This window comes from Melozone crissalis, unplaced genomic scaffold (assembly GCF_028551555.1).
Source record: "Melozone crissalis strain CALT ecotype California unplaced genomic scaffold, PUWL_Pcris_2 ptg000123l_1, whole genome shotgun sequence".
In the NCBI taxonomy this organism is placed as follows: domain Eukaryota; kingdom Metazoa; phylum Chordata; class Aves; order Passeriformes; family Passerellidae; genus Melozone; species Melozone crissalis.
This window is the reverse complement of record NW_026535899.1, coordinates 274690-346778: the sequence shown is the minus strand read 5'-3', so window position 1 is coordinate 346778 and position 72089 is coordinate 274690. Positions and strand designations below refer to the sequence as shown.

Sequence of the window (72089 nt, the reverse complement as noted above, 5' to 3'; positions counted from 1 at the left end):
CAGGACTTCTGTACCAGCATACATTAATCTGTTCATCTTATTCACAATTTATTTCTTTTATTGGTCCCCAATATCCGATGGGGTTTTCAGGTCGCCAAATTTTTGAATGATTATCCATATTAACCACCAACGTGGATTTACAAGGAGTATGCCCTACTATTTTATTAAATTTCCTTCCTTCTCAAGTTATACAAATGGTTCCAATTACTTGATGGCTTAAAATCCATCCTTCAGGTCTCTTCAATGTTCCAGAAATTTGGGTGTGGTTCTACTTTAAAAATTGCTCTGGAACTAAGCTCTCACTTTTCTACGGCCATCTTTTAGCCATTTTTTAGACCTCTACAAATCTCACATTTGGATAATTCCAATTCTGTAGCAATCCTTTGCATCAATCCTACAAACCGATTCTTATTCAAGGCTGGCAAATTCCAATCTTTGTAGTACTGTTTTAGCTGTTTATATAATTCAGCTAATTCTGTTGACTCTTTTCTCTTGTTCTTTCTTCTATTCCCCTTTGTTTCTTTTTTTTTCTTTTATTTTCTTTTTCAATTTTTCTTTTAGTGCCCGGCCTCCTATTCTTATACTTGGATCATCTTTATTATTATTTCTTTCAAAACAAAAAAACCTTTCATATTGAGGGCCAATCTGATTACTAGGGGGATAAGGAGCTCGTCCATTATATCCCAATTTTTTTTCTACCCAATACATCTTTCCTTCCTTAATACAAACATCTATAACACTGCTTCGATTGTAGCAGGCAGAACTAGCATATGGGTGTGTTACAAACACAGATTCCACCTTGTCCTTAATCCACACAGGTTGATTACAATAGTCACAAATGTTGAAATTGCTGGGACTTGGTTTTTGCCTTGTTTGCTTTTTCATTGCTGAAACTCTGTCCAGTGTGGCTTTCTGGCTTTGGCCAACTGCCCAGGGTAGCAGAATGATCACAGTGAAAATAATCCTCAGGAAATCTACCATTTTACCTTTCTCAAGGCCCCTTGGGTTGCAGCCAAGGGCCGAGATGCCAGTCTTCTTGGTAGCAAAGGTAATATCCCGGCATCTAGTCACCGGTGCTTTTAGTATTTTTGGTACCCATAGCCCCACAGAGTTTGCTTGTCTCTTTTTAAATGCCGTTTCCCAGTTCTAGCTGGTTAAGAAGCAATAATTAAAACAAAAAGAATAGGGAAAAGATTAGGCCGGAATACCATAAACCTGTATTTTCCAAAATTTCAGGGATGTGCCAACTACAAGAAGATTTTTCTAATTATTTTGTGCTTCAGGGGCGGGGAGTGCATTAAGTCACCATCTCCAATAGGCACACTCGCGGCGCCAATGTGCCCCTGGAATGCACCTATGATGTGGTGTATAGACTTCTTCTCCACCACAACTATCAATTTTGAGACACTGGTCTATAATATTATGAGTTGCTCATTCTCTTATTTGTGCTATAGCAAATATAGCAAGAACCAATTGCTCTAAGTTTTCTATTAATCTAATTGCTGCTGGAAGGGTCTCATCTCCCAGTCTCAAAGGTATCCCAAAAAAAATTATTAACAATACGTTCTATAGTTAGCTGGCTAAATACATAACCATAGCAAAGCAAGCAAATAAATTGTCTCTTCTTTTCTTCTCTCTTACTTTCCACCATGAGTTAAAGCAAAGTGTGCAAACAATACATATTCAGGGATGACACTTTAAACCATGTTTACTGCACTCCCAATGTTTTACTTGTCTCTGCTCTCTTTCAACAACAGCTGTTATCAATCGCAGTTTCTGGAATTGCAGTTCTGTAATCAATTCTAATAATGTTGCTGGTGCATGACCCTGGAGGAGATCTTCAATCTTTTTAGGCCGTTCCCACTGATTCAGAAAGTCTTTTATTCTTTTTCCACCGGCGTTCTTCTGCCTCTGAGCTCAAGGGAATTGCGGTTAGCAGCCATCCAGGATGCCTAGTTCATTCTTAATAAATCAGGGTTAATATAAATCAACTTAAATCCCACCATATTATCACATTCTTGGAATTTCATGTTCCAACAATATTTTAGCTACAGTTTGAACTGTAGCCCGAGCTGCTGGAAATGCTTTAACCCACTGAGTTAATTCATCTATTATAACTAACAAATATTTCCACCGACCCACTTTAGGCAATTCTATAAAATCAACCTAGATCTTTTCAAATAGCTTGTAGGCTCTTTTGCATCCTACAGAGGGAGGGGTTTTTAACACTTTCTTTTTTACTTTTTTACAGGTGAGACACCTCTGGGTAATTTGCTTTCCAATTTCAAATATCCTTATACACCCATAAAATTTTAAAAAGTGATCACAAAAGGCTCTTGTTCCCCAGTGTGTCTGTCTATGCAAGTTATCTAAGATCTAATGTGCCACTGGTTTTGGCATCATAATCCTGCCATCAAGAAAAACTCACTTTCCCTCCTTAAATGTTGCTCCTAATTTCTTTATAGTTGCCAGTTCTGCTAGCGGAAGAGAAAGTGTCTCCTGCTGAATTTCTATTTTTTGTAAGATCATTATTTCAGTATCTCTTTTTCTTAAGGTCACTCTTTTTGCTTCTTCATCAGCCAAATTATTTCTCTGACCCTAATATCCCTCCCTCTCTGGTGTTCCTTTACATGAACTACTGCTATTTTCTTTGAGCCTTTTAAAGCTTCAAGTATCTGAATTATCAATTCCCCGTGTACTAACCCTTTCCCTTGAGTGCTTATAAGTCCCCTTTCTTTCCAAATTTTTCTAAAAGTATGTACTACGCTAAAAGCATATTTGGAGTCTGTATAAATAGTCCCTTCTTGCCCTTTTAGTATTAATAATGCACAGAGTAATGCATACAATTCACAGGCTTGTGCTGACCAGGAGGGACTAAGGGGACCAGACTCCTTTACCCTAAACTTTTTCCCACTTCACCTGAATGCCAACCCGTGTCATTAATTTCTAGATTATCTTCTTCAGTTAAAGAATAAATTTTAAGTTTTCCTTCACAGGGTTTTATCTGTAAATTTAAGGCTATTATTAGATCTCTGCCTAACAAATTATTCTTGGCCTCTGATATCAACAATAAATCATTTACTCCAAATTTGTCATCTGTTTTAATTTGCACTCCTTTTATTACAGGAACAGGGAAAGCTTCTCTCGTAATTCCGATTACTGAAACTCACTCACGACTTATCTCACATCCCTGGGGTAATTTTGTCACTGTCGACTGAGAAAGTCCTATATTTACTAAAAATATAACTTATCAAGGGCTCTTCTGGTGGCGTTTCTGTCCCCTTCATTAAACAGAGCCCCTGACCTCCCTGAAAAGTTTCCTCATCATGCTGTTTCTTCCCGCAACTGTTTTTGTAGGTGCTCCTTTTTATAATAGTAAAAACAGGTGGGTCCTGCACCCTTCAAGGCAGGGCGAGAATTTCATAAGTGCCCTTTCTTGTGGCGGGAAAAAACACACAGGTCCCGTGTTCTTAAAAATAGATCCTGACATCTGCAGTTTGTTTCTGCCTGCGGATTTTTTTTCTTTTTTTTCTTTTTTTTCTTTTTTTTCTTTTTTTCCTTTTTTTCTGTATTCAAAGCTGCCTGCATTTCTCTAACTGCCACCACCACAATTCTGGCATCTGCTTTCTGCTTTTTCTCATCTCTGTTCACACACACCCTTTGTGCTTCTCTCAGTAACTCCTGAAGTCCCCTGTCCTGCCAGTCTTCTAATTTTTCCAGCTTCTTCCTGATGCCGCCCCTCAGGACTCTAAAAGGCAGCATACTTACTCTCTTCCTGATTAACAGGGTCTTTTGAACTCACATACATATTTAGAGCCTGGCAAATCCAATCCTCAAATGATCTGAACTTGGGCCAATATAAATTATCTTTCTGGATAATTTCTTTTGTCCATTTAAACATGTAATACTTAACTATTTTCTGTTTACTTTTTCTCCTTTGGGATTCTCATTCATCCCAAAACCGTATCATCATCCCCAGTGGGCTGTCCTGAGGAATGCTCCCCCCCTGAGAACCCCCCTCACGGTTCCCAGATACCTCAAACCACTGCGAATTTTTCCTACAATTCGCAGCCCCTGGGTCAAGGAACTTACTTTTCCCCTGACCCATTTCTGGCGGCAACAAACTAAGAAATTCCCGGTACCAGGACAGTCTTAGTTTCCCACACTCACCTCGTGGCTCAACTTCCTCACTTACTACTCTGCCACACTGCCTTTTTAATCTACCTGTTCCACTCCTATCTCTCCCTCTGCAATCTACTTGTTCCACTCCTATCTCTTCCTCTTTCTCAATCTATTAGCCCCGTCCTCTCACCATCTAATCACATACTAAATTGCCTGCTACCAGCCCATCCAAGGAAATTGAACCTCTTCATTCACTCTCTCAGTCTCCCCACTGAGTCAATCCCTCCTGCCCAAGGACCTTCCCACAGGTGCCTGGACCAGGGATCCCCTCCTTCCCCCTGGGTCAAATCCTCCCGGGGTCCACATTCATTTACTTTTCTTTCATTTCCCCCCTTTCCCGGCCGGCCTCCTCTCGGACAGCACGAAAACGCGGTACTGGGAGGTCCCACTCGCTTCGGGGGTCCGGGACTGCCCAGCCCCCATCTCAGACACTCCACACACACTCACACATGCATACAGCCGCCCCCCGACCCAAAACCTAATGATACTCACAGCCTCCTTTTCTCACAAGGGTCTTCGTGCACAACGCAGTTTTCTACGGGTACTCTCTCTCCTACAAGCCGGCACTCTGATGGGAGCCTCTCTTGCGCGCTCTTAAGAACTAATTTGCTTATGCATTATTGTAAAAAAGACTCTCTTTTCCCAAGGGAGAGTGGTCTAGCCTTGGGACCACTTAAAAGTCTGGTGGGGAGCTCCTTCCCAGAAGCTATCCACCTCCCTGGATTTAAAAGAGTCCCGGGTATCGGCACCAAAATTGTTACGTTTGCTCAATTATCCCATCATAAAAAAGCCAAACAATATTAAAAGTAGTAACAATTTTAATTGAATAGTTAAAATAAAAAAAAATTAAAATTTGATACAATATAATTTGATAAAAATAAGAGATAATTTGGTTCCAATAATAGCGCATAAACAAACGATACCCGCGGGGTATGGAGGGCAGAGTTCTGGGACTCTTGCCACCTCACGTACAAGCTTGCCAAGTGAAAATCACCCCTTATATGTCATGTGTCAATACCATCTCTTCTCATTTTCGGTTCATCATATCTCTATCTCCGCCCTCATTACCACCCTTATCACGCATGCGCCACCACTCGGTTTGGTGTTCACACAAGTCTTTGGGGGTCGTTTTTGATGAAGACCTCTCTTCTTCCTTATTGTCTTTTAATTCACCTTTGGGTTACACATGCGCATCAAGCCAGTACAATGTAAGCCAAGACTAACGTATCACTGCATCTACATATCAAGGCAATAAATCCCTTATAATTAGCATTTTCTGGTACCCAACCAGGTTCTTGGTCATTTTTAGAAACTGTATCTTCAGCCTGTTTCCTGTGGTCCTTGAGAACATTTGCTGGGAAGGGGGGGGGGGGGGGGGTGTAGTAAACCCCTCAGCTTTAGCCAGGGCCCCTTGGAGAATAGAATGCTGACACAGCGGCAAAGAAGTTTCCTGTCTCCAGGGACATCCGCCTTGTACCTTATCCCTATAGCCATGTAAGGCAATATGTTGTTAACCCTACTATTGGTCACTTATGGTCACTCTAACACCTTTGCCATTGGTCAGGATTGGATCCGGGCCAAGGGTATAAAAGTAGCATACTGTACCCCTACTAACTCGGAAGAAGAAGAGCTGAGACCCTTCACGGACCGTCCAATAAAGCCATACTTGTGGAACAGCCAGCATCTTCTTCTCTCTCTACCATCTGCTGGAGCCTTAGGCCAAGGGAAAAGCTACCTAGCAAGCAATGCTGAAATCACAAGAGCTGCCTAATCACTAAGAGCTGAATATTCCCTGCTTGCTAGGGCTGTCCCGCAGCCTTGGCCTGAGAGCGAGCTGGCTTCTGGCACCCAGTCCCCTTGGAGACTGAGCTCTGGAGCTGTAATAGCTTGCCTAGGATAAGACCAAGCAAGGCTCATTTTGGGGGGGGTGGAGCCCCTCCCCTCCCTCTCCTCCTTGGCATCACAACTTTTAACTATTTTATTATTTTCAAATATTAATTACTGTATCATTATTGATTACTGTTTCAATCTTTATCAGCACAAATCGTACCTATTTATGACAGTAATATATCTTGCTAATTCTGCACTTGGAGGAATTACTCAGGTCTGCAGTCTTTATTACACACCCTGTTCTAAAAGACTTTTATGCTATTTTCCCTCTCTCTGTGTTTTCACACTTGTTCAACAAGGTTTTCTTTCTAAGAATATTAATCACAATATCCCAAAGGATTAAAAAATGCTTAGGTATTTTTTCCCTAAGTATTTACTAAAGAAAACTAATAATAAAAAACCAGTATACATGCTAGATATAAAATACAAAAAGAAATAAACTTGAGAGTTCTCCCAAAAACCTTAAGAAAAAAACCCCATGTATTCTATAAAACCAAGAGCATTCATCTACAGCATACAAAAATGGGCATGTTCTAGAAGAGAAAATTTGTGCAATGGTTCCGCACAGAATTCTATGCTTTCAAGCTTTTTGCCCTTCAGGGGCAGTGCCATTCTCTGAACTGCAATGCTCTGAGCATGTTCTGCTCACCATGGCAGCTTTCTGCTCTGCCCTGGTACAGATCATCCTCCCAGCAAAGGTGGAGTGCAGCCACCACAACTCGCAGCACCTTCCCACACAGCAAGAACCTGAAGGACAGAGATGGCTTTCACCAGCTGCTGCGGGTTCTAATAGTGCCACCTCTCAGCTGCCGAAAGCCTGAATTTCTGTGTTGCAGTGTGTTAGTTTATTGAGTCAAATGTTCTGTTATATAGTGGTATGCTCAAGTGCTCCCCGAGTTATTACAGTTAGCTTCTCCCCTATGTTATGCCCTCCTACCCAAGTGTCCCTCGAGGAATCCCCTCCCTCCTCACCAGATTTTTCCCTGTCTGTCAAGACAACCCAGCCCCTTTGCCCCATCAATCAGCCCAAACCCTACCCTTTGCTCCGGAAATTCCCTGTCCCTCACCCTAAGATCCAATCCCTATGCCAACGCTCTCTCCTCCCCTTGTTCTGATTTGTTGTAGCCCTCAAAACCACACCCCAAGAGTCACTTATTGGTTACTTTATGGTGTCCACTCCCTGTTTTGGAAGATTTTAAAAATTCGGTCACAGGAATGTTGGGGGTTTTTTCAACATCTGTTCCCTTTGGGAATTCTTGCCTGCATGACCTTCCCCCCGCCTCTCCTGATGAATTTGCTGCACTTTACACCGCAGAAGAGCCTCCTCTGCTTCCTTCACTCGGTCCTCCAGGGTCTCTACTGCTCGGCATTTGGCCTAGAGGTTCTGGCTCAGGCAAAACCCTAACCTAGCCAATTCCCCCCTCTTGCCATTGTCCCTGGAGCATCACAGAGCTAGCCAGGGCTGCGCAGGGCAGTGACAGTGACCCATTGCCTGGCATGTCACAGCCCCCAGAGCCACACCTGTCAGGCCACAAGCCCCAGCCCTGGTCCCCACTGCCGGCCACAGCGGCTCCTGGGCATCCTCACCCTGAGTGCAAAGGCAGCCTCAGGAGCCCCCCAGGGCGCTCTGGATCCAGGCTACAGACACCCTAAAGCCATCACTGAAAGGGACATGGATGGGGACTGCAGCTGGATCTTGCAGTACTCACCACTCCTGACTACTCTCTAAGTGAACCCAAACCTCATTGGCAGCACCTTGAGCACATTGACCCTGCTTGCCTGTCCTGGAACCTGGTGTTGCCACATCATACACCAGCGCTTTGCAGGGAGTGACCAGCTCCCAGCTGCTCTGCTACCCTGGCCTTACTTTCTGTTTGCCAGCAATGAACTTAACGGATACACTCCTGAGAAACCTAGCACAACATTTGCTTCTCAGGAGGTCTTCGGCAAAAAAACTCCACTAATCCCTAGTTTTTGCACAGAGAAGGAGGTCCTGACAAAGCATGAGGCAGAGGCAGGGCTCTGGCATACGAATTCCTGAGCCGCAGGATTCCACCCATTGTTGTTCCTAGCTACTTTGCTGATATTTTACAGCCAGTTCTGGACAAGGGCTGCTGCTGACAGGGTAGGAAAATGTGGAGAAAAAAAGGTTCAGGAGACAACAAAAAAAAAACAGGGGGAAAACCCTTAGAAATACAGAGCACAACAGAAGTCCTTGGAGATGGTTCAATAGAAAATGCCAGCAGCAGTGAGCAGAGCCCGAGGTTGCTCACTGCCACCCCAGGGGCTCCTCAGTCCCCTGCTGGTTTTTTGTCTGATGCAGCCCTGCCTGGAAAGGGCTCCAGGCTCTGGTGTTCCCAGCTTGCTCCAGGCTACATTCTTAGCAGCACCGAAAGAAGAGGTGAAACAAAGAGCCATTTTCTGTCCTGCCTGCAAACTCTTCTCCTTCAGTTCCACTGCCAGAGATCATCCCTCTGTCAGCTTGGCACTGTGCCTGCTGCATCCTCGTCCCTGTCCCTCGCATCAGCTCCTGCACATCATCAGCACTCCCTGTCCCACATCATGAACAGAGAGAGCTGTGTCAGAAGAGCAAGGAGTGCATTTTCTTGACCTTTCTAACAGACACAAGAAGCATGAGTCCAAAAAACTTTGCTGTTTGTTCCTGCCCTCCTTTTCGATAACTCTTTTCTGCTTTAATGCAAAAGCCTCTTTTCATACATGGATGGAATGATCTGGAATTGGCAGTTGCCTCAGGCTGTCAGGCACCATGGGAGTTTTCTCTTGTCTCTGATGAGGATTTGGTGAATTTTCCATTGGTCACTTGGTGGTGTCACCATGGGCTGAGCTCAGTGGCCGACTCTGCTGTCCCCAGGGGATGCATTGGGACGCCAAGCCCCTCAGGGCTGGAATTCGGGGTTGGGTGGGCTCGGAGCGCCCAGGGCCTGGGCCAGTGAGGAGGTGCTGCTGGCGCTGGCTGTGCTCAGCCCGCTGTACCGAGCAGCCACGGCCATGGAGACACAGGCGGGAGCTGTGGCCGAGGCAGGCAGGCGGCCTGGGCCGGCTCGCAGCTGCGAGGACGCCGGCAGCCTGTGCCCTGCGGCCGAGGCCGTGGCGGGCGGTTTGCGGGCAGGGCTTTTCCGAGCCAGCCGTAATGTGCTGCCTCCCGTGTGGGCCCGGCTGCGGCAGAGGCAGGCGGGAGCGCAGCGGGGCCGGCAGCGGCGGGCAGAGGCCGCAGAGAGCAGCAGCCCGGCCGGGCCCGCTGCGGAGCGGCAGGGAGCTGCCGGGCAGCCCTCGGCCGTGTCTGTGTGCACAGGGCAGGAGCAGAGCCCGCAGCAGAGGCAGGAGCCGCGGCAGGAGCCGGCCATAGCGGCAGCTCGCCGTGCCCGGGGCCGCAGCCGCAGCTCTCCCCTGCCGGCCACAGCAGTGGCCGCTCGCCTCCGAGGCTCCGGCGCTTCCCGAAGACGAGGGGCCCGGCCCCCAGCACGCCCTGGAGCCCCGCAGCCAGAGGAGCCGCCGGCGCCGCAAAGGGCAGCGCAGAGGGCGCAGGGTGAGGAGGAGGACATGAGGCTCGCTCTGGGCCGCGCTGGGGCAGCTCTGCCCTGTCAGCCTTTGCCTTGAGCCCTTTGCTTCTTTTCCATGAGCCCTGATCCCCGTCCTTGGCCAAGGGCCCCCGCAGCCCTTTCCAGGGCTGCAGGAAAAGCTGCCTCAGTCACAGAATCACAGAATCACTGGCTTGGAAGACAGACACTTTCAAGATGATCCAGTCCAATCTGTGGCATAATACCTCAACTAAAGTACGGCACCGAGTGCCACTTCCAGTCTTCTTTCAAAGGCTTACAGGGATGGTGAGTCCACCAGCTCCCTGGATGGGGTCTGTCCCAGGAAGAATCAAGATAACACTGGAGCCTTCTACCGCCTGGCGCTTGGAGCTCTGGAAGTTTGTCTTTCTGCTTAGGCAAAGGCCATGGAAAAGGACTGGGAAAAGTAGTCACTAATCGAGCAGCCTACAGAGCTCTAAATTGATGTGCAGGGAATACAGAAAAGACATAAAAGAAAAAAGGCAAAACTCAAATGCCATCAGCAAAGTCTTGGGCATGGACACATAGCTGCAAAGGGTCTTCTCAGCCCTATTTCTTTGTATTTCTGGGAACCAGAGGAATCCTGCTTGAGCCTCTGGGGAGATGGGTTTGGGAGGTAAAAGTTCATGTCTTTTTTCTCCTTGGGGCAGCTCCTGTTGCTAGCATCAGCTGAGCCTCTCTCCAGGCTGATGCCTGTTCTGATTGTTGCAGCAAAAAAACTGATGGCAGACAGAAGACACTGACACTTGCAGAGACGTGGCTTTTCCAGTGCCAGCTGGGAGTGCGAGTCAGAAGAAAAACTCCCAAAAGCACAACTCCATTGGAAGATTGCCTTGCTTTTCATTGCATAACGAAGCTCTAGATCCACTTGTGAATTGTCAGTTGTTTTTTAAGGATGGGAAGTTTTCTTTCATGATTTTTTCATGTGGTTTGGAAGTGGGTGAGGCTCTTATTCATTCACAAACTCCAGACCAAAATGCCTTTGGAAGATGGCCCATGTGGCAGTTTTTGCCCAGCCATGGTACTTGTGGATATAGGAAAGCAAGGGCAATGGTATTTGCAGCCAAAACCCAGCAAAGCTTGGCTCAGCCAAAACATCCTGGGGAGATAGAGGCCTCCAGCTGTTCCTAGAAATGAGCAGAGTTCCAGCCAAATGGTTGTGTAGCACTAAGTGCAATCTCTTTGCCTGGATCAGAGCCTTGCTCAGCTGAAGAAGCAGAAAGATCAGCAAGGAGCTCCCAAAGGCCCATCACATCATTTTGATTTTGCTCATCTTGTGTAAGTTTGCAACTAAACATGTGTTTGCAGTTGAGCTAATGAGAGAAAAAAACAAGTAAATAGAGGCTTTATGGTAGGGCCGTGATGTTCCACAAGAGGAATCACTGGTGTGCATTTCATTGGACCTCTCTAAATCCTATAAAGATATTGTAGCCCTGATTTAAAATAGGCCGATATGAACCAACTTGGAGAGACAGAGACTAAAATGGCGTATGGGGCTTTTTTAAGAGTGAGAAAAACTACCCAAAAGGTGTTGTTTTGTGACATTTTAAAATATACTACCTCAAAATTACCAACTGCAATAAATCCAGAGTTTTAAATGCAGTGTTTAGGTATACGAATAATTAAAGCCACAAAAATGTGAAGATGTGAATTCATGTTTTCATAAAAATACTGAAATTATAGATAAAAAAACACATGCCCTGAACTACATTGCAAAGGCAGGTAGAACTGTACTTGAATGATCTCTTTTTAGATTGCTGGAGTTTTTTCCTTGTGAGGAGGAGCTAGGGTATTGCTGAAGAAAAGTGGCACCAGCAGGACGGGGCAGCGTGCCGTGCTCCGTGCAGAGGCTGCCAGGGGCTGCCCGAAGAGCGCCCTGCTGCAGCCAGAGCCCTCCTGGCCTGGGGCCCGGGCGCAAAGGGCCAGGGCAGGCACCTCCTCCTCTCCTGGCCCTGCCACCGCTCCCTGCTGCTGCTGCTGCTGCTGCTGCTGCTGCTGCTGCTGCTGAGGGAAAGAGAAGACTCTCCTAAGGCCCCGTGAACAAATGCACTTACACAGCCCTGGGGATGCCAGTGAAGGAAACCAGGTGTCACATAATGCATGTGTGACCAGAGTCACCAAACACCACCTAAATATGGAATTGTTGCACCTCTCTAGGACAGGCAGAAATTTATAGAATTAACTGGGGACTTGAGGGCAGAAGAGGCCGGAGGAGGAAAACAACTCTGAGAGGAAAAAAACCACCATATCTGGAGGGGAAAACATCTCCACCTGCTCAGAATTGGTCGAGGGAGCATGTCTCTAATCCTCTCCTGAAAGGGATGCTTTAGGTGACCTTTGCACTGCCAGCTGCCTTGGACCCGAGCCAGGAATGTTCAATTATGTAAATGTTACATGGATTGATGAATAGATAGATAGATAGATAGATAGATAGATAGATAGATAGACAGAAAGATCTCATTACTGAAATCTCTCTTTACTGTCTTCTCTGCTGCTACACACATCAGAACTTGGTAGCCAGTGCCCCGCTCAACTACAATCCTGAGATTGCTCTCCTGTTGCTTCAAAAAAGCACACTCTTGGGGAATCTGGAGCATGTGGGTCCTTATGGAATGCAACCAGACCCAGAGCATTGCACTGGGAACTGCACTCTTTGTGCATCTGTGCTCGGGCAAGTTCCTCTCTTGGACTCGATCACACTGGTGGTGCTGAAGTGGCTGGAATCAGAAATGCAGCCCAGCCCCTCCCAGCTCCTGTGATCTCTGAGCACCAGCTGGAATGCAAGGGCATTGATTTCCTGCTCAATTCCCAAACACAATACACACTGATTCCCTGGGCTGCCAAAAGACACGGGAGCCGTTAACCTGAAAGTGATGTGTTTCTGCCAGTGCTGGAAAAGGGCAGGAAAACTGAGAAAAAGCTCCCTTGCTCCCTGCAGAAGGAGAAATTACACAAGGCTTCCCCTTCTAGCAAACAAACAAACAAAATATGAAAGTGTTACCCACTCCAGTGTCTAAAGCACTTGGATGCAGTGAAGGGATGTTTGGCACTGAAACATCCCTTGTGCTGATCATTGGCTCTATGAATCTAAGGCAGGGATCTATGGAAGTCTGCCTGAATGTCCCTCAGGAGCCCCCATTGTCCAGGCTAAAGCTCCCTCAGCACCTCCTCCCTGGCCTTGTGCTGCACCCCCTTGCCCAGCTCCCCTGTCCTTCTGTGCACTCGCTGCAGCCCCTCCATGACTTTCTGCTTCCCAGGGCCCACAGCTGCACACAGCACTCCAGCTGTGGCCGCAGCGCTGCCCAGCACAGGCCACGCTCACTGCCCTGCTCCTGCTGCCCCACTGCTGCTGGCACAGCCACCGTGCCCTTGGCCTTCTTGGCCCCCTGGCCCCACGCTGCCTCATCTTCAGCTGCTCACGGCCGCCAGCCCTGCGTCCTTTGGGCCCACGCAGCTCCCCAGCCACAAAGGTGCCCATTGCACTTCAGATACTGCAGGCACCATTGCAAGGTGTACATCCTGGGTTTAGCATTACAAGAAAGCAGTCAAGGACTTGCAGCTTTGCTCCCATTCTGGGCTCCAATACAGTTTTCAAAGCAGACTACACAATAGAAAGTATCAACAGACAAAGTCAGCGTCTGGTTTTTGCCTCAGAAGAAGTATTCAGAACTACTCACTTTGTTTCTTTTGCCACACTAGACAAGAATGGCCCCCCACAGCTTCATGGACAACACAGTCATCTCCTTGGTGCTTATCAAGGACCAAGAAACAGGCAGACTCAGAGCACCTATCTGCTCTGCTACTGGCTGCTCTGCCTGAAGAGGCAAAAGAGCAACCTGGCAACAAAGGCACCAAAATCCCTGACTTCAAGCAGCAACTCTACATCCCCAGTGTGTCTCTGAAATACTCCCAAGTAAGCACACCCAAGAAGTTTGTGGGGACAAAGTTCTGCAAAGAACTTGTGTGGTCAGATCAACATTTTTTTGTGCCTGCAGCTACTTGGCCAGTTTGTGCAGGGGGACAGGTCTCTCCAAGCCACAGTGTCCCCTGTGTATCCAACAAGGCTGAGCACAGTGTCTGTGACATGCTCCCTGCTCTGGGAACAGGGAGCCTTCGTGCTTCAGGCTGGCCCCTATCAAAATGCCAGGAAGCTGGTGCCTAAACATGACAGACCAAAGCCCATTGTCCAGCTGTCACAGGCTGGGGGCAATCACTGGGTCCTGGCAGGACTCCAGCACTCAGCATCCTCAGCCCTGCTAGCAACAGTAAAGTGCTGGCTGGTCAGAAACTTGCAGCTCTGCCCTGCACTAAAGACAGCAGCACACACAGCTGGCACTTACTGGCTCAGAATGTTCCGGCTGTGGTGTGAGCACAGCTGGAGGCTGGTGCTCATCCACCTCATTTGCCTCCTCTTTGGCCTCCTCTCCATGAGCAGAGGGGGCCAGAGGAGAGACTGCTGTTGGTTCTGTGATCTCTGGACAGACAGCAGTGTGGGGCACAGAAAGTTACCTATGATTTATAACCGTATTTCTATTCAGCACTTTATTCTATTAAGCTCTATTTCTACAACCAGCTCTACTAAGGACAAATCAGAAACTTTGATAACAATGGGATTCTAAGTCACTGTGGCTAAATTTAAATGGGCTAATTCAACAGAATTGCTAATAGTTCTGAATTAGACATTACGCCCTGGCTACTATCGAGAAGCAACATTCTCTCTGCAACATGAGCTTTTCATTCCTTGAAAGTTCTGAAATGGAAAATTAGGAACTAGCCATAGATGCCTTTGTTATTGCTGCTGCAGACATGGAAATGGATTTTCTTTCAGCCTTCCTAGCAGGCCCTCTATACTCTACTGCCACAGGCCAAGCTCACAGCTTGCTCTACAATTCTTAAGCACCAGGAACATGAAATGTTCCTTTCTCACTCACCTCAGGATCAGCACCTCTGAATACACGCTTCAGGTGACTTGTAGTGGGCAACGGAAAATGAACAAGTGCTGTGAGAAAACTGCCTGGGCTGCTGAATCTCACAGAAGAGAAGAAGTCAACCCAAACAGAGAGTATTTTTCTTGATCAACATCCCTCCACGTGACATAGTTCTTTCACACAGCCAGCAAGAGATCAGGACAATAATCTTGGTTGTGCCTACACTTCAGCCTGTTTAGCCAGTAAATGAATACAAATATGATCAAGAAAATGCAAATTGTTCTTTAACACTCAATGCTTCTATTCTGTTCTGTCCAACAGATAAAGCAGCTTTTGTTCTCTTGTCTTTCAGGTACTTTTTTTTAAAAAAAAAAAGAAGTTGCATGCACTAATTCCCATTAAGTTGCTGAAAACAGTCACCCAGAAAAGCTTGCCCCAAACCCCCCTGAGCTGTGGCAGTTCTATTGTGAAACAGCACAGCAGCAGCTCCAGGCTCAGGAGCATTCACTCACTGCTTTCGCGGTTGCACTTCACTGCAAAGGGAATCACTCTTTTAGCACTCAGCCAAGGGTCAAAATGGACAGTCAAATCCTTTCATTACAAAATTTGGAATAAAAGAAGCTTTCCCTGAGTTCTGGAGAGAACTACAAAGTCTTTAGAAGGCCTTCTGAGAAGGCCTCCCAGTCTGCATTTTGGAAGTTGTCCTGCTTGTCCCAGCAACCTGAGGAAATGACAGACTCTGCTGCCACAGACTCTCCCGTGGAGGGAACGGAAGCCCTGCAGGTTCCCCTGCAAATGCTGCCCCTGTGGCTACAGACACCCCCTTTTTAGCTGAATGCCTTGACAGGAGCTTTACCAAACCAGTGGCATCCTAATGCTCTTTCTGTTTCAAAATCAGAAACTCAGCCACCAAGAAAGAACAGGAAGACATACAAAAGCCAGGTTAGGTTACACCCTAATCTAAACAGAGTTGAAACCTCTACTTACTTGCCAGGCTGGTAATGAAATAGGCAGAATAAACAGTGCCATACACAGTGCAAACTGCAGCAGCGAGTTGCTCAATCATTGTAGCACTGTTGTTCAAGTCTACTCCAACACTACAAAAACCAAGACTCCTGTCAGAGTGCAGCTACATGCTGACAAAGGCCACAATCAGGAAGATGCGCCTGATCTCAGCAAGCCCTAGGGCTGCTCTGGCACTGAGACCTTCCGTGCACCAAGGCAACCTTCTGATGTCACCATGAAAATGCGGCAACCATGCCCTGATATCACAAAGTAAAGTATGACAAAGCAAAGCATCACAAAGCATGTTAGTCTGTGAATTTATGCAAAGCAATCATCAACCTTCCCTACAGCAAACACAAATGAGCCTGGGAAGTTCTTCTCTGTCACAAAGCAGCACAAACTCCCCTCATGGGCCAAACCCTGTTGTTCAGGGATCCAAGAGGAATACCAAGGGTGCCCCAAGCACCTACTGCCTGTACCCCAGCTGAGCACTCAGATGGGACACAAGCAAAGGAAACCAGACCAAGAAAATGGCCCACCGCATTACAGATGTGAGAAATGACTCTCACTTTCAGAATTTTAATGGTTTACTAAACCTTAACAAAGGACTGAATAAGGAAAAATTGCAGCATTGGGAGTGTCTGTGACTAGCAGCCATATGCTCATCTACAAAAAGGATGCTCTGCCTTTTATACCCATAGCCCCTCCAAAAGTTTTGTCAGTCAACTCTTTCTCTGCTGTCCATTCGCGGAGATTACTTTCTTGCATCCTGACTGGAGGTCAGGTGTTGGTGTGCTGCCTGCTGGTCACAAGCCAGCCCTCCCCAAATGCTCTGACTACCAAGGCTATTACAAGGGGGACGGGAAAGAGGACTATGGAAGGATATATTACAATACCATCACTGCACATTTGAACATCCACATAACATCTACTTCTTAATTGTCAGAGCCAACCATTGCATTACTTGTCTAGAACACACAGAACCAGGAGAGAAGCCACTGTTGGCATCACAGCTGAAATGCTTCCCAACAAATCTCCCCACATATTTGCACCTTTATTGGACATGCCCAGGGCTCCAGTGCGGGTACATCTCTGCCTTTCTTCCCCTTTGGCAGCAGTCGAACTGGCAGCATCTGCCCACCAGCAGCAGCTGCTCCAAGCTGGGAACACCACTGGCGGTGTTGATTTCCAGAGGCTTCTGTGTGCCAGGGGAAGCCAAGGCAGGAGCGGGGAGCTGGGCGGGGCACAGTGCCCACTGTGCTGTGGGCTCCTTCTCCTGCCACAGCTGGGCACACCTGGCAACAAGGCATGACAACTTGTGGGCAAGCCAAGGGGTTTCTGGGGCTGCACTGCTCTGCACACACCCAGCACACCTGCAGCACAGAATTTTAACCCTCAAACAGGTAAATCAAAGGGAAACAGCTGGACAAGATTTCCTTTCGACCATTCGTACCTGCTCAACAGAAGTCTTCAAAATGAATGTTACCAAGCAGAGCCTGATCCCTGCTGCCAGCTCAGGGTTAGAAGAGAGGCAATCCTTGATCCCAGCACTGGGTGTGTGGGGAATCACATCCCTAACACGTGCACACCCAGCAATCTCACTTACTACTTTGTATCCATGGATCTAAGACATATTCAATACTTTGCTGAAACTCACAGGCTAAATATTCCCCCAAATTTTTTTATTAACTCATTGATACCTTTTGCCTTATTGATACTTAAAGCACTTCTCAGTGCTTTAAGTATCTGACATATTTACTGACATGAGTATAGGAGTGTCCTGTAGGTCCCTGCTGGCCTTTGTCACAGGTTCAGGAGGAGACCCATGCACAAAATAACCCGGGACAAAACGGGGCTTGAAAAGAAAATTCATTCTATTTGTTGCAATAGCAAATAATACACAGCAACCACTGGATTCCTAAAAATCTGCTGAGCAGGAGAAGGAGGTGGAGCGTGGTGCTCAGCAGCAGGGGCAGGTAGGCAGTGCACTTTCAGGACATCCCCTGGATCAAAACGCTGTGCATCTCATCCTTCTCACCCTTCCAGCTCAGAACCAGGCCTTGTATCTCCTGTTCAGGAGTGGAATTTCCCAGTTATAGCATCAGCTCACACATGGCTGGCATGTGAGATTAGGCCAATGAATCCAGGATTTAAAAGAACTGGAAGAGTTAAAATTTTAGCAAGATTTAGTTATGGGGAAAGAGTATAGGAAGAAGAGTAGAAATAATAAGGGATAGTTAATTTTTTGCAGGTAAGGTAGTTAAGGCTAGGGTAATATATCACTTGCCTGTCTTTACTATGTTTAAAGAAGCAGGATGGGATGCGGATTTCTTTGTGACAAAGAAGAGGACCGTAGCCTGCATCTGGGCTCTGAAACTTCAGCTATAGCCAAGGGGCGCGAAAGCCTGCCAACAGGTCATAAGGAAAGAGGTCAAATTGAGGAAGACCTCTTGGCCTTCATCAGAAGGAGACCATTCCCCACTTTGAAACCCACCAACCCATTTGAAGTGAAAGACTGCAGAAATGTGAAGGAACTTTGGACTCAACTGTAATACATTTTAACTCAAAGGAGGGTAGGCAGTGTTATCTAATGAATATGTGTTAGGTTTTTTGGGAATTATATGAATGTGTAAGATATTTTAGATGAGTAGAGATGAGAGAGAGAGCCAGTGATTCTTCACACATGTCTTTAGGAGACAACTCCTCGTGTGCCTGGCTGTAGTAAACATACCACCTTCTACCTTTAACTGTGGCGAGTTCTATTCCACACCTCATTTGGTGACCGTGGCAGGAACGCTTCTCTGCTCCAGTGAGAACAGCCGGGCTCTGGATGTCTCTGGGCGCTGCCAGGACATTCCTTTCCTGGAGGCACCTCCGCTCTCGGCTGTTCCTTGTTGGGAACAGACAAGACTGCTGGGACTGTGGAGAAAGGGAACGTTTAACTCTGTATAAAGTAACCCGTAAGGCGTACACAGGGAAAGGGCTGTTCATAAGTCACACAGAGATGTCCTGTGCACAATGCACGCCTGTACAGTCTGGGTTTGGGTCTGGCTGCTGGCAGAAAGGATTTGCTGTGTCAATAAGGACCTGCTAGCAATCCTGGGGGTGAAACGAGCAAATCCTGTTTTATTGCTGCATTCTTTCCTGTGTGTCGTAATTGTGGTTGTGTTTTCAGTGTGTGAATGTTTGAGGAAGATGATGTGGATGGATCTGTTGTGATTTATTGTGTGTGTTGTGTTGAGAAAATTGAGCACTCTGTCCCCTCATAAAGAGATACTCCTTTTCCCGTGAGCCTGTGTGTGTGGACTTTCTAATTGCAGGGGTTGGTACTCCCTGTGACACCTGGTGCCTGGGTATACAGGGGGGTTGAGTGGTTTTTCTCCCACATTGTGGTCATTTGGGACTGCACGGTTGTGTTTGGGGAGATTTTAGGATCTTTTTTGCAACAAGTGCAGCAATTTATGCAGAAAACTACAGTAGGGTGATTTATTATGTTGAACTATGGTAGTTCCTTTCTACCACCCCCTTCCCCGAGGGTTTAAAGTCTCCTGCCACAAGGTGGACGCTCTCTTTCCTCCACTGGACATCCTCTTTCCGCTCCTGGACACTCCCTTTCTCTCCTGGAGCTGTTCTCCATTAAAGCTGTGGGACTTTGGTCCTGGGAAGAGAGAGCGCCTCTCGTTTTTTTCTTTTGTCCTTGTCAGTGTCACTGGGTCCAGAGCTCGCCAAACTGATCCCCCACGAGATGAAAAACAACAAATGGTCCCATATACACAGCTCAGAAATTGGCCACATTTTTGATGGACTGTAGCGTTTGCCACACTTTTGGAATTCCCTATTCCCATACAGGTCAGGCAATTGTTGAAAGGATGCACCACACTCTAAAACCCATTCTAGGTCAACAAAAGGGGAAGTGGCCCAAGCAACACCTCTGATAAGGTTGAGCAAAGCTTTATATGTCTTTATGTTTTGAATAGCTCATTTGCAGGACCTAATCCTCTAATTTTGAGGCACTTTTCAAACAGCACACAGGAAAAATTGAAAGAAAATCCTTCAGTTTTGATAAGAAACCTTGAGTTAGGACAAATTGAAGGACCATTTTCACTAATCACTTGGGGCAAAGGGTAGGCTTGTGTTTGCACAGGTGCCGGACCTAAGTGGGTCCCCGCGAAGGACGTGAAACCGTCTCATACACAGGAGCACACCGACAATTCCACCAGCAGGGAAATGAACACGCAGACGTGAGCTGCACGGAGAAGCGACAGTTCATGCCAGACGTTCCCTGTTCAGCCTGTGAAAGCTACAAATCTTGAGTTTGATGTTCATTTTTGGACTGTGAAAATGGTTTGTATCATAGATCTCTTTCATCAAAAGCGTGGTGTCCATTGTGTTCAAAAGAATTCTAAGATATCCAAATTTGTAAAAATTGAAGGTTAGAGGGACAGTTTAGTGCCCTATAGTTGGCCAGTCCCTGACCAAGTGCTAAAAGATTTGCTTGAGAACTGAAATAGATGGGGAAGCTTCTGCCAAAAAACAGCTGAACAGGAACATGGAGCTTGATCAAATGATACACTGGCACTTGTTGGTTTTTCTTGCTCGCTTTTGCTGTGCATACATGCCGGTAGATGAACCAAAAATGAATGTTTGCCTTGCTTCAGCCAAGTCAGCAGGCTCAGGCATCATGTGTTTGACCAATTTGAGCCCAGACAAATCCTTTGCAACCTGTTTGGTCGGTGTGCCTGTGCCAGGCAAGGAGTAGCCAATACCCAATGGTGACAAATATTGGTGCGAGGCTGCCAACGAGACCAATCCCATAACCAGCTGGCATCATTGGGCCCCTGATCTTCTTAAAGCACCTTCTGAACCTCAAGAATTCAAATTCCTGGTTCATTGGTGATGGAATTTGTGCTGAGTTTCAGTACCAGGGAGATCCACAGTTAAATGTTACTCCCCATCATCCTGCAGACAGATACTCCAGTTTGTCGTGCAATTGTACTACCCCAGTGCCCCCTGAGGGTGAAACTGCTGATGAGTATATAACCTAGATGAGTCCCCATGACAATGAGCAACAGAATATTGGCTCATTTGTGGAGATAGAGCCTGGCAGGACATTCCCTCAAAAATTAAAGGTGGCCCATGTAGCATCAGACAACTCACTGTGATAGTACCTATCGTTAAAAAAGCCATCAAGAAAAAACACAGAGAAAGAAGATTTGCCCATCATTATAAAGAAAACTGTAATAGCAATTTCAGACCCTAGGGCCCTGCAAAATGAGGTACATGGAATTTATTTCTAGATCAACTTGCCTAGGGCGAGGCATTGAAACCATTACACCGATTGGGGTGTTGGCTGAAGAAAGAAGACAGTGCTACTTCCATTGCAATTAGTGACATGATGACTGATGTTAGTGCTGTCAGACATGCAGCCTTACAGAACAGAGCAGCAATTGATTTCCTTAGCAGCCATTCCATGTGTTCAGTGTCACCCCCATGTTCCACACTGTCACTGTCAGCTTTGACAGCTTTTGGACTGTGTTTGAGAAGTCAAATTTTTCTGACTGTTGAAGGGCTTTGGGGCCCAGAGTTCTTGTTAGGAACAAGGGATTAAGTGTGTGAGCCGTGGAGTTGTTGGACCAGGTGTTTTGTGTAAGTGGTGAGAAGGGTTTCTTCCTTTCTGTTTCTCTTTCAAGGGGAATATTAATGTTGCCCCTGAGTCCTCAGGAGGGGAGCCTGTGGACTGAGCTGCAGCAGAGGGAGCTTTGCCTGGCACCGAGAGCTGTGGGAACAATTCCCAGGAGCCTGAGGAGCCTGGTAAGGACAGAGCCCCCACTGGTTTAGAGAGGGGTGAGATGGCTGCTCTGAGCCTGCCTCTGGCAGTGAGGGAGATGAGAAGGGTTGAGTTCCTCTCTGCAGGCTTGGTGCTTCCTGGTGCCTTGAGTTCAAATCCTGCACTGGCACAACCTGCCTCAGCCCTGCCCTCCATGCGCCTTGAGAGGCTCTGACACTGAGTCCTCTGAGGGAATCCACAAAATTAAAGGGTTTTGGGAAAGCTGCAAAAGGCAGGTCTCAGATACAGTAGAACTGTGATTACAGCTAAGCAGCAGTCATGAGATAGGCCAGAAGAAAAATTAAACTGTAGAAAAGCAAGGACAAAGAGAACAATGGTCTGTGTATTAACGCTGGTCTAGAATAACTCTCTAAGCTACAGAAAAGTTTATCTAGCAAGATATTGGGAAGGTTGAAGCTTAATAATGGAGCTCAGTGCATTGTGTTTTAAGGCTTACAAGTAGGTATTGTATTCGAAATAAGCAAGCATTGTTTTAATCAAAGGTACCTGTGCTTATAGTGATTGGATATAACTACTGTCAATGTGCTTTTGCTTTGTGTGATTGGTCAAAAAACTTATAAAGTAAGATGTAACATTAAGTTCTTTGTCTGCTGCCTGGGATGTGAGCTGCTGGCATCTTCCCATTGTCATACCCATGTAATGAGACTGATGCTGGAAAACAAACAGCTCGAGGCGCGTTCCTAAGCAGCCCCGGCCCGTTCGTGATTTCTACATAGCCCCCTACCAGCGTCAAATGGCACGGCTTGATTTGCAGGGCAGACAGTCTTAAACATCTGCAATATCCTATCAGAGTCCTAGTATGGCTTCATTCAAAGAAAGAGGAGAGTGCACCTAACACTGACCACTTGTTAGGCAATGTCTTTTACCTTGCCCTTGTACCCCTACAGAGAGGCTGTCTGCAAAATGCCCAGAACACCATCCAAATCTGCAGCAAGGACAGGAAAAGCAGGCAGAGAATCTTTCTGTTTTCAAGGTCCCCCTTCCTAGGCGACTTGACCCTTTCTACCTGATTCTCACTTGAGATCTACCCATGATAGAGCACTGCAGGAAAACACTTTAAAGGATCATTAATCAGGACCTGCTTGGAAAGCAAGGGTAGAAACTCTTTCCCTCCCTGATGGGCTGTGGGCTGGCAACTGCTGCTCTGAAGATGTGCAGCTGCTCCTCTCTGGAGAGGCCATGGAAGGGCTGTGATGGTCTGCGGGAACCAGAGGAACGATGAGCTCAGGTTGGCATTTAAGCTTCATGGGAACAAGCAGAATGAAGAGCTCACAGTGGAGATGAAATTTGCCTGTGCCTGGCTCCTCTGATGAAACCCCAAGAAGTCCAGATGAAGCAAACACCTTCTCCCAAGCAGCTAGGAAAACCTCGGAGTCCTGAGCACCTGCACTTAGCCTGGAAGGGCATGGAGGCAGCTCTGAATCCTCAGGGGAGGCAGCACTGAGGTCCTGGTATGAGAGCGCTGTGTAGCAGTGAGGGAAGGAAAAGGGAAGCAAAGGGAAGGCTGGGTCACTATTGGTCTTTGGGTGTGTTTCCCTTGGCAGGAGCTGTACTGTCAGGGGAAACAAAAGCTCCCTGAATTGTTAAAACTGAAAATCAGGAACAAAGACTCTCTAACTAGTCAAGGTTACAAAGTGGTATGTTCATTACGCCGGCGGACGGCACAGGGGAGGGTCATTCCCGAAATGCGTGACTGCTGGCTGGGCTCGGCTCGGCACGGCACAGCACAGCAGGATCCAGCAGGACAGGGAAGGGCAAGGCAGGCAGGGAAGGGCAGGGCAGGGCACTGGGAGCAGTGACAGGCTCTGTCCCCACGCTGCACCCCATGCCTGGGTAACCATCAGGGACAGAGAGGAAGGACATTGCTCTGTCTTGGCTGCGGAAAGGATGAAAAGGGGGAGTTAGAAAACATTCATTTGGACTCCTTTTCAGCAGACTAGCTGGTTTTATCTCACCATGTCTGCCTGTCTTTGGCAGAATTGGCACATTTCTCGTGATTCGGAGTCAGCTACGGCAGCAGGAAGGGGCAGCAATTTTGTCAGCATTGATATCAAAGGCAAAGTGCTGCACCATGATGGATGGTGCTTTCTTCAGGGGATTTCTGACCTTGAGTGGTAGCAAACTCACACTGGCGTCTTCCCAAATGGCGTTGCCGTTTTATTTCCACAGGAATCATCTCTTCTTTTTCTTCCCCCCCCAGGCAAATGCCTCCTGCAGCCAGCTCCTGTCACTGTAGACTGACAAAGGAGGTCTTGCAATGGAGAAAGACTCCCTAGAGCTGCTGTGGAGAGCTGAAGGGGGAAGCTTTGTCCCTTAGTCTTGAAGTCTTGTTGGGGAGCTGCTTGTGCTTTGGGGGATGGACACCAATGTTGTTTATCCAAGGCTTGTAGGTTCATTCCTGAGCTTCCTGACACACCACAGAGACTTTGGGGTTGTCATATTGGCAAACAAATTTCAGTCTGGGCACTTCTTGAAATGCTTCAATTATTCTTTTTTTTCCTTTTCTGCGGAAATGTTGTCATCATCTATTCCTTCCAGAGAATCTTTTCCTACTTTTTGGGCAATTCCTTTTGCTGTCCTCCCAGACCAGGCCAATTCCCAGGGCTCCTTCCCAAAGTGAGGTGCAGCCCATGGCCTCCACTCTCCAGCTGGAACAGAAGGAAGCAGAGAGTTTGCGGTTGTGGGAGAGGAGCTCCTCTCTCCTGCCTGCTTTCCCTTTGGGACAGGTTGGTGTGTGCTCATTTGGTAAAGGCAGGTTTAAACTCTGAAGCAGTTGTGTTTCAAACTGCTCCCTTCTCCAGCTCTTCTGTGGGTATCCTTGGACAAAAGGCCTCTTGGTGGGAGCTCTCTGTGGCAAGTTAAGGAAGGAAGTTGATATTTCAGGGTTGTGACTGCTGAAAGCAGCTGGTTTCCGGAGGTGTCCAGAGCTGGGAGTGGCTCCTTTTCTCACCTGCCTGCAGAAAAGGAAGTTGCAAAGTGGGAATTTCATTTGTGCAGATGGCCACCAGAGGTGTTTGCCAAGAGATGGGCTGGCAGAGAGGCAGGTCTCGTGCTAAACTGGCTGTGTGTTTGTTTTGATGGTGGGGAGGGTCAGAGATGCAGACACACACCAGCTGAAGGAACAGTGTAATTTACTGTAATGCAAAAGTGCAAAAAACAGTCAGGAAAGGATAAGCTAAGCAATGCACCTCAGCATTATTACAAAAGGGTGCCTCTGGTGATTCAGGAAGATCCATCACCAGGTAGCCCAATGGTTTCCCCTTCATCCAGAGCTGCACATCAGCTGGGGGAAGCTGTCCCAGCCCAGCCCTGCAGAGCCACGGCCGGGAACCGGGAAATCCTGCGGTGCCTCCACCTTTGGCGGCCACGAGGCTCCCGAGTGCGCTGTGAGAGTAGCCCGGCTCTGACAGTGCTGGACGAGCAGTGTGCCAGAGCTTCTGCTGGGGGCACAGCTGGTGTCATTCTCCTCTTGGTTTTCTCCCCAGGCCTGGCCAGGGCTCAAGGAGGAACCAAGGCCAGGTGTGGCCTTGTCCATTTTCCTCACGCAGAAAAGTGACGATGTGTTTCACCAGTGAATGGATGCAACAATCCTTTTGATAATAACACTTAGTTAAGGAGCAGGTACATAGAACATGGGGTTGGAAAGGTCATCTAGAGGGCAGCTTTGGCTCAGGTCCTGTTGTTGAGGCTTCAGTCAGGGTCTGTTGTTCAGGCCTCAGTCCTTCAGTACTTTGTGGTGCAAATCACACCTGTGCAGAGCTGCAAACAAACAAGTCTGTCCTTAGCACATTTGAGACAGGGAACAGCATTAGCCCTGCAAGGCCAGGCTGGGGCCAAGAGCAGAAAGCCAGCACCCTGCTTTTGCCCCCAGGCAGCCCTGCAGAGCAAGCAGCCCCTCCTGCCCAGGGGCTGAGGTGCCCGAAGCTGCCTCCCCGCTGTGCAGCTCTGCAGAGCCCGCGGGGCGCAGGGTCCTGGGCAGCCAGGGCAGCCCGGCTGCCTTGGGGCACAAGGAGTGGCCCAGAGAGAAGCTGCTGCCCTCTGCTTTGGAACTGTTCCTCAGAGTCTTGTCATTAATCCACAGTGTCTGATGTGTTTTCCTTTCCTCTCCCAAATTTAACACAGCTTTTTGAGAAAACTGACAGATGTAGCTGCTGCTGGTGGTGATGCTTTTGTCTGCAGGTAAGGGGAAGTGATTTGAACCAAAGACAGAGTCCATTAACACCCCAGCCTTTGCCAAGTCAAGAAAACCATTCACAATTGGGCTACCAGTGCTCAGCAGTTTTCCTAGGTTTTGGAAAGCTACCACCTTAAGAAACCCAACAGATTTTCCTCCAAGAGGATACCAGCAGTAGCATGATGCCAGTGTTTTCCACTCCTTTTCTGTGTCTTTTAAGAGTTCCTCAGTGTCCAGGAGGAATGAAATGACCTGTGATAATGGGATTTGAGAGCTCGGTGTTGTTCGTTGCCACATGAGTGTTCATGACAAGCTGGACACCCCACTCGTGGCTCTGTTGAGTTAAATTCATCCCAATTCTGTGCAAACAGCAGCCTCGAGATGCTGAGAAGAGCAAGCACAGTGGGTGGGTGTGCATGCACGCACCCGGGGGCTGACTGCTCTGTGGGCAGATGGTTTTGCACTGTTGTAAATCTTCACTCTCCCAAGCTGAAAGGCTATTTCAAATAGATATCTTCAATGAAAATATATATCAAAAAATAAAATTGTCCAAAAATACATGTGCATTAAATTTTTATGCATATAATATAATACAATACAATATAATATAATATAATATAATATAATATAATAAATATATGAGATCAGTTTTGAAGCCATTGCTTGTGGGGGATATTAGATGATCTCCTAGTGTTTGTACATTTCAGTTTCTGCTACTGCTGATCCTAGCAGCAACTCCCTGTCAGTTCTTCCAGGTCACTTCACACAAAGGGATTCCATCATTTCAGTGCCTGTGAGAGCTTGGCACTGAAATGCCAAGTTGATTCCCAGCTCTCCAGCCTCCTTCTGGATTTGGGGGCATCTCAGCACTTGTGTCCATGGCCCTTCCTTCATCCCCAGCCTGCAGCAGTCACAGTCGCTGCTGCCTCCCCCTTGCTGCAGCTCATTTGCCAAAGTGCTGCCAAAGGCAGCAGAGCTGGCTCAGGATCCCTGCTGGCTTCTGCTCTCTGGGATGAGCTTCAGGAGGACACTTGGAGCACTTTCCTAAAGAGCTGCCTGTGGGATGAGGGGTTTGTCGTCCTCGGGTGGCTCCTGCTTGGATTCTGTGCTCATGGAGCCCCGGAGTTTTCTCAGCAGCCTCTGCAGCGAGTTCTGAGCCACCGTGGGGCTCTGCTGCCAGCCCAAATCTGCGCTTCCCTTGCCCAGCCTGAGTGCAGGGGGGCATGTGCTGGGCATGGCCGGAGATTGGCATGGCCAAAATCCTCCAGCATTTACATCTGCCCATGGCTTTGGGTAGCACAAATCTATGCTTACTTCAGTTGAAACATTGCATTTATTGCAGATAGTTACATCCGCACTACTAATGTACAAATACACAAACATTAACTTATGTTTAAAAATGAAATTTATTTTAAATTGCAACACCTGTGTTACCAATATAGAAACACAGAAACATCAATTTATGATTAAAATCTAATTTATTTTCAGAATTGTGCTATGTAAATATATAGAGATATCAACTTCAATGAAAAAAAAATTACTTTATTGCAACCCTCTGCAACAACTCACTGTACACAAATATTAAAGTTACTGAATTGAAGTTCAACAATTAAATTTATTACATATTACTACAACTGTACAGCCCATATACAAATACAGAAACATCAATATCCCTCTCTAAAGAATCTCAGATCCAGAACTAAATAAATAGAATTTTAGAACTATACAACTCCATACATAATAAATAGAAGTAAATACATATATAGGCATAACAATATAGAGATGTAAACATGCATTGCATATTTCATGACATATAACATGACAATATAATACAAAAATAACAAACCTGTCTATAAGTACACAAATATCAATGGACCAATAGAATATTCTATACATCCCCAGCAATAGAAATGCACAGCTACAGAGCTGTACAAGTATGTAAACAGATGAATATACACGCATCAATATAACAATATACATACATAATATCCCTATACAAATATCAGCCCGTGTATGTAAATATCCCTATACTTGTAACTATCCAAATCTAACTACACATCCATAAACAGCGCTAGATCAGGAGGGATTGCAGCCGCCGATGTTCCCAGGCTCTCGCTCGGGCTCCTCCTCCCAAGCAGAGCAGCTCTCCTGGACAGGGACAGCAGATGGGACATCTGGCAAGCAAAGGGAACACTGAGTGAGTGTGGGGACGTTTCCCTTGGCAGTGGCTGCGCTTCCATCAGGGAAGAGGAAATGTCAGAGCCTCCCCAGGAGGGTCAGAAGGAAAAGCAGCCGAGCGGGCCAGGCTGTGGTGAGCTGTTCACTTCTTTCTGGCATCCCAGTTGCTCTGAGGGAACTCCCTCATGTCAGGTAATTGAACCACCTCTGCACTTATCAAGACTGTGGCCCCCAAATCAATCAGCATTTATGTCTCCAGCTGCTTGCACCAATGACAGGGAATGTCCTCTAACGGTGCTGGGGCACAAAGTTACCTTGCACAGGTCATCTGACAGGGCCTTGTTCTTTCTGTGCTTCCTGTGTTTCTCCTTAACTTCCACCTGGAATTTTTACAGCATTTCTTTTTCTTTCCCCTTGATCAGTGCAGAAATGCGTGTTTCTCTTCCAAGTTGCAGTTTGTTCAGTGATCCTCTCAAGCCTTTTCTCAGAAGCTTTTACCATGGAATTGAGCGTTAATTTCAGCCATTTTGGTGATTTTCTGTGAGATTTATGCAAGTCCTGTTCATTGGGCACCATTTAGGAAGGTACAAAAGAGAAAAAGGATGTTCTGTATGTCAGTTCACTAGTGGAATATCTATGGATAGAGAGAGTGATTAGCTGAATTTTACATCTACTCCTAACCTGAAAGTGCAACAGGTAATTTGGGGAGAAATTAAAGTGCGATTTCTCCTTCTACCAGCCTGTATTCAAATGTAAAGTAAATAGAGCAGGGTGAGAATGTCACTGTTCAGCTCCTGAAGTGCCTTATTAAGGTGTTCTTAAAGTAATGGAGATAAAATCTGGGTGGGCATTCCTAATTTCCAGTCACTCATTGACAATTTCATTGACTCTGAAAACAGCAGAGATGTGCACATCTCCTTATCAATCCATTTGGGGATGGTTTAGGTTCAGATTCTGTGAGGCTTTAGATTTTTAGATCTCTAGACAATGTTTCCAGGAATCTAAATAGCTTTCAGGAATTCAACATTTTCCTTTTTTCTTCAGTCCTTGTCACTTGTTCACCAGAGACCTTCAGTGAATGGATTCCACTCTAATCCATCTCCAAGCTGAATCTCCCAGCTGTGTTCACACTGGTGGTTCGTGTGTCTCTTCTGCACAGTGCAATTTTAAAATCTTCGTTCCTTATTATCTCTGCCCTTCTTTTTCTGTTTTAGCTTGCAAATGCATGCAGATGTATCAGAAATGATACACCTAATTTCTGATGCATCAGTTCCTGTCTAGCAATTTCATTTTATCCTGTTCTGATGTTATGCTAGCCTTCTATGTTTTATTCTAAGTGGTCTCCTGTTTTCTTGTACGTGGAAGTTTTACAATGCAATGCTCTCATTCACCTGCTTTCATGAAACCCTTCATTAACATTAGCACAAGTAACTGTGTGATTCCCTTCTGCTTTGCAGAAGATTTGGGAAACTCAGGACCTGCTCAGCTACAGAAAAACATACATGGTGCTTGGTAATTCCCCTAAGAGCTTAAGTTAATGGTAAACAACTGCAGCTTATTCATTTCACAGAAATTGGGAGAAAAGACATTGCAAATATTGAGGAATGTAGTGCAATATTGATGGGCATCCCTCAGTTATGCAGACAGACTGATGCCACTGGCAAAATTCCCTGTTTTCCAAAGGTTTTCATTTGCTTTGGCTGTACTTCGTAAGGCTGCAGGTTACATTTCCCTTGATTTAAGGAAGTATCTTGGCAGGTGTTCTTGGTGATATATCTTGCTAATTCTGCCCTTGGAGGAATTACTCAGTTCTGCAGTCCTTATTACACACCCTGTTCTAAAAGACTTTTATACTATTTTCCCTCTCTCTGTGTTTTCAGACTTGTTCAACAAGGTTTTCTTTCTAAGAATATTAATCACAATATCCCAAAGAATTAAAAAATGCTTAGGTATTTTTTCCCTAAGTATTTACTAAGGAAAAATAAGTAATAAAAAAAAACCTTGTATGCATGCTGGATGTAAAATACAAAAAGAAATAAACTTGAGAGTTCTCCCAAAAACCTTAAGAAAAAAACCCCCATGTATTCTATAAAACCCAGAGTATTCATCTACAGTATACAAAAATGGGCATGTTCTAGAAGAGAAAATTTGTGCAACGGTTCTGCACAGAATTCTATGCTTTCAAGCTTTTTGCCCTTCAGGGGCAGTGCCATTCTCTGAACTGCAATGCTCTGAGCATGTTCTGCTCACCATGGCAGCTTTCTGCTCTGCCCTGGTACAGATCATCCTCCCAGCAAAGGGGGAGTGCAGCCACCACAACTCGCAGCACCTTCCCACACAGCAAGAACCTGAAGGACAGAGATAGCTTTCACCAGCTGCTGCGGGTTCTAATAGTGCCACCTCTCAGCTGCCGAAAGCCTGAATTTCTGTGTTGCAGTGTGTTAGTTTATTGAGTCAAATGTTCGGTTATATAGTGGTATGCTCAAGTGCTCCCCGAGTTATTACAGTTAGCTTCTCCCCTATGTTATGCCCTCCTACCCGAGTGTCCCTCAAGGAATGCCCTCCCTCCTCACCAGATTTTTCCCTGTCTGTCAAGACAACCCAGCCCCTTTGCCCCATCCATCAGCCCAAACCCTACCCTTTGTTCCAGAAAGTTCCCTGTCCCTCACCCTAAGATCCAATCCCTATCACAACGCTCTCTCTTCCCCTTGTTCTGATTTGTTGTAGCCGTCAAAACCACACCCCAAGAGTCGCTTATTGGTTACTTTATGGTGTCCACCCCTGGCTTGAAAGATTTTAAAAACCCCTGCACAGGGCGGCTGGGGGTTCTCTGAACATCTCTTCTTTTTGGGAATTCTCTGCTGTGAACCTTCCCCCTGCCTGTCCTGATGAAATTGCTGCACTTTGCACCACAGAAGAGCCTCCTCTGCTTCCTTCACTCGGATTTTCTTGGCTTTTTTAACAGACACAAGAAGCATGAGTCCAAAAAACTTTGCTGTTTGTTCCTGCCCTCCTTTTCGATAACTCTTTTCTACTTTAATGCAAAAGTCTCTTTTCCTATATGGATGGAATGATCTGGAAAGGCAGCTCCTTCCGGCTGTCAGGCACCATGGGAGTTTTCCCTTGTCTCTGATAAGGATTTGGTGAATTTTCCATTGGTCACTTGGTGGTTGTCACCATGGGCTGAGCTCAGTGGCCGACTCTGCTGTCCCCAGGGGATGCATTGGGACGCCAAGCCCCTCATGGCTGGGATTCGGGGTTGGGCGGACTCGGAGCGCCCAGAGCCTCAGGCGCCCTGTGTCCAGGGCGCAGGTGGAGTAGGAGGACATGAGGCTCGCTCTGGGGCAGCTCTGCCCTCTCAGCCTTTGCCTTGAGCCCTTTGCTTCTTTTCCACGAGCCCTGATCCCCGTCCTTGGCCAAGGGCCCCCGCAGCCCTTTCCAGGGCTGCAGGAAAAGCTGCCTCAGTCACAGAATCACAGAATCACTGGCTTGGAGGAAACTTTCAAGATGATCGAGTCCAACCTATGGCCTAATACCTCAACTAAAGCACGGCACCGAGTGCCACTTCCAGTCTTCTTTCAAAGGCTTGCAGGGATGGTGGGTCCACCAGCTCCCTGGAGGGGTCTGTCCCAGGAAGAATCAAGATAACACTGGGGCCTTCTACTCCCTGGCACTTGGAGCTCTGGAAGTTTGTCTTTCTGCTTAGGCAAAGGCCATGGAAAAGGACTTGAAAAAGTAGTCACAAATCGAGTCGCCTGTAGAGCTCTAAATTGATATGCAATGAATACAGAAAAGATAGAAAAGTAAAAATGCAAAACCAAAATGGCATCAGCAAAGTCTTGGGCATGAGCACATAGCTGCAAAGGGTCTTCTCAGCCCTATTTCTTTGTATTTCTGGGAACCAGAGGAATCCTGCTTGAGCCTCTGGGGAGATGGGTTTGGGAGGTAAAAGTTCATGTCTTTTTTCTCCTTGGGGCAGCTCCTGTTGCTAGCATCAGCTGAGCCTCTCTCCAGGCTGATGCCTGTTCTGATTGTTGCAGCAAAAAAACTGATGGCAGACAGAAGACACTGACGCTTGCAGAGACGTGACTTTTTCCAGTGCCAGCTGGGAGTGGGAGTCAGAAGAAAAACTCGCGAAAGCACAACTCCATTGGAAGATTGCCTTCCTTTTCATTCCATAAAGAAGCTCTAGATCCACTTGTGAATTGTCAGTTGTTTGTTAAGGATGGGAAGTTCTCTTTCATTATTTTTTTCATGTGGTTTGGAAGTGGAGGAAGCTCTCGTTCATTCACAAACTCCAGACCAAAGTGCCTTTGGAAGATGGCCCACATGGCAGTTTTTGCCCAGCCATGGTACTTGTGGATATAAGAAAGCAAGGGCAATGGTATTTGCAGCCAAAACCCAGTAAAGCTTGGCTCAGCCAAAACATCCTGGGGAGATAGAGGCCTCCAGCTGTTCCTAGAAATCAGCAGAGTTCCAGCCAAATGGTTGGGTAGCACTGAGTGCAATCTCTTTATTTGGATCAGAGCCTTGCTCAGCTGAAGAAGCAGAAAGATCAGCAAGGAGCTCCCAAAGGCCCATCACATCATTTTGATTTTGCTCATCTTGTGTGAGTTTGCAACTAAACATGTGTTTGCAGTTGAGCTAATGAGAGAAAAAAAAAAGTAAATAGAGGCTTTATGGTAGGGCCGTGATGTTCCACAAGAGGAATCACTGGTGTGCATTTCATTGGACCTCTCTAAATCCTATAAAAGTATTGTAGCCCTGATTTAAAATAGGCCGATATGAACCAACTTGGAGAGACAGAAACTAAAATGGCTTATGGGGGTCTTTTTAAGAGTGAGAAAAACTACCCAAAAGGTGTTGTTTTGTGACACTTTAGAATATACTACCTGAAAATTACCAACTGCAATAAATCAAGAGTTTAAAATGCAGTGTTTAGATATATGAATAATTAAAACCACAAAAATGTGCAGATATGAATGCATGTTTTCATAAAAATCATGAAATTATAGATAAAAAAACACATGCCCTGAACTACAATGCAAAGGCAGGTAGAACTGTACTTGAATGATCTCTTTTTAGATTGCTGGAGTTTTTTCCTTGTGAGGAGGAGCTAGGGTATTGCTGAAGAAAAGTGGCACCAGCAGGACGGGGCAGCGTGCCGTGCTCCGTGCAGAGGCTGCCAGGGGCTGCCCGAAGAGCGCCCTGCTGCAGCCAGAGCCCTCCTGGCCTGGGGCCCGGGAGCAAAGGGCCAGGGCAGGCACCTCCTCCTCTCCTGGCCCTGCCACCGCTCCCTGCTGCTGCTGCTGCTGCTGCTGCTGCTGCTGCTGCTGCTGCTGCTGCTGAGGGAAAGAGAAGACTCTCCTAAGGCCCCGTGAACAAATGCACTTACACAGCCCTGGGGATGCCAGTGAAGGAAACCATGTGTCACATAATGCATGCGTGACCAGAGTCACCAAACACCACCTAAATATGGAATTGTTGCACCTCTCTAGGACAGGCAGAAATTTATAGAATTAACTGGGGACTTGAGGGCAGAAGAGGCCGGAGGAGGAAAACAACTCTGAGGGGAAAAAACCCCACCATATCTGGAGGGGAAAACATCTCCACCTGCTCAGAATTGGTCGAGGGAGCATGTCTCTAATCCTCTCCTGAAAGGGATGCTTTAGGTGACCTTTGCACTGCCAGCTGCCTTGGACCCGAGCCAGGAATGTTCAATTATGTAAATGTTACATGGATTGATGAATAGATAGATAGATAGATAGATAGATAGATAGATAGACAGAAAGATCTCATACTCAGCATCCTCGGCCAGACACAGCAAGTGCTGGCTGCTCAGAAACTTGCACCTCTGCCTTGCACTAAAGACAGCACCCCCCACAACGGGCATTTACTCTCTTGGAATGATGAGCGGCCATGGTGCGACCATGGCTGGACAAAGGCGGTGGTCGTCTTTCTCGTTTTCCTCCTCCCTGGCTTCTTCTGCAATAGCAGAGAGAACCAGGGGAAAGACGGCTCTTGCTCTTGTCGCCTGTGGCAAGAGAGAATCATAGGGGGACAGGCTGTTACCTAGTGCTTAGAACCCCATTTCTCCTCACATCTACAGCCACATCTTCTAAGGAGAGTTCATCAACATTGTTAACAATGGCATTCTATGTGACTCCAATCTCTACCTATGTGCAAAAGGAGTCAAATAGTAGATTGAGAAGGAAACACCATATACAGCAAAAAGCGCAGGAGCAAGATGGTGAATCATTGTAGCACTGCTCTGCAAGTTTGCAGGCTGTGCTGCAACACCGGAAAAAACAAGGCCTTTGTAAGTGTGCAGCTACCCACCGAAAAATGTCTCAAGCTCGAGGATCCTCCTGCACTGAGCAAGGCCTAGGGCTGCTCTGACACTCAGGCCTTCCATGCACAAAGGCAATCTTCTGATGTCACTACGACAGGGTGGCAACCATGCCCTGACATCACAAAGCAAACACTCCATGTTGGTCTGTGAATTTATGCACAGCAATAACCAACCTTCCCTACAGCAAACACAAAAGAGCCTGGGAAGTTCTTCTCTGTCACAAGTAGCACAAATTCCCCTCATGGGCCAAACCCTGTTTTTCAAGGGATCCAAGAGTAACTCCAGGAGTGCCCCAAGCACCTACAGCCTGTACCCCAGCTGAGCACTCAGATGGGACAAAAGCAAAGGAAACCAGACCAAGAAAATGGCCAAAAGCATTGCCCACCTGAGAAATGACCCACCCTTTAACATCTTAAAGATTTAGTAAACCCTTAGAAAGGACTGAATAAGGAAAGATTGCAACACTGGGAGTCTCCATGACTAGCAGCCACATGCTCATCTACAAAAGGGATTCTCTGCCTTTTATACCCTTAGCCCCTCCCAATGTTTTGTCAGTCAACTCTTTCTTCGCTGTCCATTGGTGGAGATTACTTTCTTGCATCTTGACTGGAGGTCAGGTGTTGTTACACCCTGCCTGCTGGTCACAAGCCAGCCCTCCCCAAATGCCCTGACTACCAAGGCTATTAAAAGAGGGACGAGAAAGAGGACTATGGGAGGACATATTACAATAACAGCACTTTACATTTGAACATAATATCTATCCACATAATAGCTATCTCTTAATTGTGAGAACCAACTATTACATTACTCACCTATAATGCACAGAACCAAGAGAGAAGGCACTGTTGGCATAACAGCTGAAATCCTTCCTAACAAATCTCCCCACATATTTGCACATTTATTGGACATGGCCAGGACTCCTGTGAATGTACATCTCTGCCTTTCTTTCCCTTTGGAAGAAGTCAAACTGGCAACTTGTGGGGAAACCAAGGGCTTTGTGGGGGCTGCATTGCTCTGCATACACCCAGGCCACCCGTGGCACAGAGCTTTGGTGCCTAAAAGGATAAGCCAGCTGGAAAATGTTTCATTTTGACCTTTCTTACCTGCTAACAGAAGCTGCTAAAATGAAAGTTACAAAGCAGGACCTGATCCCTCCTGCCAGCTCTGGGTTACAAAGGAGGCATTACTTTATCTCAGTGCTGGGTGCATAGGGAATCACTTCCCTAAGCCCTGCACACCCAGGAATCTCACCTACCAGTTTGTATCTGTATCTGTTTGTATCCAGGGAACTAAGACATATTCAATACTTTGCTGAAACTCATAGGCTAAACATTACCTCAAATTTATTGACATATTTCAATCACTTCTCAGAATTTACTGACATCAGAATAGGAGTGTTCTGTAGGTCCCTGCTGGTCGTTGACACAGGTTCAAGAGGAGATCCATGCACAAAAGAACCTAAGACACAACTAGGCTTGCACATTTATGCCATTAGTTGCAGTAGCAAATAATACATACCAACCCCTGGATTCCTAAAAATCCGCTGAGCAGGAGAAGGAGATGGAGCGTGGTTCTCGGCAGCAGGGGCAGGTAGGCAGTGCACTTTCAGGACATCCCCTGGATCAAAACGCTGTGCATCTCATCCTTCTCACCCTTCCAGCTCAGAACCAGGCCTTGTATCTCCTGCTCAGGAGTGGAATTTTCCCAGTTACAGCATCAGCTCACACATAGCTGGCTGTGAGATGATGGCTCAGGATGACTCCATGACTCCCTGCCACCGAGGGCTCCATTATGCATCGTTCCACTTTCAAAGCTTAACTACCCACCAATTGACCAATACATTGTTTCTCTTTCAAGGGTCAAGGTCCCACCTGTTAAACAAGACACTTTCCTTCACTGTCTTGTCAACCTGCTCAAACATGGATCAAATATGGCAGGGCTTCAGGCACAACTCTGGTTCCTGACACAGTCATTTGGGAAATATTCCCATTCCTCAAATTCTCCTTTGGTGGTCAAGAGCCTACTAAAAACACTTTCTTCCCTTTGAATGCATTCCAGCTACCTTCTTAGCAGGAGCACTCTCCTTATTCACAAGGCCAAGATAGCCACTTGCACACAGTAAGCACTGCAGTGGGGGAATACAGGCTTCAGCACTCCTGTTAAAGCTAAAGGAATTCACAAGACTAAGCCCTGTTTGTTACATGCCTCTCCTTCCTATTCCGGGAATCAAACACAAGCGTTTCATCAATACACCCTGCAGGTGCCCTTGCTGAGTGAAGCCACATTGCTGTGTCAGTAAAGCAGCTGGGACTCAGTTTCTTCATGCAGGAAAAACCAATTCTTTATTCACATGACTCATTTTTATACTGTTTTCACAGACCTCGTGTTCAACTCCCACTGGCTGGTAGTTTCCTTGCCACACAATTTATTGCTTAGAAGGTGTATTAGTGTGTAATATGCAAAGATTCACTCTTTTTAAGAATCACTCTTACTCAGGTGATTACATTTTTCTTTCGTGGACGCTCATGGGACAGATTTCTTGTTTATTAGAAATGCAAACAGTTTTCTTAGCACAATAGCCTGTTGTGCTAACTGCACTCATCCCTATTCCTATGGGAAGTTAGCTGGCTGCACGTAGAAGAGGTAACAGGCTAGCTGGGAATTTACCATAGCAAGGCCTGATTTTATAAGGCCTTCCTTTCCTAATCCGCCTACCTGTGTGCAACGCATTATGACTTTGTTTCAGAAATTAATGAAGAAAACACAGATTCTCTACTGAAACCCTTCTGCCCCCTTCCAAATCAGTTCACTCCTCAAGCACAAGCCTCAGGCACATCCCCAATTCCCTCTCTCCCAGCAGCTCAGAGCTGCATTGCACAGGGCTTGATGTGCGCCAGAGAGCACAAAGCAGGCTGGCCTGGTGGGCCTGAATATTTCTGCCAAACACTCAGCATCTCACACCTTTGCTCAGGCTCAGTGCAGAACTGCAGGATTGCAGGCACTTCCTCCCAGAGCTGCATGAGGCACTGGATCCTGCAGATGTGCCCTGCCAAGCTGTCCCTGCCTCACGCTGGCCTCGCTTCCCCTGGCACAAGTGCCGGGCCTGAAGGAGGCTGCCCTGTGCTCCAGCCTGCCGAGCAGCCCAGCTCCCTGCCCCGGTGCCCAGAGTGCTGCACACACTGCTGGCCTTTGCCAGGAGTTGAAGGGCAGACGGCAGAAGAGGAGGAATCCTCAGCCAGCCCAGCGGCCCTCGGCTGCCCTTGGCCTTTCTCTGCTCCTGGGCACACTCCAGACGGCCAATCTCCTCCAGCCAAAGAGATTATTGCATTTAGGGATACAAATCCAAGTGGCAGGAACCCCAATGCTCTCCAGTCACAGCTGAAGGCCTGCATCTGCACAGGGTGTTTGGGCTGCCTCATTCTTCCTTTGGTTTTGCCTTCAAATGCCATTGCCCTTTCTGCCTCAACTAGAAATACCACAGCTGTGCCATAACCAGCCAGTGGGTCATATTCCAAAGGTAGTGTGGTCTGGAGAGGATGAATGAAGAAGAGACCTCCTTGCTTATGAAACCATACAAAAGAAGCCATATGTGTGACTTAGCACCAATAAAAAACAATTGGTAATTCAGAAGGAAATGTTGAATTTTCTGAAGGGGTCAGAAGGAGGAGAATCTTCCAAATGAATTGATGTTTCAGAAACTTCAGTAATTACAACTCTAATCTATAATTCTATGCTACAAATCTCTTCAGCAACCCTACTCTACAATCCTACTTTAAATTGGTAACAGAGATTACATCTTGACATGATTGCTATGTTCTCGTCTCCTAGGGTTAGGGTTCGGCTTAGGCTTAGGCTTAGGCTTTGGTTTAGGCTTAGGCTTAGGCTTAGGGTAAGGGTTAGGGATAGGGATAGGGTTAGGGATAGGGTTAGGGTTAGGGTTTGGGTTTGAGTTAGCATTTAAGGTTAGGGTTAGGATTTAGGGTTAGGGTTTAGGGTTAGGGTTATTCGTCTTCTTCACTGAGTTGATGAGTTGTTCCAGGATGAATGGTGGCTTGGCTGAAGTTAAAAATGGGTGCTGTCCACCGGAAAAAAAAATACAACAAAGAATAGTGAACCATTACTTTCCAAGCTCATTGCTTCAGGGACTCAATCAGGATACATCAAGTTCCTGGAAAGACCCAGAAAGAGGAGCAATGGGACCATCTGCTCCCCAGTCATCCCCAATGTGCAAGACCTTGCCATCACAGGCAAACCTGGCCCAGAATCCCACTCATCTGTTTATTGTGATGTCTTCATCATGCTGGGATTTTTGCCCTGCCAGTGCTCTAGAAATGGCGCTATCTGTCCCTGGGTTTTCTTCTTTCAGGAAACTCCAATGACTCACATAGGCCCCTGCCTTTGAAAGACAGGCACTGTGCTAATTCCCACAGGGACAGAAAGCAGTGTCTACCGTTCCATGCCCTGCCCCTCGTGTGCTGGATGGCACCTTCCTTCCCAGCAGGGCCAGTGAGCCGCTTCGGAGAGGAGCAAGAGCAGCTAACACCTGATTCTGAGCAGCTAACACCTGATTTTGAGTAGACTCTGCTTGCTTTTGTAACCCTAATCCTAATTCCTTTAAAGTTTCTGCTATAAATGCCTGTGAAGCTGTTGGCATTAATGCCATTCGCTCTAAAGCTTCCTCAATAGTCCAATTTGCCCCTAAAGTAGCTAACACTCTTGCATTTGCCTAACAGGTTCACTTTTTACTCCAAACTAACCATAGAACGTAATTGAGCTAACATCTTCCAATCTAAGGGATTATATTCCGCTATATTATGTGTAAGGTTCCCCTGTGCCTCATACTGTGGTGTGTATGTAACCGGACATGCAAGATTAGAAACTATTTCCACCGCCTCGCCATCCCCCATTTGCATTACTTCTTTTGCCATAGCAGCCCAAGCTTCCCTCCTCTGTTTAGCCATCTCCCCCCATAGATCACGGTGTGCCCCTGGGATGGGATCTGGCTCTTTAAGGGTGCTATGCTGCTGGCACCTCGGTACCGAGACCGAGTTCTCGCACGGGGAAGGCGGTGGAGCAGGAGCCGACTCGCGCGGGGAAAGTGGCCCCCCCCGCTGAGGCCGGCTCGCGCAGGGGAAGCGGCCCCCCCACCGGAGGCGGCCCGCTCGGGGGAAGCGGCAGAGGCAAAGGCGGCGGCGGAGGCGCAGCTGGCTTGCTCCCACCCCCACCATCCGACCCGCCTGAAGCTGGCGGCGGAGGCAAAGCTGGCTTGCTCTTACCTCCACCATCCAACTCGCCCTCCCCCTCTGACAGGAAGGGTGCAGACGGTTCCACTGTGTCTATAGGAAAATCCTGCACACCACTCTGCTGGGGACTCTTAGGCATAAGTATCTTAGTTACAGAAGGTGCCAGGGGATCATCCTCACGACCATACCCTATATTCCTCTTATGAGCTTCTGTCGCCCTTTCTGCTGCCTTTCTCTCAGAGACATGCTGAAGCAACGTGTTATACACCACCTGCCATAACTTGCCTAATTTCTTTGCTGACTTATCATCGTCTAACACTGTATCCCATAAGATATCCCCAAACTTCTTCCATTCTGCTAGCTCATGAACTGTATGTGGGTTAGCGAAAATCCCTTTAGCATGGCCGTAAGCCAATAATCCTGGTAATTCCTTTTTTAAATCTATCCCTTTTACTCCTCGTCGTTCTAAATACACGGCAAAAAGATCATATGCTGCTTGCCTATCCATACCTATTCGTCAGCGCGCGCTGTTGCAGCTCTCCAGGCTTTCGGCAGCATGTATTGGCCCGAGTCACCGTTGTGAACCTCGAGGGTACTTCAAATTCCGGCACCGTCCCGGCTGCAAGGACCCAAACCCAACTTCCTCGACCGTGGCGCGTTCCCCCCTTTTTCTTTATAATCCGAGAGGGCCAACATTCAGGGTCACCATTTTGTCGATGGAAGGAGACCCGGACACCAATTGGTTCATCACAAGTCCGATTTATTGATCGATACAGCGGGTTAATTACAGTTCATAATAAGCTTCATACATATTGCAAAAGCTGAGCTCAGGATTGGTTAGTTACATATCAGCAACTACGCCTACTTCTGCATTTTTGTGGTTATTCTTTTGATACTTTCTGCATATTTTCAGGAGGAATCTCACTTCCCTATCCTCATGTTGTGGCAAGGGCATCATGTCCTTGCCTGTCATTGGTCACTGACTGCTGACTTCCCTTTCAAGCTTGACCAGCGGCATTATGTCGACATGGCCTTTCTCAGCTAACCAACTGTTAACAAAACTCTCCACACAAGTACACTATAAAACTAAATTTTGTTTTATGAATTCATAAAGTAACAAGGTTTGACACACTCTTCCAAATTTTATCAAGCCATCATTTAGAGGGGTTCAGAGTCACAGCCTATATAAAAACTCTCAAGAGACCCTTCCTCTCCTAACTGCTCAGCACAAATGCTCTTCATTCTCACAAAACTCCACACTGCTCAGTTCCACTATGCAATTTGCTTTCTTGTAGTGTAACTGGGCCCAGAGAATGGTGGAGTTACGTCCAGATGATGGCCAGTCACAAGCGGTGCTCTGCAGGGCTCGGCTCTGGGGCCTGTCCTGTTCAGTATCTTCACTGACAAACCGGGTGATCATGTGAACCCTCAGTCACTTTGCACCAAGGTATGCAGAACTGTTGATCTGCTGGAGGGGAAGAAGACTCTGCAGAGAGATCTGAACAGGCTGGATCACTGGGATCAGGTCAATGGTCTGAGGTTCAACAAGGCCCAGTGCTGGATCCTGCCCTTGTGCCACAACAACCCAGGCAGTGCTAGAGGCTTGGGGAAGAGTCACTGGAAAGCTGCCCAGTGGAAAAGGACCTGGGGGTGCTAGTTGGCAGCAGCTGAACATGAGCCAGGGTGTGCCCAAGTGGCCAAGAAGGCCAATGGCATCCTGGCCTGGATCAGCAACAGCGTGGCCAGCAGGACAGTCTACCCTGTACTGGGCACTGGTGAGGCCACACCTCAGATCCTGTGCTCTGTTTGGGCCCCTCACTACACAAGGACATTGAGGGGCTGGAGTGTGTCCAGAGAAGGGCAATGAAGCTGGTGAAGGATCTGACACACAAGTCTTATGAGAAAAAGCTGAGGGTGCTGGGGTTGTTTAGCCTAGAGAAAAGGAGGCTCAGGGGAGGCCTTATCTCTCTCTACAACCACCTGAAGGGAGGCTGTAGCCATGTGGTGGTAAGTCTCTTCTCCCAAAGCACAAGTGGCAGGACAAGAGGATATAGATTCAAGCTGTGCCAGGAGAGGTTGAGGTTGGACATCAGAAGACCTTAGAAGTGTTCAAAAGACAAGAATTTTTGTTACTCATTTGTCACCTCTACTGATTTACAAACCTCCCCTACATGCCATCACAATCCTTTCCTCAAAACCAAGACTCCTTGGAACAGAAGCAGCTACACTTTTGTGAGGGTTGGATGAGTGGACAGTGGGGTAGATTGAAAACTAGGTGACTGGCAGATCCCAGAAGGTCATGATCAGTGGCACAGGGTATATTTGGAGGCCTGTCATTAGTGTTGTCCCCCAAAACTCAATACTGGGTCCAGTACTGTTTAATTTGTCCATCAATGACTTGGATGAAGGGACAGAGGCCTCCTCAGCGAGTTAACTGGTAACACAAAGCTAGGAGGAGTGGCTGATACCCCAGAGGGCTGTGCCATCCTTCAGAAGGACCTCAACAGGGTGGAGAAATGGACAAAGAACCTTCTGAAGTTTAACCAAGGTACACACAGGTTCTGGCATGGGAAGAATAACACCCTGTACCAGCACAAACTGGGGGTTGACCTGCTGCAAAGCAGCTCTGCAAAGAAGGACCTGGTGGTCCTGGTGGACAACAAGCTGTCCATGAGCCAGCAGTCCCCTTGTGGCCAAGAAAGGGATCCTGGGATACACTAGGAAGGGAGCATCACTAACAGGTCAAGGAAGGTGATCCTACTCCTCTATTCAACCCCAATGGGGCCACAATTGGTGTTCCATGTCCAGTTCTGGGCTCCTCAGTAGAATACATGGATCTCCTGCAGTGAATATAGCGGAAGGCAACAAAGGCAATTGAGGGACTGGAGTACTTCTCTTACAAGGACAGATTTGGGCCTGTTCAGCCTCAGGAAGAGACAAGTAAGAGACAACCCCACCAATGTGTGCACATATCTAAAGGGTGGTGCCAAGAGGATGGAGCCAGGCTCTCCTCCGTCGTTCTAAGCAGTAGGGCAAGAGGCAACTGGCAGAAACTGATGCACAGGAAGCTCCACCTGAACATGAGGAAGAGCTTTACTGTGCAAGTGACTGCACACTGGAACAGATTGTCCAGAGAGGTTGTGGAGTCTGCCCCACTGGAGACACTCAAGAACCACCTGGGCACAATTCTTTGCTCTGGGATGACTCTCTTTGAGCACAGATTTGACCAGGTGACCCACTCTGGTCCCGTCCAACTTGACCGTTCTGAGATTCTGTGATTGTGTAAAACAACACCGTTGGGATCCAGACTGGCCGCTTTATTTTACGGTAGACGAAGCGGGACTTCACACCTCTGGTCCCTCCCTGGCCGCTGCCGGGTGACGAGAGCGCGCTCGCCGGAGACGGGAGCGCTCCCGCTGGTCCTGCTTGCACTGCGCGCAACGGCCGGCGGGCAGCGAACGCGGGAGCAGCACGCACTGCCACAGCCCACCCCGCCTGTGCTTTCTACGGCGAAGATGAAGATCCCGATGACGATGACGATCCCGATCCCACTCCTGCTCCACCCGGCGGCGGAAGTGGAACGAGGCAGAGGGCGCTAACTCATTCCGAGATCACACCGCCGAAGTGGCGCTTTTGTTGCCAGGCCTTTCCCACCCCCCTGCCCCGCGCCCCCTGGCACCACTCCGCACGGCCGGCAGCTCAGTCACCGCCGTCCCTCTCCTTCCCTAACTCCCACCCTCTCCTTTCAGTCCTCCATGGTGCTTCCTTCGCCGGCTTCCGGGCCAGCTCCGCCTCCTCCTTCCCCTGCCGGGATGTATTTTGCCGGGCGGGGGCGCTGGCGGGCGCGGCAGCAGCAGCCGTCGCTGCCGCCATCGTTGCAGGACGCTTTCAGTCTCCTCAGCTCCCCAACATGGCAGCAGCGGCGGGAGGCAGCCACGCACCTCGCAGGCCGGCGCTGCTGACCCCTAGGGGCAACAGGGATCCGTTCCTCTTCGACCGGCGCCGGGAGCAGGCGGACCCAGATGAGAAAGTGCTCAGCTACGGCAAGGACAACTACCGCGCTTTCCGTAGCGCCATCTGCCAGGTACGCGGCAGGGCGGGCACGTCGGTGGCGTTGTTTCACGAGTGAGCGGCCGTCCGTGAGGCGCTGGGGCTGGGGGGCGGCCGGGGAGGGGCGGGGGTGTCACAGCCTGCTCGGGGGCCACCGCGCCCGCCGCCTGCCCGCCAGCTTTGTTGCCGGGATAGGTGGGCGGCAATGGCGGAGAGCCCGCGGCCGCCCCGTCGCTGTCGCCTTTCTCCCGCAGCCCGAGAGGCCGGTGCGGGGCGGCGGTGGGAGCAGCCCCTGGCGGAGGGCGGGAAGGCAGCGGGCGGCCCCCCAGCGCCCCCGCGCGGGGAGCGGCGGCGGCGGGCGCGGTGCCGCGCTCCGGAGGGCGTTTGTAGCTGACGCGGTGCTTGGTGCTCGGTCACGGCGCCGGCTCGGGGGTCTCACAGGTCGCTTCCAACCGAGATGGTTCTGTGGCTCTGTTTCTGTTGTCCAGAGTGTTGGCGATGAGCGCCGTTTCCCGTCTGCAGCCGTGGCTGCCATTTAAATACCGTGTCTGGCGGCGCCTTTGCTCTGTCGCGTGTCCTTTTGGTTCTTTTTCTCTGTCGTAACGCGAAACGAAACTTACTCCGTCTTCACAGCTCGGGAAGGTGGAGATTGTTTTCCGCGTACGGGCTGTTCTCAGTAGTTTGCTGGCGCTGCCAGTAGGCATCGCCCGTTTCTGTCATGGTTTCGTTTTCTGAGCGAGTGGTGAATGCCATAAACCTCTTAGCTACCTGCATGTTTTGCCATGTGAAATGAGCAGGAAAATCAGCTCTTAATTTCTGTACTAATTTAGTCTGATAAAAAATTTAATTTTAGTTTCTATTGAGGCAAATATGTACCTGATGAACCCACCCCTCTTTCTCTTAATTTTGCACTTTATCGACGAGCTGAGTTTAACACTAATTTACAATTTGTTCTAGAACGGAGTCTGTCTTTTCTGGGTTTTTTTACATATACTGCAAACTCCAGTGACTTAATGTTTCCATACGTCCACATGGTGTTCAGTTCACGGAGCTTTTGGCATATTTGCAGTTTTATTAAGAACTAAGCCATTATCACCAGCTGTGACAGATCTCGGGTACAAACAGCTTTAGGGATTTTTTTACCAGAGAAACGTTTTGATGTTTTGAAGTTGGTACCTTAATGCTGTTAGGCAGACTTCTTGCATGGGCAGCCAAGCGTGTGAGAAGCCTGATGCTGCAAAGCAGACCTTGCTGAGTTTGAATGTGCTGCCTGTGAAAGTAAAATTTTCAAGTGTAGTTTTTTTACTATGTTTAATATTACAAGCCTTGTTACCAGTCCTGGTGGCTGTTTTGCGTCTTAAGGATAATAGAGTCTGTGCTCTTACAAACTTATGCAGCAAGAACCTCAGCTGATTATTCTCTTAGAGAAACACCTTCTCCAATAATGTGTTTACTGTTATGAATATGAACGAGGCCAAACTTTCTCTGGAGAAAGAGGTTCTCGTTTATTAAAATAGCTACAAGGAACGGCGTGCCCAGGATAAGCCCAGGCACCCACACAGCAAGCCAAAACCAGAACAGTGCGCTAACCCCAAGTGCACTGAGTCGTCCCCACAAAACAAGTCTCCAAAAAGAAGAACCCCCGACCCTATCGAACTCCCCCCATTTATAGGCCCCTTTGAGTCCAGGATTGGTCCATTTTGGATCCGCATGGTGATTGGTCCATTTCCAGGCTTCTCATTGGTCTTTAATGCCTTCATTCTGGACCAATCGTTTCTGCAGGGCTTCAAATGATTGGTCAGATCTTCCATCCAATCCCTCTTCAACCTCGCCTTACCCCACCAGATCGCCCTTCCACCAAGCCCTCGACCCTTGTCCTAGAATATTCTAATCAGCCGCCCCCCTTAACATAATCCAATTAATATAACATAATTAATATAATTGAACTATACCCTAATTTAACGTAACTTAACTTTTACCTATAACATTTGCCATCAGTGAGTGTGGTCAGAGATGCCTCTGTCACTGCTACTTTCAGTGTAATGACTCCTTGCACTTTGGAACTGTCATCATCTGATATGTGGGGCATCTGACTCTGACAAAATGCTGAGACAGGTGGATTGGCATGACCTCTAAATGTTGGTACAGTGAAAACTGGACAGGCAGAGGGTTGGGATGTTTGCTACCTCATGTCTCCCACACCAACAATATACAAGTTCTAGGACTTCTGGAAGAACATTTTAGCATCTCAGTGCTCCAGGAGCTTTGTAAATTATGTTTCTCTGAGTGTTGCACTCCAAAGTTCTCCATTTCTGGCATCTTGAAAGTTGCAGCTAATTACTTTTAGGAGAAAGTGATGAATGGGTTCACTGGCTTGGGACAGACTTTCCTAGGTTCCTGGTGCTGAAAACAGCAGGGAAGTAATGAAAGCTGAGGAAGAATGATTCTTTTGTTAAGCGGATTTTGAGTTAGTTCAAACTAAATTGAAGTGGAATGTTGTAGTCACTTTTAGACAATTAAAGCTGTTAGGTACTGTCAGACTGCTTGATTGGGCAGATACCAAGTATGCAGCAATGTTGTTTCCACGGTCTCCTGTCTGGTGGCTCAGCCTCAGTACAGGCTCAGCTTTCAATGGACTTTGGCAATTTGTCACGCAACTGAATGATGTGAGTGTAGCAGCAAATGTGCTCCCATGTGGTCATGGCTGACAAGGATGCCAGAAATATTAAGGTGTTGGAACTGTTTATGTTGTGAACATCTTCCTATGGCACAAGAGGATTTTTCTGGGTAGATCTGGATGGATAGGAGTCAAATCCTACAAAAAATTATGAAATTAAACCTGATTGTGATATGCGAGGATCCTGAGTTGAAAATACTTAAGTGCCTGAAGGCATGGTCTTAGGCTGCTACTTCTGTGACTTAGGGATGTTTTTTCATAATGCAGAGAGAAGGTATTTTCTTGTTTGTGGAGCAGAATTGATTCAGCCACTTCAGAGGCTGATTTAGGAGCTTATGCATGTTGTGTCTGTTGTCATATAAAATATTCCTCTGTTATTACTAAAATATTCTTAATTAAATTTTAACATTTTGGGAGGGGGTTTTAAGCAAATTTTTGGGTTTTTGCTATCCCCTAAGTAGTTAATGTATGTCTGTGTAGTTGGAAGTGGCTTTATATAATGATAAATTAGCCTTTCATTCTCAGTGTTGCAGGAGGGAAGATTTAGGGAAAAAAATCTTATAAGAGGGTGGAGCTTATATGGTCTTTGTTCTTCATCCTTGTAGTGATCAATCCTAAAGCAGAAAGCTCTTAATTAAGAATAATACTAGCTTGAGTATTCCGTTTGTGCCCATGTGGAGCAGTCATATAATTTCAGTCTACAGAATCATAAAGTTTTAAGGTGCATAAGGGTGTTAAGTGCTGTGTGTTGCTTCTTCTTGGCAGTGCTGTTTCTTGTGCTCCTTATTGTTGTCTTCTGTTAGGTCTGTACCCTACTGCTTGTCCTGATGTTTAGAGTATTAATTCAAAAACACTTAGTAGCAGTAAGCAAAATGTAGCTAAACTGTTGGCAGCTAATCTGAGATTCCTTGCTCACCTTATCCAGGTGCGCAGTGGAACTGGAACACTTCCGTTTGTTGCTGAGATGGCAGAAATCCTTCAGTCACTTAGAGAGGTCATGCTCCTTTGATAGCAGAAAGGGTCTGTGCTGAAAACTGCACAGAAGTTTTGCCACGTGTGGAGGGATTTTTAAGAGGCTTTGAGGTGAACTACCCGTCTGAGGACAGTTAATGGTACTGAGGTTAGGGTTACTGCTTGTACAGGATCCAAAGTCATTGGTCAATGCTTCCTTAATTCTTCTGAAGCTTCTCCTCATTGTTGTGATCTCCTTGTGTGAAAAAAAGGAAGCATAGATCTGTAATCTGTGTAAAAAGTAAATATCTGTCATTAAATACTCAACAAGTATTACAATAAAACAATTTTTTTTGCTTTTAGTCTTTTGTCAAGCTTCCCGTTGTATACTAACCTACTTACTATTTAAATAGATATTTAAATAGATTTTGCCAATCCACCCAAATAAATTCCAATGTCTCAGTGAGCCATGAAGCAGAAAAGGATATTCATCAAGATGGTATATGGAAAATAAGCATAAGTGTAATATCAAATCAAGACAAGAAATAAGTGAAAATTTTGGTGAATATTTGCTTACAATGCATAATAAATAAGTATAATCAAATTATTTGCAATCAAAGAAAAAATATTAGGAACTTCTGCAAGTTTGTATCACCAAAACATCATTCTGATAAATGCTTAATAGAGATACTTCCATTAATGATAAAATCAGTCCATCTTGCAATAATTGTATTTTTGTATTTTAAACCCTATGTTTGTTTAGCAATTTTAGCAATTCTGTGTAACCAGAAACTAAGAATAGGTGTATTTTAAACATGCTATGCATACGCAAAGCAAGTTTCTCATTGATTTTTAAAGACACTGCTGGAAATACTGTAAGATGCAGCAATGCTGTAATTTTTTTTCCAACACTGTCACACTGTATTTCAGACATCACTGAAATTGTTACTGGTGTTTTGATGGGAAGAAGGATGCAGTTTGCCTACCTTTGTGCACTTAGGTACAGCCTTATGTGTATCAGTTGATTTGGAAAGCTGAGTGGCTTGTAGGTTCCTGGTCAAATTCAAGTGTTGGCAACACAGTCAGATGAAGAGTACCTGCAGTCTTTAGGATTAGTTATCCAGGTGCAGTTGTTAGATGTGACTAAATATATTCTGGTTTTGAAGAGTGGTTTCTGAATTCTTGTTCCTTTAACAAGTGGTGCCATACAAAGTATTTTGGTAGGAGAGGCTGGCATGAAGTTAATGTTCAAATTTTGGCTGATAGCTGCACTGAATATTTGTGATTGTGATTTTAGATATGGTAGTTTGTGAAGGTCTTGTGGAAGTTACTGTCTAAACAGTCTAGTAACATGCTCGTTGTAGAAATTCTGGGGTCCCAAGCTTCTTTCTGCTTGCTAAAAGTTGCAAATCTTGAAAAGATGTGTGAGTTAATGCATCATTCTGGACAAATACACTTGTGACTTCTGTAGAGATGATGTGTCATACCATTTGCCTCTTTTCTGTTTTTCCTCTTTTTCCACCAAAATTGTGATAAAGCTTTAAGGCGTCTCAGAAACCTATTCTATTACTGGATCTTGTGATACATAGCAATGTTCTAGGTGTTTCTGTTAAACTCTTAGTTCTTAACTTCTTAACATCTTTTATTGATTACTTTTTGTAAATATTTAGAAGTGTATCAACTGAACTAATGTGAAGCTTTTAAGTATGACAGAGGACAAGGACGTTGAAGTTCTGCAAATGATATCCTCGGTAATTTGTTCTTTAGATGGAGATGGTGCTGTCAATAAAGGATGGTTGGAAAATATTTTTAGAGCGTTAGTGTTCATTGTGAGTTTTTGTCTGCAGATAGTCTCTAAAAACCATTTGACCAGAAGATATGGGCTCCTGTGTATTTCTGAAATATACAATTTTTTGATTTTAACTCTAAGAAATGCTTAGAAATAATTTCTACCTTTATTTTTAATTTCAGCTGCTTTTCTAGAGACTTTTGGATTCCTCTTTGTTGGTGTCCAAATATATTATATATGTTTGTGTTGTGACATTAGGGAAGCTTATGAGATTATGATTAGAGATGACTGTTCTCATCCTGCCCTGCTACCATGAGTGCTTAGTCCCAGGTCCTCACTAAGACATCCTCACTAACACATCCTTGAATGTGTTTCTGGGTTGTCTCATGAATGTTATCAAATTGAGTTGTGTACATCTTCAGTACTTTCTTGGAAAAGGGCACCATGCTGGGCTGAAAAAGACATGGCAGTGAAACCTGAACTTCTTACCAACAGAAGATACCATGTTATCTCTTACATGCAAGCTGTCATTGTGTTGAGAACTGTCCTGACAGTGGATTGGAAAAGTTTATTTGATTAGCATTCTTATGAGGTACGTACAATTACTCTTATATCCTTCTGGCAAGGTCTCCACTTAATCCTTTTATATTTTAGTTTTCATATCTGCTACTTCTATTAATTACCTTAATATTACGTAGTTGTATGAATAGTTGAGAGAGATGATACAAAAGACAGTTCTTGGCTTGAAAATCTGGGATTTGAGAATGAAATCGTTTCCCTTAAATGAGTACTGTCATTTCATCCATTTGTTGATGTAAGAGATTTCTCTCAATTTGGACTGATAAATCTTCATTAAGTGGGCTAATTAACTGATAAATGCATGTCTTTCAGATGATAATTTGGTAAATAGCATGGGATATTCAGTTAATCTGTGCAAAATTAGAGAAGGCTACAGCCTTCTCAGTGTTTGGGTGTGGCTCTTAGCTTCATTTTTTCAGATTCCTGGACAAGTTTTTGTAAAGCAGCTGCTGGATCAATTTGAAATACTTTAAAAGCTATATTGCCTTGCCTTTTGCCATGTTGGGTAGCTAAGTGTATAACTATGAAGGAGAACACTGAAAATCACATTATCAAATTTCTTTATGTTTAACTAATACAGTTCAGGCTCTCCTTTAGAGGTTTGCATTGGCAGTACAGTTGTAGTAGTCAGAAAAAATACTTCTTGGATGTGGAAGGTGACTCCATGGATGTTATGTCTCTGTTATCCTTTGGCTGCATCACTAAGGCCTGCAGCCATTTATTCTCATTATTCTCATGTGCTGTCTGCTTGGATTGGTTATGGTCAGAGGATGCAGAATTTTAAGGGTACAGAAGTTGCATATTGTAGGGAACAACTGTTTGTGTTGGAAAGGTTTGGATTCCAAGAGGTTAAATGTCTTTTCTGAAGATACTGTAGTCTTGGCTTCACTGTTCTACCTTTGTCATGTTGGAGAGTGTTCTATTCCTTCAGTTTTAAAAGTCACCACCAGGAGGACCAGAGGAATCAGGCCAATGACTCTGTCCTTACAGCACGTTATTTCTCCTTCACTTACCGCCTCAGGCCTCTTCATGTGACTGCTAGCTGTGGTGGTGCGCATACTAAGTTAAATATTTACTCTTTGAACACCTTTTCTAAGGCAGATAGTAAATCCAGAGGCAAAATCTATGTTGACTTCACGTTGAGTGTTTTAGTTGGCTCAGTAGGCAGGTAAGACTTGCTCTGTGTGTAGATCAAGTAGCAGTAAAACTTTTGAGCTTTTGTGCTCATATGTGAAAGAGAAAAGAAACAGAGACCTGTTTGAAATGTAAGCTGCTGAGGAGTTATCTATGCTTTGAGGTTTGTTTTTGTTTTGAGGTTTGTTGGGGTTTTTTTGGTTTATGAAGAAAACCTGTGACTGGAGCTGGTGCATAAACTGAACCATGCTTCTTGATTCAGACTTAAAGGTTAAAGATACCACAGTTCATTCATGCTTTCATGTGTCATACCTGTAAAGTGCTCTGCTGAAAGCTTCTTGGGCATGTGACATTGTCTCAAACTCCTTTAGCATATATAAATCTCATGTCATAAACATCTACCAGCAGATTGAGAGCTATTAACTTTATTTATCATTAAACATAGGTGGTGCTCCAGACTGATCCTCCACTTACAAGGAGGGCATTTTTCTTGTTTGTACAGGCAGCTTTTTTTGCATCTGTATCATTCCATGGGTTTAAGGATTGATATCCTGCTGTGTGCAAAACAGGCTAAACTCAGGGGTTTTGTTTTTCTTAATTTAACTTATTGCCTGTTAATACAAACTTCTGATGATTGATTGTGGGGGAAATTAATCACTTAGAGAAGTGATGCATTTCCTTCCCGTTTTCCAAACTCATCTTCTGTCATACACCATTCTTTTCCCATTCCTAGTTTAATTTATCCTTGTTTTCCCAACGCACATCTCATGGTCAATCCCAATTCCTTTAGGCAACAGGTGGTGTGAGACATCAGGGCATGTGCAGGACTTTATTCTGCTGCTCGTGCTGTTTTCCTGCTATGATGAATTGCCATAGGTCTCAGCTCCATGGGAGTAGGAGGACAGAGAGAGGAGATTCTGTGCCCTGATGTGGGGTCCTCCATGGGCCTCAGCACCTTTGGGACCCTCCCTGCTCTGGTATAGAGAACATCCTTTCAGTGGGTCTGTCCTGGGCAATGTCTCCTGATGCATCTCCTCTGTTGCTTCTCTTTTGTCTCTTCTATGTCTTCCCTGACAAGTTAGAGCAGAAGCACCATGTGCCCTTCTGGTGGCAATCTGGGGGAGGAGTGAGTTATTTCCATGGATTTGAGAGCTATCTGCGACTGGCTGTGGCTGTCTCAGAGCAATTGATTGTCTCTTCTCACACTGGTCACCCCTGCAGCTCTCCGACATCAAAGCCCGGCAGCGTACGCTCAGCGCGCTTCCAAGTGTGCTTTAGCAACTCATTTGGTTTTCAGTCAACAGCTATGGTTGTTTTCCCAGAATATTAAAATTTTGGGTTGTTGACATAATCTATACTTTTTAGGCTTTTGGTGTAATTTTTCTCTTCTCTATGCACGTAACAGTTCATCTTTGTACTATTTTAACTCTTGCATTTGCATGTAGTGATAATATGTAACCAACAGTTTAGGGATCCTTGCCTTTTCACATGTCTGCCTTTTCTAGCTTGTGGATTTTTTTGAAGTTTGTATCTGTTTTTTCCCCTACATCTCTTCTTTTCTATACAAAAAGATAAAAGCTTTCACTTAGTTGTTTGAACACATTAACTTCCAAACATGCTTTCACTGTGAATGTGCAGAGGCATTTCTGAGCATAGTGATTGTACTCTTGAAGATTTTGGTGACAGTGAAAGCTTCATCATGGTTGTGTGTCTGGATTATCATAGAATAACTCACAGATTTATCATATGAATGTGTTTCTGGGTTGTCTCATGAATGTTATCAAATTGAGTTGTGTACATCTTCAGTACTTTCTTGGAAAAGGGCACCATGCTGGGCTGAAAAAGACATGGCAGTGAAACCTGAACTTCTTACTTCAACAGAAGATACCATGTTATCTCTTACATGCACAAATCTTACTGAGAAATTAAACATTTGACCAAACGCTGTCTGTTAGAACTGAATGAAAATTGCCAACTGTACAAGTAAATTGCCCAGTAGGTTCACTTGAATTCAGGAATCACCAGCAGCTTCTCGTTCTGGAAATCAGGTCCACATACTGGCACAGCAGTGCAGCTGCTTCACTGCTACCTGGCATAGTGGGAAGAGACAGGGACTAGGATAACCAAGAATGTAGGAGAGAGGGAGGGAGGGAGTAAAACAAGTAAGTCTGATACAAAAGTGAAGCATTCAAACTGAGTAATCCCCAAAGTTTACAAAGGATATGGCCTGACAAACTGTGGCATGGACAAGAAAAACAGTAATCTGCAGTCCAGACTGCCGAACTTGGTGTGTGTACCTGCCTACCTAGTAGTTTGTGAAGTGGAAAGGACCTGCTGCCAGTGGACGCTGAAATGCTGGGTTCACCCAGGAAATTAAAGCATAGCCTGCCAGGCTGTTTGGGTTGGTTTAACTGAGGCTCTCCCGTGGAATGGGGGGAGGACCAGAAGGATGAGGCTGCCCCTGCTTCCATAGCAGGCTGCTGCCTTGTACCTGCACTAGCTGATCCTAACTTCTTGCTGCCTTAAAGTAAATATTGCACTCTTCATAAGGGTGTGAGAGCAGAATAGCCTTTGGGAGAGTGAGAAAACAAGGAAGCTGTAGTTATAGCTGGAGCTTGTTTGTGCTTTCAAATGTAAAACTCAGCAGTTACTCTGTATTAACCACTGACCTCAAATGGCACTGTAGAATGTTAGCTTTCTAAAATCCATATATTTTAATGCTTAGTTTTCTTGCTCTGAGCAGTTTTATAGTTTTTCCTGTACAGATTTGCTGTGTGGAAATTTGTGTAATGTGAGAGGTAAAATTGAAGTGATCTGAATTCAGAGGAGTTAAAAAGTATTACTCCAGGTTCTTAAGTCTGAATATCAGTCTCTGTCATCTGCATTAGTTTCACTTGCACCAAGTACTGTGAGAAGTTCACCATTTTTTTCTAATTTTGCTGATGGATAATAACTGTAACTTTAATGTGGTCACAGGGAGAAAGTAACTGAAATATGGAAAGTAGGCTCTTAATGAAACCATAAGTAGGGTTTAAAAGTATTTTCATGAGTCTGAGTAATAGGGATGGAAAGAGAGATGTGGGAAATGATGAGGGCAAGCTGCTGCAGAGAATGCTGGAGCTTCCTTCAGGGCAGAATCTGGCTGGAAGTGCATAAAGTACTTGTCTGAATTGTCACTGCAAGACTGACTGGGTTGATGGAGTTTGATGAGACCAGGGTTGATTTTACTTGAGTTTCAAACATTGGAAAGGCAGGAGAAGGTACAGATATTTATTTTATTATTTTGGGAGAGATTAGTGTTGATCATCAGGATGTAAAAATGAAAGTAAAAGCAGAACATTTAAATGCATGTAGAAAGCAGGATAAAAAGTCTAAAGCTACAGTAAACACATTCAGAAGAAGGCATCAAAGTGGCAAAGATTGTTTAGGTTCAGAAAAATAAACTTCAGTGTTTTAACAGTAAAGAATTTTTTCTGAAAGAAATTTATTTTTTTAGATGTATGATATAATTGAAGAACAAAAACTTTAATATCCAATGTTAAGAAATATTAGGTTGGTTTGGTGTCTCAGGAGTGCAGTCAAATATGGGACACCATCTAGATCAAAACTGTTGTTGTAATTTCACAGTCTTGTTCCTCTGCCCTCAAGTGGGTTATCTATAAGACAGTTCTTCCTCCTTAAAATTCCTGTTGCTCACTAGAGCATATTTTTATTTTATGCAGTTAAAAGAGCATACCCTAGTATGAACAGGTTTGGTTAAATTGAGAAAACAAACGATCCTAAATTCCACTGTGTTCTAAGAGATTATGTGATTACTCATCAATAGCTTGTGACAAAGTAAATGGACTTTGCCTTTTTTTGTTTTAATGTATCTGAATAGTTTTTGGACTACTTAGTTATCATAACTAAATAACCTTCAATTTTTGTAGGCATTTGGCATACCTTCTGATGAAACCTTTGTTATCACCACAACAAATAGGAAGGAAATCACAGAAGATAACTTCAGTAAGTATCTTAGATGACAAAATAATTACAGTTATTTCTTATATTGATCATAAAGGTCACATGATAACTGTTTGTGCTCTATGATGTACAGTAATTAACTGAAAGTACAAATCCTGTAATAGTCTGCCAAGAATTGTTTCAAATTCAGTTTCACAAACATGATTTTGATGAGTTTGTATGATAACAGTTATACTAAGTATCTTCTGTCACAAAGTCTGTAAATGATAGGAAAAAATTATATATATATATATATATATAGCTGTCACTTGAGAAAACTTGCATTCTAAAGCTTGGAAATGTGAAAAGATATTAATTTAAATGTTGTTGTTAAATGCTGAACAGGCAACGCTTAGGACAATACACAGATTACCTGGGGCTAACCCCGTACTTGTTTTGAGAGCAGAAGTTGCCTGATGCAGTGCTCTTCAGAATAATCTTGTGCATGTCATTCAGACAGGTCAGCATTTGTGTTATCAAGTTTTTGTCTCCTGTACTAAACTGTAGACTTTGTGTTTGAATTTAATGAACAGTTTTTGTGTGAGCTACTATAGAATGTTTTGTGCCCTCCCATCTGGGGTGCTACAGGGCTTAATTTACCAAAAAGAGCAAGTATTTCTTTAAAAAGATGCTGCTTTAATCAGTTTTTTTTTAAGTGGTGCATGAAATATGTAATCGCCATTTTGTATTGTTTTATTGAATAAATTACTTTCTGTTCATGGCTTCTTTGAAAATTCTGTCTGTGGCTGTGTTTACCTTCTAAGTACTATGTAGTTCACAGGTACGGCAGGTTCAAAATTTCACAGAAAAAAATTCAAAAAATATCAAGACTCAAGCATGATACCATTCCTGTTGTTTTAAAACAATGAAAAAATGTTTATAAATAGCAGCTGTTATTTTTAAGGACCAGTCTTTCCCCTTTCCTCTCTGTGCACATCATTTGTTCCATGCCCCAGCAAAGGCACTATTTTGGTTCGGGTTTGGTGGTACTGTTGAGTCAGTGGTACATCCATCCCTGTGCACAGGAATTGCTGTGTAAGCCCACTGAGAGCAGACATTCTGTGGAGATCTGTGATTGCACTTTATTCCTGCCAGCAGCCAGTAGTGGACCTGTGGCTTTCCAATACGGAGAAACTGGAAAGGCCAAGCTGGGCCTCATCTGTAGCAACCACACCCTGGTGGAATTTGATTAAATAGGAAAGTGTAAAGTATTGTAAGGACTCTAAACCTTAAGAAAAGACCTTTCAGTTGTTAAAGGATGTTAAAGGGTGCAGTTCATGGGACACCGGGGAGCACCCTTGGTGATAAAGAAGAGTGCTTGCAGTTGCTTAAATGACTTTTCAGAGCACAAGAACTATTGATTTCTATGTGGAAGAAATCGGGTGTAGAAGGCAGGAGAATAGCATGGCAGAGTAAAGACCTCCTGGTCAAACTGAAACACAAGAGAGAATTGCACAGCTGGTGGAAGCAAGCGATAGAATAATAGCAAGCTAGACAATAATGTAGCAATAATAGCTAGCAAGCAAGCTAGAGGATAATACAGGGCTGTTGCCTGGGAATATACAGATGAGATCAGGAACCCTAAGGCACAGCTGGAGCAAATTTGGCAAGGGATGGGAGGAGGGATGATATGGGTTTTACAGATACATTAGAAAAGGATGACAAAAAAAGTTGCACCCTAAATAAATGAAATGTGAGGTGAGGAGGTCTAGGGGCAGCTGACATGGGGAAGACTGAAGTACTAAACCAATACCTAACCAATTCTGAATGTTGATGAAGGGCCATTGTTCTTTGCTATGGAATAGTAAATATGGATCACATAACAGATGCACAACTATTCTGCAATGAAGAAAGTTGCAAAAAAGTGCAGAACGGTTTTTGTATTTCGATAACCCCTTGAGGGAAAATGCCATGTGCTTCAGTGTTGCTGTGTTGCACTGATACTCAAGGGCTTTCTTTTACATGTCTGAAGTGTGGGGCCAGTGTAAATTGCACTGTAGCATTCTGAAGAACTCTGCAAATTGTAGGCAATAAGGTTTCCTTTTTAAAGAGACCGACTGGAAATGTCTGTTCACTAAAGCTGGTCAGTCAGATTGAGTTAATCTGAATTTGATGTATTTTTTTCAGATTAAATGCAATTTTCCAGTAAACATAGGTAGTTTTACTTTAATTAGGTAAGTGCTCCAAACATTAATGGTTAGAAACAACAAATCTCTGCAAACAGTTTGCCTGACTATTTCTGCAGTGTATTGCAATATGGATCTGACAGAAATTTGGTTGTATTTACCATTCACTGAAATCCTTCAACCATTTCTACAATTTTCTTTGTTTTCTATAAAAAATTAACACTGCAGTTTTAAATGTTTCACAAAATTTCAATTCAATTTTCTTCAGTTAATTCATTCTTCCTTCAATATTTTAACAAGTCAGAGTCTATTTTTATGTACTTTTGACTCACATATGCATCATAAAAATTGATTTCTAATCATGAAAGGGACAAATCTGTCTTTTGTTAAGGAGATGGTTAGTTTATCATTGTTCTTTCTAATAATTGTGATATTGCCATTAAGAGATATGAGAGACTTAGTGATAAAACAAATCATAAAGTACATGTAGAAAAGCTGTTTAATTTTTTTAAACAAGATGTTATGTGATTTTGATTGTTCTGACTGTGCTTAGGTCTTGTCTGTGTTTAGGCAATGTGTTTTCCTAATTGTTGAAAGAAACTACTATAAGTGGGTGTCTGTTTCCTGAGCACTAATAGGGTTTTTTTGTCAATTTTTTTAGCATTTGCCCTTGCTGAATTGATTGACAATTCTCTATCAGCTACCTGTCAAAATACTGGCATTCGGAGTATACAGATAAAATTGGTAAGATAAAAATACTTCAGTGTTTTCAGACATAGTTTGCATTATCCTTTCTTTTCCCTGTTGCTCCTTGTTGATTTGTGCTGTGTGTTTTTCTCCCAACAGCTGTTTGATGATTCCCAAGGAAAACCAGCTGTTGCTGTGATTGATAATGGAAGTGGAATGGCTTCTAAACAGCTTAACAACTGGGCTGTATATAGATTGTCAAAGTTTACAAGACAAGGTGACTCTGAAAGGTTAGCAAGTTCTATATATTTCTACAACAATTAGCAAGCTCTGCAAAGGTCCATAAAATATGTTCTTAAGGCATAGCTGTATACCAACACTCAGCTAAACCCTGTCATTTTATGATTACCTAAATAGACCCATACTTTTTTAAAGTAGGCAATAGAGAAGCGTTATGACACAAAACTGGTCTTCTATTCTTGTGACACACTGAATACTTTTTTGGTTTTGGGACCTTTTCTAAACTGTCTTTTGCTTGCCTGCATACAGTTTGGGACGTGCTATGTCCTGCAAGGGGTTTTTGTACCATGTTCATCTCTTACCTGAAAACCTTTCAGTGGTGCATTAAAGGATACATTCAATATTTAAGCTACTGCAAAACAGGTGGTTTTAGTTCAAATTTTCTTTTTTTAGTTTAAATTTTAATTCTGTATAATGTATTATAAATTATACCTGGAGATGTCTATTTTTTGATGCAGGCTACACAAAATTCATGTTTTGCATTTAAAGAAGAAAGTGGAGGTTGTGTGGTGCCAGGCTTAATCCTAGTGTATAAAATTCCACAAAATCAGTTATGTACAGTTTTTGAGCTTTGGTCACATTTTAATACCTTAAGCCTAGGATTGTAAATGTGAAGATGATAATTACAGTCTCAGTCATAACTAATTTGTCATATGAGCAGATAGTGTAAAAAGTAATACAGCTGTGGGAAGTGATAATATAGCTGGGGGAATTGAAAACATCTCCAAATAGAAAGTGAATGTCTTTTAAGCATTTGGAGATAAGTGCATAAAAAGTGATTCTGGGTCACTTGTAAAGAAACTCAATGTTTTTGAAATTGCTGCAGGCAACTTTAGTAAATTTAGTATTCCTAAAATGCAGATTTAAACTGTAGATTACTACCACTTAATTGAAACAGAGGTCTAAATTATCTACACCTTATTTTCATTTGGGACTGCTGTGATTTAAAAATAAACATTTTCCTAAACTAGATAAGGCTGTTCAAGGTGACTTAGAAGGCATGGAATTTCACTACTGATAGCATATGTTATCTCTCCAAGTCTCCATTTAATAGTTGGTTGGCATTATTTTTCACTTTGACTCAAAAGTATTTTTATGAAAGGATGCTGTCAGAAAAATGAGGCTTGCTTTTTAAGCCATTTTTATTTAGTAAGATTTGGTTTGTGAGAAGGGGGCAGAAATGTTTTATAAGATGAGTTGGGAAAATACTTACTCTGTCATTATCCTTTTAAAAAGAGTACATCAAGAATTTCAGGCACATATGTTTTAAGCTTGCAGTTTTAAAATGTATAAAGTGAAGAATTTTTTACCAAAATGCCAGGAGGAAGAATTTAGTAGAAGCTTTAGATCAAAAGTATCTTTGGGTTTTTTTAATTACTTTTGTCTTGAAAAAATTTATTAAAGACACTCTTATTCTCAGTGATCACTCAGGATATGTACGCCCTCTGCCAGTGCCTCGTAGTTTAAATAGTGATATCTCGTATTTTGGAGTTGGAGGCAAGCAAGCAGTGTTCTTCGTGGGACAGTCTGCCAGAGTAAGTCAATGTCTGACTTTAATTTTATTTTAGAATGTTGGCACACAATCAGATTGTTACTTCCTAATTTTTAATCACAGCATTAAAGTATTTTATTATGTTAATTTTAAGTCTTATTTTGATTTTAAATGCTGTTTCTTTAATAAAATCAGATGATAAGCAAACCTGCAGCATCTCAGGATGTTCATGAACTTGTCCTTTCTAAAGAGGATTTTGAAAAGAAGGAGAAAAACAAAGAAGCAATATATACTGGATTCATTCAAAACAGAAAGGTAAATAGCCTTAAGATTCTCACATTTATAATTGAAAGCCTTTCCCAGGTTAATGTGATTTAACTGTGTAATATTCCTGTAATACTTATCTGGAGATATCTTCTCCTTAGTGAATCATTTGCACCCTGTAGTGTTGTAAAAGGAAAGACATTTTATGCCTTATTTTTTATGTGATGCTTTTTCCTCTTTTCAGTTAAGGTTAAATGACAGAAATGCTTTACAGTTTTGCATGTCAGGTTAAGAAAAATACTTTAAAATACTTTTCTAAGCACAGCAATTTTTTTTGTTGTGTATGAAACAAAAATGAATTTTCTCTGAAGCAGTAAGGAATGAATTAGGGAACCAAATTGTACTTGTTTAGAAATATGTATGACTGACCTGTATACGGGAAAGAAGTCCAGCCAGACCAACAAAACCGATTGATTTTATAAGTATTCATACATGTTGTAAAATAAATGAACTGTTTAGCTGAAAGCTAAACTCAACAGTCCTGATGCTTTTCATGAAGAAAAAGAGCCTAAGTAAAAAATCTGTAAGATAAGGAGGAAGATTGAAAAGAACTGGATTTTGGACATTTTTGGGCAAGGAGGGAGAGGCCAAGATGTAGCTAAGGGTGCAGATGGGAGGGAAAATGGTGGTGCGTATGACAAGGTAGTCAGACCTTGAGCCCATATCTTGTGGGTTATATCAGTCTTCTTGGTGTTTCATATGGATGAGAAAGGAACAGTAGGTAAATAAGGTTTTTATTGTGCCAGTTCTGGGTCAGTGAGTTGCAAAAAAAAATGAATTGCCAGTTTTGGTTTTATTCTCTCTACAATATCAGACTCAAAAAATAGAAACTGAAAATAAAAGCTTACAAAATCTGCTTCATTGTAAAGGGTACAAATGCTTTCCCTCCCTGCTTGATACTAAAGAGCAAGGTTGGATGATACAAAGTAGAAGACAAACTAAGGCACGCCTAAGTCGGAAGAAAGTAGCTGAATGAGATGCATAGGTACTGCTAAAGAGTTCAAGAAGCTGGCGCAATCAACTGTTTGAAATGTTGTGGTAATAATATAAAATCATATTTTATATTAAATTAACAGTTAAATTGACAGTGTTAAAATGCAAGTAAAATTCTATTTAGAGTTAAAAAGATAACTTGTAACTATCCAAGAGGGAGGAGATGATGTGAAAAGTAATAGAAGTGAGGTATGAAGATAATAGAGGTTTCCCTAAAAGATTCCTAAAACCCAGATTTAGGAATTTTTTTTGCAAATCATTGAAATACCTAGGCCAGTTCATTATATTGGTGTGAAATAAAATGTGTGAATGCATCTCGCTAAAGACTTGAAAAATGATCTGCACTGCACATACATCAGCAAGAGAATACTGTGGCAGAAGTAGAAATTGTAAATGGATTACTAGTGTGAGAAGAATAATTGAGCCTTTGAGCCATTCAGTTGGTGAAGGAAGTTACTTTTGCAAAGAAATTAAGGTGTAATTAATGTGAAGCAAAAAGAACTTTAGAACAAGGCCATAACACTAAAGAGAAGCGATATTAATGGTATCCCTGCTGGTCATCTTTGCTTGATGGGTAGTAGTCACCTCTCTTCACTGCAGTCATTTCTCTGGACCATTGAATATTGCAAATAAGTAAATAGTTATTTTCTAGTTGAGATAGATGCTAGGAATGTAGGGGAAGGTGCCATGGTAGTTTGTAATCTGTAGTGGGAAGGCAGCCAGATAATTTGGCAGTGATATTTTGGAGGCTCTTTTGGTCTCTAAATTTCTTCCATGATGTACAAAGTGGCACTTGTTCAGCATAAGTGTGCAGCTTCTAGGTTTGTCAGATCACATGGGGATGAGGACCAAGCAGCTCTGGCTTTTCTTCATTATTGCCAATCCCATCACTAGCATAGAATAGTCCAGGCTATGCTGTGGGCGGGAAAAAGAGATGTAGTCTTCTTTGACAAAAAGTCTCAAAAATTGTTTAATTATCATTTTAGCTAAGGAGAGCTCTTTGATTCCCTGGGGAAAGTAAGTCTTGATAGAACACCCTTAACTATTTCACCTAACTGATTGGGTAGGACATGTCTCCTTTCATGCCTTAGTGATGTGGGGTTTGTCTGCTTTCCTGCAAAATAAGGCAGGAAATGCAGTAGCTGCATTTACTACAACATATCTTCTCAGTTGTAGCAATTGTTTGCATTCACTAGAAAGATCTTAATCTTTGTCTTAAAAATAGGGGTTTTTTCTGGATGTACCAAATGTAAGGCATTACTCACTGGTCCAGTGTGAAGCATGGCATCAACCACTGTGTCTTCCTGCACTTTAGAAAACTGTCAAAAGAGCAAAGTGCATCCATTCAGGAAAAGACAGTCAGTAGTTTCTGGAATGGAGAATCTCTCTTTCTGTTAGGCTACTTGACATTTCATCTGGAATTGAGGATTCACCTTTTTTTCTTTTACAACAAAACTGTTTCTTCTTCTTGAGTTTCTGCTATAGAAAGTAGCCTATCCCTTTAAAAGCCAATAACTTTGGCTTTGTTTGGCTTTGTTTTCTTAAAGAGGCCTTAATGTCTTGCCCTCTTAATGCTTCCACTTGATGGATGAGAACATGAATATTACACAGTGCTACATTCAGTGTGATTAAATGCATTTTTAGACGGCACACTTTAGGTGCTGTGATGAAAGTGAGTTGAAAATGAACTGGATTAGTGATGTCACATCCTCAGCTTGTTGACTTTAATTTGGAAACCTTTATTTTAAGCTTTAATCCTTTGTGATACTTAGCATCATGTGTTCTGTATTACTTTTCTCTTATGTTTTTTAATCCCTTTCAAGTTGATGGGAGTTTGGAAATTCAATTTTCATCCCTGCTCTTATTATTTTACTTTTTTTGTAGCCATCTGATTCTACTCACGTCACAAGTGATGATGAAAGATTTCTTCATAATCTAATATTAGAAGAAAGGGATAAAGAGAGTTTCACAGCAGTTGTCATTACAGGTGTACAACCAGATCACATGCAGTACTTGAAAAACTACTTTCATCTTTGGACAAGGCAGCTGGCGTAAGTTGGTGATTTAAAAGATTTCATTTAAAAGTGGGCTACTAACAAAGTCAAGTAATTATGAACTGCTTCTTTTTTGTGCTTTGACATTGGCCTTATTCTTTTTAAGGCCGTTGATACTTCAATTAGCCTCCCTATCTAACCAATTTTACAGTAATGAACACAACTGAATGAGGCACCCCCAACCAAAGATGTGACTTGATGATTAATACATAATCCACTGTAATTTTTGCATACATATCCACTGTAATTTTTAGTAGCCGATTAATTTAATGGTGTATTACTAATGTAAAAAATTGTTTATCTAATTACTAAGAACTTCATCAGTTACTTTGCTCACAGCCATGCTCCTAACCTTGCTCACAGACTTGCTCCTAATTTACACTTTTAGGGGATCTTTTGGTTGGTTGACTTTTTAAACAACAACAAAAGAAGGTACTGCTCTTCATCCCAGTTTAAGAGGGAGAAGGATATATGACACTATCTGCTCTGTACTGTAATAATGTCATCAGTGGGCCTGCAGAACCTGGAGATACCAGAGAATAGTTTGGGCTTACCTGTTATGATGATCCATCTGTGAATGTAAACTGAAATACAAAGGCCTAGACCAGTTTTGAAATCTGGCAAACTACACAACTTTGTTTTCAAACTATGATTTCATTTTTTTGATGCCTATAATCTGATAATAATAGATGTACTTAAAAAGAGGATTAATATAAGAATTAGGTAATATCTTACTATGTGAAATATCATTCAGTGTTGCACATAAAAACTTGTTACTGAAGCCATTTTTAACCTCATGAAAATATAGGGTACATGACTTGCAGAGGATAATTTACATCCCTCATTAGCTTCTGGGTGCTCATGCAGTGAACACACACACTTTACTGTGTGTTAGTTCTTTCCAACCATCTCTTGAAGTGAAAGAGCTGCCTCTGTTTGAGATGGAACCCAGGTGCAATTATTCAGATATATGCCCTGTAGCTGTTACAGTAAAACCACTCATTTAGCCTTCCAGTGCTGCACAGTCCTGTGTCACTGTTTCAGCTGTAATGGCCCTTTCCCCCCGAACACTTCCCCATTTCCTTCTGCCATGCCTTTTGCCACACATGCAGGATACCAGTTTGGTTCCGCTTTCATGCGCTGCAGCACAAGCCCTCATTATTTTGGATGCTTTGAAGTGGAGATGAACCCCTAAAATAACAATGTCTTAAGGCCAGGAGACTGCCTTTTGAAGTCTGGAAGAAATGCACACAAAATACTAAGCAATTTGGACATACTATAAAATCCTGAGCAATGAGACCAGGAAGAGCCTTCTTCTGGGAAGCAGGATTTCTCTTTGGGGAACATCTAGTGCAGTGGAGGTCAAAGGCAAGCAGCTATAAACTTGCAGGTGCATTTGACTTAAGTCGTGCATTCAGTCCCCTTGACTAGTACAATCTCATTTTTCTCCAGACCATCCCCCAGAGCTTTAAGGATTCAGTCTTTGAAGTTGAAAGAATTAGCTAGCTGAAAAGTTGAAGTAAATGGAGTTGAGTTCCTCAGTTTTCTCAAATTGAATTTCTTTATGAAATTATTTAATCTATTTAACCACATATATTTTTTGAAATTTGTTAAATGAGGAAAAATGCCAATGAGAAAGCAATGTTTACAACTGAAAAACTATTTCTATTATGCAGATCACGTCCATGACTCCTACCTCTATTCAAATTTATGTAAATAATGTAAAGATAGTGATTGTTTGTTACATATTTCTGTTACTATTAGATGATTGATATAAAACTGATAGCAGAGACAAAGTGTGGAAAGATTTGTGACTCTAATTCTTATTTCCAGACTGCAGAACAATTTACAGTAGTTTTTTTTTAGTTAACCCTTTGATGTAAAGGATCTGTAGCCATGTAACAATTGTATATTTTTTTCACTTATTCATTTTTTTTCAAATTTGTTTCCAATTATTTTACCCAAAAATTGGTCCTAGTGTGATTGTGCATGACAGAGATGAGAAGAATGAAAAGGAGTCACTCCCTTTAGTAAACCTTTTGTACCAGATATATGTTGTCAAGGAGTTGATTTATTATAGTGCAACAAACCAGTTATATTTTAATAAAAATAAAAGCTTATTTAGATTTTTTAAATTATAATGTGCAATTTTTAAATTTCACTTGCTGTTTTGGTTTTTTTTCTGAAATGTATTTCAGGCATATCTATCGCTATTATATCCATGGACCAAAAGGAAATGAAGCTAATGCTGTAACAAAAGAAACAAGCCCTTTCAACAACATCAATATTCAGGTAAGAGATTTTATACATGTTAGTCAAAAGTCCTCTTTGATGCCAACTTATTTTATATTGTGCCTGTTTCTCTGTAATCATGCATTTTAAAATATGGCATTCAAGATGTGTATGTAGTTTAATTTTTTGAGGTAATTCTGTTTAGCATTGCAGTGTAGGAACTAACTCCTTTGCTAACAGTCAGTTGTCAAAGTGCTTATTACTGTAAGTGTTTTCCTCTAAGGAAAATCAACTTATTTTTCTTTTTTCCAGATTTCAATGTTTGAAAAGGGAAAAGTACCAAAGATTGTCAATCTGAGGGAGATCAAAGATGACATGCAGACATTGTATATAAACACTGCAGCAGATAGTTTTGAGTTCGAGGCACATATTGAAGAAGAAGGTATAGTTGAAGGCATCATCCGATACCATCCCTTCCTTTATGATAAAGAAACATACCCTGATGATCCGTGTTTTCCATCAAGTAAGTGAAATGTTTTGCTGCTTGTCAGTCCTATCATAGACAGTCCTACTACTCTAAATATTTTAATGAAATAAAAACCAGAACAACTTTAGGTTGAAGTGTAAATATTACCATATTACCTGATTTAGGTTGTGACAGAACAGAAAAGTTCACATTCTTTTGAATGAACAGATGTGAATTTTCCGTTGTGGAAACTCATTCCTGTAAACTTGATCTTTGGCATACCACCATCTGATTCCAAATTATAAACTCTTATGGCATGTACTCCAGTTGAAACTTTGCACTTTCTTGATTGCATCTTTGCTCCAACAAAGAAATAAAATATGAGCAGTTGATTCAAGAGATTTCAAGAGATACAGATTCAAGAGATTATAGTATCGAAATACTGCGAAGGACAACATATAGTCTGAAGTCTTTAGTTTAAAATTTGTTTTACTCAGTTGTGAGTTTTTAAATGCTGGGGGTTTTAAAATTCCTTGTGCCTTTTTTTTTTGACAAAACAAATATTGAGTTAATTGGGACAAGATTTCATGATACTAGAAGAACATCAGTTGAAACAAAGGAAAAAGTAACACTCAAAATTTTAAAATTTCTAATTTGGTAATATTTAACTTCCATTTAGAATTTTTCTTTACCTTCCTTATTTTTTCTGCTTGCTATTTCTAAAACACGAAAAAAAATTTATATTGTATGTAATGAGCTTGATATAATGTGCATTGCTACTGTGCTGAATATAATAACAATAGTACTTCATTAAGATTGCTATGGGTTTTGATATTACACTAATTTTTTAAGGAAATATATTCAGGAGACTATCTTTTTTTTTTTTTTTAAACAAGGATTAAATGATGATGATGACAATGACTGTTTTTAGTAGAAAAAGGTGCCAGTATTTTAATAGTTATTAAAAAAAAAGTAAATTAAAATAAAACAATAACCTATTGCATATTCATACACCTCATCCATGATGCACAAATTCCATTCAAACACAGGATTCTGTCTGGTCATCCTCAGCTTCTTCCTCTGAATCTTAACAGAGGTGGGAAGAAGTTCATTTCTTCTGATAAATTAATCAGAATAAATTCATTTTGCTCTGAAAGATTCAGATGTCCTGGGGCTGCTATCTCAGAGTCCTTTCTTTAAAAAAAAAAAATTCCTATATAGTATAGTTTCTATTTTAACATTTTTTATAACCTCAAACTCTATTTACCACCCTACTTAAGAGAATGAATCCAGCATCACTTTCTAACACAACGCATCTAATATTAACACACATAAAATTAATTTGAATTAACACAACACACACAATATTAACACACACAATATTAATTTGAATGATTTGAATGAACACAACACACAATATTAACCACACTCTATTTACCACACTACTTAAGAGAATGAATCCAGCATCACTTTCTAACACAACGCATCTAATATTCATTTGAATATTTGCGAAAAGCCAATCATAAAATACACATTTTTCACAGGGTGCTGTGCGTGAAGAACATTTTGGGGTTAATTCCCTCATTATTTGCTCCATCCTGGGGTTAATCCCCTCCTCATTTCACCACCCCGCAGCTCGTGTTGAATTCTGATTTTCTGTGTTGTGTTCTGATTTTCGGTGTTGTATTCTGATTTTCTGTGTTGAATTCTGATTTTCCGTGTTGTGTTCTGATTTTCCGTGTTGTGTTCTGATTTTCCGTGTTGAATTCTGATTTTCCGTGTTGTGTTCTGATTTTCCGTGTTGAATTCTGATTTTCTGTGTTGTGTTCTGATTTTCCGTGTTGTGTTCTGATTTTCCGTGTTGTGTTCTGATTTTCCGTGTATTACTTTTCCTTCCATATTTTGCTATATCATGTTTTTTGAAAGCATCAGTGTTTCGCTATGTATCTTAGCATTTTCTGTGCCTTAGATTGGCTTTACAAAAAAAGGTCTTTGATGACAAAACTGGCATAAAGTTTTCATGTCTTACCCCCTATTTATCCTTCCCATGGTTTCACTGTAACACATCATTCTTTCAGTTGTACAGAAAGAAATTTTTGTACATCTGCATTATTTGGATCAGGCTCTTTCTGGACTTCTAAAAGGTACAGACCACAAGGTTCTTATTCTGGTTTTTATTCACTCTTGATTGAAATGCTGTGTTTTGTAACAGTCTTCATTACTGTTCTCTAAGTTTAGCATAATACTATTCTGTAAGTACAGTTAGTTAAGTATTATGCACTTTGAAGATTTTGAACAAAATTTTCTAAACGTATGTATCACTTTAGTCAATTGCATTTTGAGAACATTTGATGTTAGGACTTCTTTGACCCTAACTCTGTGAATTTAAAATAGCACCTTAGTTAACAGGATTAAGTAGATCACAACAGTCAAGCATTTTCATCCTGAGTGCTTTTTACCTCACAGGACGGTATCTTGTTCTGCTTCAGGCAAAGAGTTGTCCTAAACTGTTGCCTCATTTACCAATTGAGTGAGAGATATGAATGCAAAATAAATTGGTTTTAATGTTTGCTTGCAAGACCTAAATGGAAAACGGAAATGTTGGTGCACTTCTAAGCATAGATTCACGTGGTATTTGAAAAAGAAGTTGAAGAGAAGAATTACATTATCAACATAACTTTTAACGTAACGACCAAAATCTAGAGTTAGTAGTTGAGAAGAGACAGAAGTTTAGGCAAACTGATTCGATTCTGTAAAGCTCAGGATATCAATGTGCTATCTGGGAGAAAATGTTGTGATTTGCTCTGTTCTCTTCAGTGGAACTACATTGTGTCATGATAAAGATCCACTGTGCATTGGGAGAAATGCTGTCATGTTTCCTGACCTATAGAATCTATCCATTTTATCTGTCAGACGAGAACTGTGGCTTCTATTATAGACAATGTCTGGGACTGAGATAGGATTTTCCAAACTGCCACATAAAAATAAAAGATATCAACTTATATAATTCCTAGGTCTTTGAGAGGTAAGGAGTTACTCAAGAAAAAGATTTGAATGTTTTAAAATAATTATTTCTATTGCTTTATATGTAAACATCTAGCTAAATGGATAAGCAAACAAGTGGCGTGTATCTTAAGGAAAGCTTTTGCTCTTAATGGAAATTAACAAAAGAAACACTAAATTTACATCAGTTTACATGAATTACCGATAAAATTTGTCTGAAATTAAAAATATAGTGAATTAACATTGATGCCTTGTGAAGGCTGACCTAGAAGAGAGGCTAGACAGCATTAAAGTCTTCGCTGAAGTCAATGAATTGGTATCTTATGTTGTCTCATTGGCAACAAGCTTTAATAAACAGCACCATGGTGTTTTGAATATGCTTTCAAATTTCATAACTATCTCTTACTTTGGCTTTGAATGGTAGAAATAGCACAAACTCAGCTTTTAAATCAGATATTAAGCTGATATCATTGTAAAATTTTCTTTAATTAAGAAAGTTATTATGAACTTCAGAAAATATTTGTTTGGAAAAGCTATAGCAGTACGAAATAACGTATGTTTGAATGAAAAATACTTCATTATATACTTCAATTGAGCTATTATTTAAGCTGGAGGATTTCTTGGAAAAGTATATCCTAAATCAGAAGCAAAATCTTTAGTTCATACCATTAAAGTAGAAAACATCAAAACTACCAAGCAACAGAGTGAATTTATTGGGTTGGAGTTTTTTGCTGCTTAAGAGAATGTTACAGTAGTTAAAGGACCAAAGAAAAAGATGTACCGATGAGGGAGGAAAGTCCTCTCAAAATCCTTCAGGGAGCAGAAAGGTATCTTTAACTGAGAAGCAAACCAGTTGTGCACTTTGCAGTTATTGTGAAGATCCATGTCTTCACAATAACAGATCCAGCAGACTTCTAGGCCAAGAGGCAACAGCCTAGAATGCTTTCTAAAATTGAATACTTTGAATATTATGCGTCTTTCCTTCATTTGGGCTATGTAGCTGTAGTGTACCAAGATTCCTAAATGGTCTGCTTTAATCCTGTGTAAGGATACTTTCTTCAATTTATGTTAACCTCTAGATGCCACTGATATTTTCCCATGTATTGGAATATACTTTTTTCATATACTGCATTCATATTTCCTTCCTTCCTTTTATTCTTGTGGGAGAATGGATTGTAGTGATGGTAGTACACGTAAAATCATTACCAGATTTTAAGAATATAAACAGGTATTTGAAAGTGGTGTATCTTTGGGGCAGGGACTGCCTCTAATTGAATGTTTATAAAGTGCCTAATATAATCAAGCCAGGAGCTGGTTGGCTGCTATGTGGTGATGTGGTGGCTGCAGACCTTTTGGGCACAGTGTTCATGTAATGATAGACTTTTCAATTATCAGAGAAGGAAGGAGATAGGTCAGCAGACCTGCAGCCTTAGACTTACAGAGGGCAGACTTTGGCCTGTTCAGGAGTACATTTGACAGATCCATCTTTGGGATCTTTCTAAGCTGGGCTAATGAAGGCCCACTTACAATTCCCAACAGAGTATAGTTTAATTAAATTTGTCCATTAGAGGACTCCTCCCCCTCCCTTTACATTTTAGAAATTAATTCTGCTTTCTGCCTGTTGTTCTTTTTGCATCGCAGATGCACTGAACCTTCGTAACCGACAGGTCCTCTGCACCACGCTGAAAGTCATCCAGCACCTGGTTGGTGGTGTCAGCTGAAGTGGTGGGGGAGGCCTTGGTGCCCTATTATCGGCAAATTCTCCCAGTCCTAAACATCTTTAAGCGCATGAATGGTGAGTTATGCTAACAGACACCGTGTCTTTCAACTCCTAAGGCAAAAAGGGGCTTGAGGCAGGGTTAATTAACAATGTAGTTAAGATTTATTACTGTATATAAACTCAAATCCATTTGGAGCTCTAAATAATGTAAACTCTCCCTCTTACTATTCCCTAAGGATGCACTGAAATTAACAATTTCATTTATTACTCCTTGCACATACAGTTTATTTAACACAGTACAGAAGCAGTGAAGCAGTTCTATAATCTTCCAATAATTAAATTGTAAACTTTGTAACAGTCTTTTGAATACATTAATAAATTGCAAAGCTTTTTTCCTCCCTCCAACACGTTAGTTTAGTCCAGCTGTTTTAGTCCACCTGGCTGCAAATGGTGAGGGAGAATTCCTGGGAAAAATGGGAATTACAAACTGGGAGAACTGGGAATTGGGAGAATTCAAACTGGGAATGGGGCTGGAGAGATCCTGGCTGCAAATGGTGAAAATTCCAGGGAAAAATGGGAATTCTGAACTGGGATAAATGGGAATTGTGAGAATTCAAACTGGGAATGGGGCTGGAGAGATCCTGGCTGCAAATGGTGAGAGGGAATTCCAGGGAAAAATGGGAATTGTGGGATGGGAAATTGGGAATTCAAACTGGAAACGGAACTGGGATTGGGGCTGGAGAGATCCTGGCTGCAAATGGTGAGAGGGAATTCCAGGGAAAAATGGGAATTGTGGGATGGGAAATTGGGAATTGAAACTGGAAATGGAACTGGGATTGGGGCTGGAGAGATCCTGGCTGCAAATGGGGAGAGAGAATTCCAGGGAAAAATAGGAATTGTGAGCTGGGAGAACTGGGAAAAGTGGAAATTCTGAACTGGGAAACTGGGAACTGTGAGCTGAGAAAAGTGGGAATGGAACTGGGAAACTGGAGTGGGAAATTGGGAAAAGAGGGAATGGACCTGGAAATGGAAATGGGAAACTGGGAATGGGACTGGGAGTGGAACTGGGGGAACTGGAACTGAGAATGGGAAACTGGGAATGGAATTGGGAATGGGAAATGGGGAATGGGAATTCAAACTGGGAAACTCGGAAAAGGAAACTGAGAAATGAACTGGGAATGGGAAACTGGGAATGGGAAATTGGGAATGGGGCTGAGACACTGGGAGTGGAACTGGGAATGGGGCTGGAGAGATCCTGGCTGCTCATGGTGAGAGAGAATTCCAGGGAAAAATGGGAATTCCCAACTGGGAAACTGGGACTGGGACTGGGAAAAGTGGGAATTCAAACTGGGAAATTGGGAATGGAGCTGGGGAAACTGGGAATGGGAAGCTGGGAATGGGAATGGAAATGGGAAATTGGATTTTTGCTGGGATCAGGGTTATGGGATTTATACAGTCAGGGTTTATGGGATCATTCCCATCCCAGGTCTGTTCCACGAGGCCCTGGCCCAGCACCGTGAGGAGCTGCAGCTCCCGCAGGGCTCGGGGTTGTGGGATATCAGGGCTATGGGGTTTGTAGGATCAGGGCTATGGGAATTTTGGGAATGTTGGGAAGGGGTTTGAAGGGGATTGGGAAGGGATTTGAGGAGACTGGGATTGGAATTTTGGGAATTTGGAAGTGGATTTGGGGGATTCTAGGGATGGATTTGGGGAGTTTTGGAGAGGAGTTTGGGTGGGAATTTGGGAATCCAAAATTCCGATCCCAGAATTCCCAAAATTCCATTCCCAGATCCCAAAATTCCAATCCCAAATTCCCAGCCCCATCCCCAGCCCCTCTCCCTGCCCTGGTGTCTCTCGGACCCCTCAGAGCAGCAAATTCCTCTCAATTTCTCCCAATTTTAACAATTTTTTCCATTTTTTTCTCACTTTTTCCTATTTTTACCAATTTTTCCCTTTTCCCCCCAATTTCTCCCAATTTTTTCCCCATTTTCCCAGCCCCAGCTGCAGCACCTCTCCCTGGGCCGCTCCCAGGGGGACCCCTCAGAGCAGCAAATTTCCCCCAATTTCTTCTCTTTTTTCCCCAATTTCTCCCAATTTTCCCCAATTTTTTTTCCCAATTTTTCCCCACTTTT

The 72089-nt window shown here is 43.7% G+C and overlaps 1 long non-coding RNA gene across 1 annotated transcript; it reads left to right on the top strand.

Moving 5' to 3' along the window:
* Positions 1-57593: 57593 nt before the first annotated feature.
* Positions 57594-59447, top strand: LOC128948350 (uncharacterized). Its single transcript, XR_008484117.1, has 3 exons — positions 57594-57663; positions 59094-59208; positions 59361-59447. It is a non-coding gene; the product is annotated as an uncharacterized LOC128948350 (long non-coding RNA).
* The last annotated feature ends 12642 nt before the right edge of the window (positions 59448-72089 follow it).